At 31.1% G+C, this 72,089-nt stretch overlaps 2 protein-coding genes across 3 annotated transcripts; both read left to right on the top strand.

Moving 5' to 3' along the window:
• Nucleotides 1-26,409: 26,409 nt before the first annotated feature.
• Nucleotides 26,410-56,322, top strand: LOC132730945 (CD109 antigen-like). Of its 2 annotated transcripts, XM_060717027.1 has the most exons (40): nucleotides 26,410-26,528; nucleotides 27,005-27,165; nucleotides 27,891-27,916; nucleotides 28,153-28,321; nucleotides 28,876-28,946; nucleotides 29,307-29,444; nucleotides 30,092-30,131; nucleotides 30,675-30,759; nucleotides 31,504-31,618; nucleotides 32,256-32,420; nucleotides 32,870-32,959; nucleotides 33,337-33,540; nucleotides 34,220-34,321; nucleotides 35,696-35,764; nucleotides 35,986-36,183; nucleotides 36,724-36,873; nucleotides 37,548-37,625; nucleotides 39,598-39,688; nucleotides 40,819-40,842; nucleotides 41,359-41,394; nucleotides 41,837-41,872; nucleotides 43,079-43,114; nucleotides 44,040-44,112; nucleotides 44,771-44,888; nucleotides 45,627-45,740; nucleotides 46,086-46,187; nucleotides 46,662-46,917; nucleotides 47,947-48,123; nucleotides 48,728-48,809; nucleotides 49,358-49,514; nucleotides 49,751-49,828; nucleotides 50,312-50,498; nucleotides 50,891-51,105; nucleotides 51,565-51,711; nucleotides 52,205-52,300; nucleotides 52,767-52,876; nucleotides 53,287-53,446; nucleotides 54,590-54,701; nucleotides 55,018-55,120; nucleotides 56,230-56,322. In XM_060717027.1, the coding sequence occupies exons 1-39, from the start codon at nucleotides 26,452-26,454 to the stop codon at nucleotides 55,101-55,103; spliced, it is 4,431 nt and encodes a 1,476-aa protein (XP_060573010.1). In that variant the 5' UTR covers nucleotides 26,410-26,451; the 3' UTR covers nucleotides 55,104-55,120; nucleotides 56,230-56,322. The 2 variants fall into 2 exon arrangements, with proteins under 2 accessions (XP_060573010.1, XP_060573011.1); XM_060717028.1 differs by lacking the exon at nucleotides 40,819-40,842.
• Nucleotides 56,323-70,023: 13,701 nt separating this feature from the next.
• Nucleotides 70,024-71,977, top strand: LOC132730946 (uncharacterized; the record flags this gene model as incomplete). Its single annotated transcript, XM_060717029.1, has 4 exons — nucleotides 70,024-70,171; nucleotides 70,649-70,809; nucleotides 71,547-71,572; nucleotides 71,809-71,977. Coding segments are annotated over exons 1-4 (433 nt in total), but the record flags the coding sequence as incomplete, so codon positions are not given.
• Nucleotides 71,978-72,089: the final 112 nt, after the last annotated feature.

Below are 72,089 nucleotides of genomic sequence, written 5' to 3'. Positions count from 1 at the left end.
TGCCAAATTTAAGAGAAAATAAATTCTGACACCAATAAAAGTATTTCAGAGTAACTAAAGAGGGATTTTTAAAAATACGTAAAAATAAAATTTAATAAAAATTTTTTTAGATTTTTCCCAAATTTTACATTTTTTAAGCCCTTTTTTTTTAAATTTTTTTGTAAAGGTTTTTTTTCAAAATTTTTTTTTAAGTTTGGAAAAGTAAGTATTCATTTAAAATTTTTTATATGGGAAAACAATTTTAAAAACATTATTGTTTTTGGGTTAAAAAGGTTTATAAAAAATTGAGCTGGGGGTTTTCTGAGGGCCACCAAAAATCCTGCCCCAAAAAGCACCATTTTTTACGGGGTTTCCTTGTTTTAATTTCTCTTTTTGGGACACCCGGGGAAATAGGTTTAAATCCGGGCCATTGGCACTAAAAATGTTAAAAAAACCCAAAATTTTTTTTCAAATTTAATATTTTTAAAATTTTTAAAAAAAAAATTTTTAAAAAATTTCTTTTAAATGTTTTTTAATTTTGGTTTGAAATTTTGACATTGTGCTCTTTTTTTTCCCGCTATCAAGTTAATTTTTAAAATTTGGGTAAAAAAATTTTTTTTTTCAAAAGATTGATTTTTTATAAGGGTAATTTCCCCAAAATTTTGGTTTTAAAAAAAATTTTTGGGGTTTTTTAAATTTTTTTAAAAACGAAAGTTCCCCAAAATTGAACCTAACGACTTTTTTTAAACATTAAAGGCCCTTTTAGGGCAAAATTTTTTTTTAAAGAAAATTTTTTTTATTTTCCCTGTGACACACCATAAAAATTTTTTTAGGGGCCCCAAATTTTAAATTTTTTTAAAGGGAAATTTTAGGGCCCAAATTTTTTTATTTGGGGGAGGGGGGGGGGGGACACAACTTTTTAAAAAGGGCCCATTTTTTTTCCCTCAACGGGAGCCAAATATATGGTTGCAACTCCCTTTACTATTTTATTTTTTTCCAAATTTTCGACACAATTTTTTTTTTTTTAGTTGGGATGACAATTTAAAAAAAAAATTTTTGCCTTTTTGCTATGAAATTTTTTTTTAATTTTTTTTTATTTTGGGGACATATTTTTCCCTTCTTTTGGGAAAACCCCTTTTTTTTTTTTTTAAATTTTGGAAAAAAAAACTTGACGCGATTATTTTTAATAACTTTTAATTTTAGAAATTTTAATACACAACCCCCCTTTTTTAAACCCCCATTTCAAAAAAAATTTTTACCCCGTTTTTTAATTTTTTTCAAATTAAAGTTTTTAAAGGGGGAATTTGTTGAAAAACCAAGAAAATTTTAAATCTTTTTTTCAAAAATTTTTTTTTATAAATGCTGTGGGAAATTTAACGAAAATAAAAATTCAATTGCCCTTAAGTCCCAGTGAATATTTTTTAAGTTTATTTTTTTTAAAATTTTACAACATCAATCGGGTTGATAAAAAATTTGATGTTTAATACATTAATTTTTTTCCAAAAAAGGTTAAAAAAATTTTTCCTAAGTTTTATATTTACTTTTTTTTTAAAAAAAAACCGGGTTTTTTTTATATTAATTTAATATAAATATAGCCTGCATTTTTTTTTCTATCTTTTCGGGAACAAGTTTTAAATTTTTGGTTTTAAAAGTTCCAGTGGGGGGTTTAAATTGCAAATTTTTATTGTGTGGGAAGGCCCCCCTTTTAAGTGGAAATTTCCATTTATTCTTTTTAAAATTTCCCTAAGCAAGGGAAGGGTTGCTTTAAAGGAGGGTTAAAGGGGGGGGGCCCAGTTGGGGGTTTATTTAAAAATTTAAAAAAATGTTTTTTTCAGAAAAAAGGCCCGGTTTTTGCCCCGAGGGCCTTTCCCTTTCAAATTTTAACCCAAACCTTTTTTAAAAATTAAAGGGTTGATTTTTTTCCCAAATGGGAGCTTTTAAACTATGAAAAGGGGCTTTTAAAAAAACTTTTAATAAATATTTCAAAATAATAAAAAAAAAAAAAAAAAAAAAAAAAAAAAAGGTTATGCTTTTTTTTTTGAAACTTTTTTTTTTACCCCTTAAACCCCCACAGCAAAAAAAAAGCAATTTTAAAATTTTTAAAACCCCAAATTTAATGCCCAAAATTTTTAAATTTTTAATTTAACTAATTTTTTATTTTATCAGGGAAAACTTAAAAATTTCCCAAGGGTAGTTTTTCAAAATTTTTTTAAAGGGGAAGGAAAAAAAGGGGTTCTGGGAGCATTTTTTTTTTTTTTTTTATTAAATTTGCAGGGGGAAAAACAAAAATTTTAATTTTTTTTTCCATTTAAAAAAAAAAAAATTTTTGGTTTGTAGAAACCCTTTTTTCTGCTTTTTGCTTTTTCTTTTTGTCCCGTATAAAAAAAAGCAAACACAAAAATTTTTATCATTTCTTTTCAATTATAAAAGATTTTTTTTGTTTACTTTTAAAAAAGGGATTTTTGTAAAATTTTAAAAAAGGAATAAAAAAAATTGTTTCCCTTTTCCGGTTCCCCCAAAATTTTTTCAAAAAAAATTTAAAATTTTAGGGGAAAAAAAAAAAAAATAAGTTTTAAAAAAAAAGGGAAAAAAAATGTTCACGTTTCACGAAAAAATTTTTTCATTTTTATGTGAAATTTAAAAAAAAGGGCCCTGATCTTGCAGTGTTTTATAAACCATTTTTTTCTACTTTTGGGGACCCCCAATTTTGAGGGCCCAAATTTGTTACAATTTTCTGACTTTTTCTTTTGGCATTTTTATATTTTTTAGCTGCCTTTTAAAATTTTTTAAAATATACATTTTTTTTTTTTCACTTGGCGATTTTTTTTATTTTTTTAATACTTTTTTTTAAAATGTTTTTTTAAAAATTTAGCTTTAAAATTTGGGGGGCTTTGCTTTTTTTTGGGTTTTTCCTTTTAAAGCCCAATTGTACTTTTTTTATTTTTAGTTTTTTGCATTTTTTTCTAAAAATTGTCGAAATGAATAACTTTTTCAAAGAGGGATTTTAATTTTTTAAGCAAAAAACCCCGTTTTTCCCAAAATTTTTGTAAAATCAATTTACTTTTGTTTATAACCCAAATTGTACGTAGGTTTTTTAAAATTCTTTTTTTAAAAAAACTCTTTTCCCCCTTTTTAGGGTAAAAAGCCTTTTTTGTTTTCCCTTGTTAAGCCACGAATCCCCCCCCACCCCCAAACTCTCCCCCCGTCATGGGAAAACTTTCCCTAGCGGGTTTTAATTCCTTACTTTTTGGGTTGCGTTTTATGTCCGAAAACATAAAACACAGTACATTATAACAATCCAGGGTTTTTTAACCCGAAAAAAAAAAACAAATTTTTGGGTTAATACCATTTTGAAATTTCCTTTTTTTTTTTCCCTTTTGAATTGAAAAAAAAATTTAAATAAAAATTTTAGAAAAATTTTTTCCCAAAACAAATGCTTTTAACTTTTTTTAATTTTTTTTTTTTTTAAATTTTTAAAAATACGGGGGCTAAAAAAAAATTCCCCGTTTTTTGTTTTTTTTAACCCCTTTGGGTTTTCGTGGATGTCTTTTTTGAATGAATGGTTTGGCTTTTTTCTTTTTTCAGTTCGATTTTACGCTAGATCAAATTTCCTTTTTGAAAGGGTTTTTGGCATTTTTTCCCCTAATGGGAAACTTGGGGCCCAATTTTTGTTCTTATAGGCACATTAACAGGGAAAAAAAAAAAAAAAAAAACGAAACCAAAATTTGACCTTATTTTTTTCTAAACATCATTTCCTTTTTCGTGGAAATTTTAAAGGGATTTTAGGTTTGTTTTTGTATATTATTAAGGGGAAAGAAAAAAAAAAAAGAAATTTTCACATTTTCTTTTTTAGCTAAATTTTTTGTTTTTTTTAAAAAATCCAGTTCAAAAAAGGGACTAATGAATCGAAATTTATTTTTACTGTTAAAAAAGGGAAAGGGGGGGAAAAAAATTTTTTAGAAAAAAAAAATGCCCTTTAAAAGTTTAAAAGGGTTTTTTTTTCAAAAAATTACAGAAGTAAATTAAAATTTTTCTTTTTGATGAAACACTGTTTTTTTTTCAAAAGGTCTTGGAGTTTTTTTAAAACTCGAAAGAAGAAAAAATTTTAAATTTTTTCAAAAATTTAAATGTTCTTTTACTTCTTTAATTTTTTATGCTGTTTTTTTAGGGAAATTAAAAATTTTAACACAAAAAAAAATTTTTTTTGGGTTTAATTCTTTTTTTATTTTTACTTTGGGGGGGGGAAAAGGGGGAAAAATTTCTTTAAAAACGAAAAATTTTAAAAAATTCACAGCCCAATTCTTTAAATTTAAAGGTAGTTTTTCTTTCTTTTTTTTAACTCCCAATTTCCAAATTTTGTTTTTTTTTAAAGCATCATGCTCCGATTTCCAAAAACCTTTTTTTTTTATGAAAAAAAAATGTTTTTTAAAAGGGGAAAAAAAAAATTTTAAAAACAAAAAAAGTAATTTTTCAAACTTTTCAAAGGAAAAATTTAAAAAAATTTTTACGGGTTTTTTGCAAAAATATTAGAGTTTTTGGCAAATAGACTTACTGCTTATACCAGTAGAAATATGGCAAAATAAACACTGTAAAATAAATCTTTTTTATTTTAAATAAATGAAAATTTTTTTTCTTAATTCATGAAAATTTTTAAATTTTTTTTTTAAAAATCTTGGGGAATTATTATCCCAAGGTTGAATTTAAAAAAGCTTGGTCATCTGGAGTCTTTGCAGCTTTAAGTCCCACACGCCACTAGTCACGAAATTTTTTTTTTATTTTTTTTGGGTTTTAAATTTTCAAATTTCAACAATCATTGGGACGTGTTGTGATTTTTAAAGTTATTTGTAAGTAAAAATACTAAGAGTCATTTTTAAGATTAAGTGTTTTTTTTTGACAAAATGGACCAAATCATCATAATTGTCCCTTTCACTTAAAATTTTTTTGTTTAAACTGATTAAAGAGGTGCAAAATGACCTCGGTATTTGTCTTATTATTTTCCGTCCATCTGTCGAACTCATTTGGCAAAAGGGAGATCCCAAAACTCCCGGACTATTTTTATCTTCACCACGCAAACAAATTAAAACCTTACTTGATTAAATGTACAAATTAGCTTTGGTTTTTTTGGAAAGGAAAAGGGGTTATTGTTGGCGGCAAAAATGAAAAAATTTATTACTTTTTTAAATTTTACTAAATGTAATAAATTGAATTAGCAGTTGTAAGTTTACAGGTACACTACTGAAAACGGTTTTCCAAATTTTTTGTTGTTTGCAATAAAAATTCATGTTCTGTTGGTTCTAAATTTTAATTTAATTTGAAATTGTTGTAATCTTTTTTGTATTCATTGCGGTAGTGATAAATGCAATTTTAAAATTCGCCTTTGCACTGGCTAAAACAAAAAACCAAAATTTAAAAAAGTTGGTCTTTAAATATTTGATAAAAAAAATATATTTCCCCCAGATGTGTCATAAGCATGATCATGGATATCATTGAATGTGTTCTTTCCATCATTCCAATCAGCAAGGAAAAAAAAATCAAATGTACACGTATACTGGACAATTTTATCTAGTACTTTTATCTTTGAAATTTCCAAACAATTCTTTTCAAAACCAGCATTGTTCTAGTCTCTAAATAGTAATAGTTTTAGATGGTTACCGACATCTAAGAACGTCAATGACCGAAAATTATTTCTGACCTATCTATTGATTTGTTGTTAATAGCTATATTGTATTAATTTCAGTATTTTGCCGCAAGTGCATCACGCTATATTAGGAAAAGCAATAATGTCTTTTATGTGAATATTTACCTTTCATACAAAAACAAAAATGTTTACTAGGCTTCTTGTTTGTTTTCCATGAAGTTTAATGCATGCATAAAATCAGTGAAAGTCAAAAATGAAAAGATACACGTTGACAATCATGTATAACCCTATGATTTATTTGTTCATGTCTTTTCCACATAAATACTTTAATGAAATCACAATTTTAGTCTTTGTCCTACTTGTTTGGTCCGATGAAAATGCTTAAATTTGAAAAAAGTTTCTGGCATAAACTCTGTCGTAAATAGCTTTTATATATTAACCAATCCTTCGCGTCTACCGGTATCTTGATAAACATGACCTGCGCCTTCGAAAACTTGGTTAACGACGACAATTAAATATAAAAGTAAGAAGAAGAAAACAACAACTCAACATTATAAACAGCAACAGTCGCTTCCACGCCACCCCTTTTTTGCTGTTTAATTTTCGCTTATTTTTTTTTAAAATTTTTCTTGTCCTTTGGTGACACTTTTATTCATTTTTTTTCAAGAACATTTTTTTTTTTTTTTTTTAAGAAGGGGAACGCAAAAAGGGCAGGGGGGCTAGGGTTTAAAAATATCTTAACAAAAATTCAATTCAAATTGAAATTTGCAAATTTTTTTATGGGATTATTGCTTAAAAAATTGGGGTCCCTTTCCCAAAATTTTTGGGGAGTGAGATTTTTTTACTGTTATGTTTCAAAAGCTTTGGTAAAATTTTTTGTAAAAAAAAAGAAAATTTTTTTTTAAAAAAAAAAAATGTTTTTTTTCATAAATCAAATTGAAATCAATCGTGGGTGTAAAAAATAATAAAAACTAAAATAATAAGTTAATTTTTCCTTTAAATTTTGGGCAATTCGAAATTTTTGATATGATGCGTTTTTGCCCTTCTTCAACCGCTCGGGGAAAACCCTTTTTTTTGAACTTTTTTTGCACGTAAGAGGGTTTCCTTTTTTTCCCTTTTGGGGACATAAACTTTTTGATAAAAATACCAATATGGCGGTTTTGTCTACAGGTTAAATCAAGGTTCTGTATATTCGGGGGCCTTATATAAGAAAATAGGCTTTTTTCCCAGAGTGCGTAACCCATTTTGAGAAAATCCCAACATGGCAGCTGTCTGCAGGTTCTTTAAAGTTTCTGTATTTTCCCGGGGTCCGCATATAGAGATAATAGGCGAAAAAAGCAACATGGCGGCTGTCATACAGATTCATTAAATTTTTGTATAGTCCAGGTTCGTATATAGAGATAACAGGTCAAATTTGCCACGACATATGGTCTGTTCACTGCCATCAATACATCCTGATCTATTTTATAATGAACTGTTGGTAACTCTCCCATGGGTGTGCCAAAGCAAAGGTCGGCTTCTAGACAATGGTAATGAAATAAGATACTATGTCATGTTACAACAATACTTCGTTATCAGTCTCCTATTCTGATTTATAGAATTTCTTGTATAATCAATAGATAAAGACGCCTGTCGCAATTCTTTCCATTTTAAATTGTTATCGTTTAGTTTAATATTTATAAAGAATATATAGACTTTTCTTCAAACATTTAAAAATCTTGAAACAAAGTGATCCCTCCGAAGCATTAATCACAACAAAATAACATGAACATTGCAGAGTCGGTTAGATTGAGTCTGTACATGAGAGAAAATGAATAAGTGCAACATTCCTCACGCCCCCTAGCACCGGCTTGAGAGGTACTCCATTGTCAACACTTAATAGTGCTGGCATCAACGATCCCGAAGGACCAGAAAAATATAGCAACACAACTGAAGTGAAGTACGGTCTAGCAAATATGACACGTAAGCCATCGTGGTTTTAACCATACGCAATTACTTGATTAATATTAAATAACACAATTGCATGTTCGTTTAGTTCAAACAATATTTTATTTAAAAACATTTACATTATAATTGACAAAAAATGCACGGATTGAGAAGCATTTTAAGACACTCTCTTAGTAAGCACTATCTCAAAGAGTATGTACAATATGGTAACATTAATATATGCATTTTAAATTTGCATAGATTACGTGGATTATTGATCATTTGTTTGCATAGTGAAATAAAAAAATGAGCATCGTAACTATTGCAAAATCTAACGTCATTTTGATTTTTACCTGTTTGTACACCATGTACACTTGCATGGACATATTGTCACTTTAATGATATTACGATACAAAGAAAATGCGATTAAACAGAATAAAGATATAAATCATAAACATTAAATAAAATATTCCATTACTGAATATTTCTGTATTGTAATAGTACATAATTGAATTCTTACTCATGTTCGATTATGTTCAATTTGTAATTATCTTTACATTTTCAAAGGAAGGTTTTGGTATTGCATTTGCAATATACATTTTAATATGAAATTTGTTGCTGTCATAAGATTGTATTTTATTCGACTTTGGTAAGATATATTAAATTGATTGTAAATTAGTTCTTCTTATAAATGTAAAGGCAATTAAACTAAAACTTTTAATGTCTTTTAACATCAACCACAGCGTGATGTACACAAAGAACACGCGAACCTTATTGTAGAAAATGTGAAATATAAAAAGGATCTGAAAATACTATGTTAACAACATTTTCGAGAATCGACTATTATTTTACGTAAAAACGTAATCTTACTGTTTAAAAATTCATATAAACAAACATTAGATATAGCTTGATACCATTTAACTAGTTCTTCCTATCATTGTAAGTTCTCAAATCATATCACGAGTCAAATGCAGCATTATCTACAACTGTTTGAATTTGTATGGATTTTTGTTGCTAATTTAATACAATATGATATAAATAAAAGAACCTTAAATAATAATAATAATAATAATAATAATAATAATAATAATAATAATAATAATAATAATAATAATAATGATAATAATAATTATAATAACAATCATCAAACAACATGCTTACCCATTTGCATAAGTTGCGGAAAAGGTCAAATTCATCTGAAAGCACATAATTACCTGGCAATTTAACAAACAATTGCAATAATCACCGCCAATATGCGCACCAGAATATCAGCATGGTTTGGTCGCATATTGAGAGTATTAGAGCACGAGACATCTAATATAACGTGATTTAGACGAATTTTTTGGGCATAAATATAGAATAAATATAGAATTACATTTTTTGTTGTTTTTATTTAGGAGATGTATCTCAACAGATGAATTGACATCTAGCTAAAATTACCATATAAAAGTAAATAAAATCGCATTGGACATGCCAAGTTCATTGTCGATTTCTTTCTCATTTTAATCGCATTGTTACATAAAAAAACATAACATTGTGAACATATTTATTTTTATTTGTGAAAATGGTCACTCAAACCGAGTCTGCAATAGCTTCAATTTTTGACGCTTTGGGCGTTCTTTAAGGTTTTCATTTATTTCAATTTAATGATTTGTACACGTGTATATAGAATGCAGTATATGTCTTTAAATATGTTATCAAGGTTTCAGTCTTATAAATTTCTTTTTTAGATTTGCGTTTTCCCTTTTCTAAACTTGACGTATATCAGTATTCAAGTAGCACGAAGTCTATACAAATACAAATTTAGCAGAAATTGTAGCAAAATAATAAAAGCGTTGATAGATAAATCATGATTTTCATTAAAATCGTTCATTCCATTATTCCAATGACCAAAGAATCACTAAATGCACATATATACTGGACAGTACTTATCTAATAATTATTAACTTGTTCCTCCCCTTCCCCGACCCTCATGCCCCCCATTACTATTGTAGACATTTTAATAAATCGTATTCCTTATTTTTTGTCGGTTTATTTGCTATTATGTTTTAATAAATGAACCTTCCCGTCTGTGCTTTGCATTGTGCCCTTGTCCTGTTCTTGTTTAGGTGTCCTTCTTGCCGGTGGTCCTGTGTTGCTGGGTTGTGTTGGGATTGCGTTTATTAGATATTTTAGGTCTCTTTAATTTTCAAACGTCACGTCTTAAGAAGTAGAGAAGAAACTAGATTCATTTATATTTTTTCAACCAGCTGTCTTCCATCAATGCAATTATCACCATTTTAATCATTAAATGGTAATACATGTATAATAGTTAGAGAATGTCAATGACCTTCTAATAAGAGGTCGATGACATCCTCAAAACATTACGTCCTAATTTTAGATTATTTGTTAAAGGACCTCCATTTATGTCAAAAGGCCTAAAACATAAAGCTTGAAATTCTTACAAAGATCAGCCGGTGTGCTTAAATCAGAGAGATATGCAAAGCTATTCAAGAAATATACTCAAAATAAATTCAAAATCGTATTTGTTCGCTTTGAGTGTAAATCATTGCACTTTCTTTTAATTTTGGATCATTTTTATTACAATTAGAATAATCATTCTGGAACAAAGTAGAGAACAAATGATCTAAAATTGTGCACGCAAGTTATTGGTCAAGACCTAAATCAAATGGAACATTAATCTTAAAAAGTCCCTTTAAAAGTTATTTTATTAATTGAAGAATTTTGACGCAAGTGCATCACGGTATGTAAGAGAAAAAGTAATTGTGTCATTAACCTTTAACAAAAACCTGACATGGACTTGTTGCTGTTTATTTATGCATTAAATTCTGTGATATTCTCAAATGATAAGATACACGTTGTGAGAACATGTAAATCCCAATGTTGGACGCTTTCTATGATAAAATCACTACATTGATTTTCGTACTCTATTCCAAAATAGTCAAAGGCTGTTTTTAAACAAACTATACTGTCAATTATCAAGGGTAAAACAGCTGATGCTATTAACGAAAGTAATCCCAAATGTATTCAACGACAAATAAATAAACGATGACATTAAATTAACCTTTCCCATTGTGTTATAATGGTATCGTCAGAGTATCAAAGGAACTTCTCTAATTTTTCATCCGTTGTGGTTTAAGCAAATTCAACATCACCCATTAATCTTCTAATAAGTTTGTTTCTAGTGAAAAGGCCTACATTTGAAAATTTTCTGACGCTCTATTTTGCATAAATTGTCCTCAATAGAGTTTATTCAACCATTCATTTAAACGCCACGTCTATCTGGACAAGCATTACCCGTGCTTTCTTACAAAAAGTAGGTCAATGACGCCGACAATTAGACACAATAATTTGGAAAAATTAACATCTTAAACAGTCACAGTCGCTCCTACGTCCTCCTTTTGAGTTGTTAAAATTATTTTTTCATCCTTTCTCTAACTATTACATACTGTTTACTTTTTTCGTATTTTTATGACGCATTTATTTAAGTAAGTGTTTGTTAAAAACCTGTAACTACCCAAGCCGGTGTTTGGAAGGATGATGTGCTTTTCATTAACTGTCGTTATGAACATACCAAATCAAACTGAAATTACATCATGTGTTTACCCGCTTCATTGCCTTTTCCCGCTTTATGTTTATGCGTAAGGTAATTACTAAAAGACATGTAAGAGTTAGCATAAACTTATTTTTAATGACAGTTTTTATTTCCATGTAATATGTATCTAATGATTTCAAAATTTCAGTAAAATAATTAGTACACTTCTAACGAGTGCACTTCTTAAAATTTAAAACTCTGAATTGTTGATAAGTTTGGTTTCGTTTTCTTTAAATCCACTATAAAGGTTATTTAGCGATTTTCAAAAAATTCTGTTGAAGGAATACATCAGGTGCCTCTACGGTAATTATTTGAGCCGTGTCACGACAAAACCAACATGATGGGTTTGCGACCAGCATGGATCCAGACCAGCCTGTGCGTCCGCGCAGTCTGATCAGGATCCATGCTGTTCGCTATCAGTTTCTCTACTTGTTAAAGAGTTGGTAAGCGAACAGCATGGATCCTGATCAGACTGCGCGGATGCGCAGGCTGGTCCGGCATTCATGCTGGTCGCAAACGCATTACTGTTTAGAATGATACATTTGCATATTAAGTTTTTAGTTGTTTCAAGATATTATACTTTTTACTTTAAAGGGGCCCCCTATAGTTTTCCCAAAAGGGTAAAATATTTTTTGGTTTTAAAGAAAAATTTTCGTTTTTTATTTTAATTATAAAAATTCAAGAAGAAAAAAATGGAAAAAAAATTTCCCCCGTAAACAAAAAATTTTTCCCTTCCCCCAATTTCCCCTCAAAAACCCGCCCCGTCCCTATTTTTTATGGAAAAGTTTTTTTTGAAAAACCCCGACAAAACCACAAATAAAATCTTTTTTTTTTTTTTTTGAAAAATTTTTGTGTAATGCAAAAAACAAAAAACCCTTTAAATAAATAGAAAAATTTAATAAATCAACCCAGTTTTTACATTTTTTTCCAAAAAATTTTGTTAAAAGGCCCCCAAAAATCATCGGGAAAGAAATATTAATAAACCTACTAAAATTTTTAACCAAACATTTTTTTTAAAAATTTTTTTAAACAGTCGATGGGGTTCCCCCTTGCAATAAAATCAGCAGGGTTTTTTTGGGGTCGCCCCGAAATATTGAAAAAGTATTAAAAATAAAAATGAGGGGGGTTTTAACGGGGCCTTTTTCACAACCCCTGCTAAAAATTAAATTTTGTTTTTTTTTTTTTTTTCCCGTTTTCAGTATTTTTTTCGAGTAAAAATCATGATCATTTGAAATAGTTTTTTTTGGGGGGTTTTTTTTCCCAAAAAACCTTTTTTTCCCTCACTAAAATAAATTTCGACCCATCCCCCCTTGGGTTAAAACACCCCCCTTTTTATAGTGGGTTTAAAATTTTTAATTAAAATAGAAAAAATACCAAGGGGAATTTGGGGAAATAAAATTTTTTCCAAATAAAAAATTGGGAATACAAAAAAAAAGAAAGGGAACTTTTTGGGGGGAAAAAAAAAATCTTTTTTCCCTTTTTTTTGGGTTAATTAAAAATTTTTTTTAAAGAAAACTTTTCAAAATCAAAAAATAATTTAAATGAATTGATAAGAAAATATTATCACCTTTTCCTTTTTTTTAATACTTGTGTTTCGTTTGATACAACTGTAATTCAGAATTACGTCAAATGAGTTAACAGGTTATTTTTCAAGTTTCCAGTAAAGTCATATGGCGACTCTCTAAATTAACTGTTTGGGAAGAAACATAAGTATCCCATCGTGCATTATTTCGGACCACACTTGAATAGAACCATCGACATTACGTAAGCTACTGGTTGGATATTTTCCTTACATTCAAGAATCACTGGCGAGAATCCGCAATAGATGGGGTTCCGCAAAACTGACTACATGGCGGCGACACCGTTGTGTACCATTTTACGAAAAGGAGCGGAAGAAAACAGTTGCAATTTTTATATTTTGGGTGTTCTTAAAAGTTTTCGTTTACCTTTTCCAGATGACTACGTGTTTAATCACGCCAGGGAATAGCTGCATGCTTTTAAAAAGTACTTTTTGACAGAAGACTTCTGACCCCTTTTAAAAATGAATTTATTAAATAGAGAAAAACAGAACCCCTATAGAACGCCCAAAACGACAAACTTGTAAATGTTGCAGGCTCGGTTTGATTGAGCATGTAAGCACAAAAAGACCCACCCATCGTTTTCTCTTTTATGCAACATGCATTCTTTAACTTAGGGTTCATACGGCGCTTATACATGTACTGGTACAAATGTGTCACATTGAAGGTTCCATTATCATCGCCATATGAACACATTTGCGGTTGTTTCTTGATTTAAAAGTTTTCAAATTATTTTCCCGTTAAAAAGCTTTAATGCCGATAAATCCGGTGCTAGTGGGCGTGAACGGTAACTGTCACTTATCATTATCGTTCATGAAAACGGTCACCCAAATAAAGTTTGCAATAGATACAACTTGTCGCCTTGGGCGTTCTGTAAGTTGTTTTTTTAAAATAATTTGTTAATTTATATGTCAAACCATTGGTCATTTAGTTCCGAATACTGTAATAATTTTTTTTATGAAGCAGAAAGTGATTTTACTAGATTTTACGATACAATTTTAATTCAAGTATTCGATCCATGTTATTCATAGAATTGACACAAAACGTTCTAAGTAAAACACATTATTAATTTAGAAAATGCATTGTAAGCTCTTTCTACTCACAATACATGTAATCATTATAACGTCATTAAAATGGCATCGTCTCTTATTGAAATATAACAATGTGCAAATAAAATACAGGGAAATAAAGAATCACTAAAGAACGCACAAAACGACAAAATTTAAAGTGTTGCAGACTCGGTTTTATTGCCCCTGTTCCTGGACAGTAATGGAAAACGCAAGTTACCTTACATGCCCACTAGCACTGGCTTAAGCAGTGATGGAATGGTTAAATTTGGAATTTTGAAAATGTGTTCATACGGCGGTAATCAAGTAACCTTCTATGTGGCACTTTAGTGTCATTCCATTAAAAGCGGCATATGGTACCCAAGTAAAAGAATGCGTGTGCCCTAAACGGGAAAACAATAATCGGAACTAAATAAAACGAAATTTTGAATAAGGATCAGAGGTTATGAAGCCTGCATATCACAGATACCACAAAATGATGTTCCATGCAAAATATCTAAGCTGTCAGTATTGAAGTTTACGAAAAAAGTTTAAAAGGTATCTTATTTAAGTGTAATTTAAGCACCGGTGACCTATTAATAAATTAGACCGGAGCGATTTCATTTTTAGATGTTGATCTTTGTAGGAAGTGGGTCACCTTACACGTATCAATACCATCCATGAACAGGCTCAGTCAAATCAAATTGATATAAACAAAATCCCTAAAGAACACTCAAAACGACAAAATTGAATATGTTGCAGGCTCGGTTTGATTGAGCTTGTTCATGGACGGTACTGGAAAGTGCAAGTTACGACACATGGCACGGGCAAGCCTGCAATATTATTAATTTTGCCGTTTCGAGCGTTCTATAAGGATTCAGTTTTTATAAAATGAGATGACAGAATAATCTAGCAATTTGCATGACACCATTTACGACGCCAAACAACCCATTCAATTAAATAAAACTATTGTTATGAGGACTTATATAGTAATTTTCAAATATAAGGTAATATTGTCTGGAATAACTTAAATTGCTGTATTGGATGATCAAACAATCGTAAAATTCACTGATGTCAAGTTAATTAAGTAGTCATGCCTCTCTCAGAGACAAAAAGAGAAATACACTAGTAGTCCCATCGCCGGTTGCCCATGGTATATATTCCGTAGTTATTACATTATGTAGATAATGTACGGAATATATACCGTGGGTAACCGACGATGTATTAGTTCATGTTAATCATCACCAGTTCAGGCTTGATGTCGGTTTCAATAACTTTTTATCTTTCAATTCATGTTCATTTATTCAAAAGAAGTGTCTCAGGTGCTGATTTAACACCAATCTCAATACCATATAAAAACGTTTAAATTAGAAAAAAAGAATATTTACGAGTAAAATAATACTGCGCCAATTTAACATTTTTAATCATTTTGTCCATAAAAAGGAAATACGAAAATAACAATTTTAATAAAACGTCGGGGAACTTTTTTCTGTGAACAAGTTACTTTAACCTATTTCACTATATTGAGTTACTGTGAATTCACATTTTGTTTTAATTCAGTGATCGAATCTTTTTGCAAAAATAAATAAATAAATAAAAATACAATAAAATAATAATGAAAAATTAATAAAATAATAAAATGAATTATAATAATAAAATGCAAATGATATTCAAAATACATTTACTGCAGACGAAATAAAAAATATAGATACTGGTGCTTTAGATCTAAAATTCATGGATCCATGTATTCTTTTACCGGTAAATATGGACCATACGCCATTTTTCGAGGAATTCCACTAACGTGTCTCATTGAAGCCTCCATGATAAACGCCGTATTGACACATATCTAAATATCATGTTGCCGTTTTGGTCAAATTTTAGAGATAAATACTTTTCTTTCTATTTTGACCAAATATTTTTCATTCTATTTTGACGAATCCATAATTATATGAAAGGAAAAGTCAACAAGATTTAACAACGTACATGTAAATAAAAAAATCATAGGAAATAAAATGAGACCATCAACAAAATGATTTGATGAAATTAAATAAGATTTCTTTGTTTCATAAGATTTAGCATGACCTACATTTTTCAATAAGAGGAAATAAAATGAGACCATTAACGAAGTAATTTTACGAAATAATAAAATTAATTTTCTCTATTTTCAATTTAGAAATGTTACAAGTAACCCCGTTACATGTAGTACGGGGTTATTTTTTATTTCTACATAAGCCGATGATGGGGGACATGAATGGTCGCCTTCAATTTTCTGTACTGGCCAACATTTCAATTTTACCGTTTTGAGTGAATCCTTTTGTTTCTCTCTTTTACCATGTTCTCTTCTGAAGCTAAAGTTTTAGATAAATCTTTTGAGATATTTTAAGTCCATTTTGCAAAATGTAAACGTTATAGATATTTCAAATAATTATCTGAAATATCTATTCGTTAACATTTTGCGAAAGGGACTTAAAATATCTCAAACTTTTTATGTAAAACTTTATATATTATATTAAGAGAACGAATAGAAACTAAAAAAAGTCGTGATAACAGTGCATGTCTACTAGAATATGTCAGTGCATGATTAAAGTCAGTAAGAGAAAAATAGAGTTGACAATTTTCTTAATAAATTTACACATGACTTAGTAACTAATCTTGTCAATGGAACGAAAAATGTCATTTACTGTATAGTATTCAGCTATTCATAGTCACATCGTGAAAACTGCTAAATGATTATAATGATCATGTTCATATATTAATTTAATGTAGTAAAATTGATCCCTAAAGAATAAAGATAAATTAGGATTAATCCGCTTGAAATTGAATATAAGTTCAGTGACATGAAGAAATCTGTGTACGTGACACTATATGAATCACCAATGACAAATTCTATAAAAATGGATATTAATTATAGCTGTGGCTATTAAACTGTAGTTTATAATTAGATAAAAACTAAGAACTAAATTGGTAACTTGAGATTATTTTGAACTTAATGAAATTACTACTCGCATGAAGGTTAACGATACAGAATATTAATCTGAAAACACTGTCTTAATATAAGGATTCGGCATTAGTTATATAATGTAATTCAAATTGAAAATTGTACGCAAAATGAAGAATAACCGTGTGGATGAACTACGATTGCTGAATGAGTTAACTGCTAAACAATTTGCCGGTGTATGGAAGTTGCATTTATATATACATGACACGTCTTGTAAACGACATAGGGGATATATGGTCGGGGCCCGGTGAATTTTCGTACTATTTGTTCTATAGTAAATCAGTCGCATTTGAGGCTTAATTCTGGATTCAACCCTTCTTGATGAATTAAATAAGTCTTCAACTTTAAACATCAATACTATCTAAGTCAAATGATGCCCGAAATATAATGTGGTAGCCATCTACTTTTTTTCAGAAATCTTCATTCTGTTGTAACACTGTTTAAATTCACCACTTAGAAAACCCCTGACTAGTGGTGGGTAGTACATCTTTAATCCTTAAGCCAACAAATAAGGTCCTAGAGAATACAAAAAAAAAAGCAACTTTAAAAGTTATCATATAACACAAAAAACTACACAGATGCAATAAATACACTTTAGTTATGACCAATCAAGCTAGAGATTGCTTAAATTGGACGACTTCAAAATTTAAAAGAACTACTTTCTAGACTACAAAGGGTTCGGTTAAACTCAGTACCGGGGTAAGACCATATATGGTGCTTTTGTGCGTCTAGTTGGCGCTAGCGACAACACGACCAAGCGCCAAACGGCGCGTTGTCGGAATTTCGTCTTGTCGTCCTGTCGATAGCAACAATACGACAAAGCGCCAACCGCCGCATTGTCGCGCTGTCGTCCTGTATCTAGCGCGGCACGCCAAACGGCGCGATGTCGCCCTTTCGTTTGGCTAATAAACCAGTCCTTCTATTTGAACCGAGCGACAATGTGACATCACGACAACACACCGCACGACAACGCGCTGTTTGCCGCGCTAGAGACAGGACGACAAGACGACAGCGCGACAACGCGTTGTTTGGCGCTTTGTCATGTTGTCGCCAGCGCCAACGCGACGCACAAAGCGTACCATTTCATCCACCATAGATATACGGTAAATTGCTCTGTCCTTACTTCCAAGCTAGTGCATGTCGACAAAAGTATTTACTTATTACATATTTTAGGTTAGATACATGTAATTGGTATATTGAGGAACCTGATCAAGCTTAATATTTTTATCAAAGTACTCTGTTTAACGTATTCAATTGCAACTTTGCAAGGCGACGTTGATCACAAAACCTGACAAAAAGTTTATCTAATAGTGCTGTACAAACTTCGTCTCGGGTCTACATAGTATACCATTGTACACTACACATTTCTGTTTATAAAAGAAGCCTTTTGAGCATTACATGAAATTACAAGCAATGAAACTTATTCCCGTGAATTTTCTTTTATTTTTTTAAAAAAGAGAGAAATTACTTCATGATATTTAGTTTAAGCTTGATAGGTCTTGATTTTAAATTTATCAAAACATTCACTAGAATTTTTAATCGACCAAATGAGATGTTTGTCTGTATTTTTGTAGACTTTATTACAATGTCTAATAACATGTCTCTTGATGAACGTCAGTAAAAAGGAAAGTTTACTTGTAGTGTCCTTTTCAGAAGCACTAATTTAAGAAAACGTATTTCTACTCCATTAAACGTTGACGTAACCTATACTTTACACAATAATAAAATTATTACCCGCCTTGTTACTCGGATGTTTCAATATCGCTCACATTGTATTCACCTAGCTGTAAAAGTACTTCTTATATGCTCCTCATAGCATAGGTAAGATATTGTGACAATAAAATAGAAATAAAGTGTGATGGATTGAAAAGGTTACAAGAATGATACAGTTTTTCTCACTAATATGAAATCACATATGCTGTTGGTTTCATTTAATTCTAAACTAGATAATTCCTTACGTTACTCAGCTGGTCATTTGATCTAGAATCCAATACCATATATAATCTTGATTATAAAGCATATGTTGATTTCATGAACATTTAATTTAACGCTTTATGTAATATTGTAAAAAAAAGAAAAATAAGAAGAAAAAAAGGACCATAATGGCCCTGGGTCGCTCACCTGATAAACATTGCTACAAAAGGTAACAATTCTAATTTTTCAATATATTGTGGTCCAATTGGGTTTACTAATTTTTACACTTGCTGCATAATTCTTTTGCAATATTTGCCTGCTAAGAAATACTTCATGACAAATATCTAAGCTCTTCGGCAATTTGATTTCACACAAGAAGATCTTAAAATTGTTTTTAGTGTGTTCTATATGAATCTATATAACAAGTGACGTCTGGGGCAAGAGCCCACTTTGATCCCAAGGGTCCGGCTTATAAAGCTTATGTAGAGGACTGCAATGTGATGTTACATGCAAATATCTATACTTTGAAATGTTGTACTTTCAGGGAAGAAAATTTTAAGACAATTTTACTAGACACGTCTATGTAAATCAAGTGACCCCAAGAGCGTTGCCCTTTTTAATCTCAGAGGCATATCTAAGCTGTTGGCATTGTAATGTTACAAAAGAAGACTTAAATGTATGTTCAAATTACAAAAAGACTAAGTGAATCCCAGGGCTAAGCTTATTTGACCCTAGTGACATGTTTAAATAAATATTTTGTAATGGGTCACATGGTGATTCTATATGCTTAAGCTCTGGATATTTTACTGTACAAAAGTCAATGTAAATAAACCGACACCCAATGTGGAGTTTTTTTTACTTAATGGGAATGACATAAGATCCACTTGGCAATGTTACAAAACAATAATCTAAGCCAATGGCATTGTAGTTTCCAAAAATAAGACTTAAATTTATTTTCCTATATAAGTCAACACAAGATTTGTGAGCCTCAGCGTCTGGAACCTCAGAGTCATGATTTATGTTACGTTAGTGAACACAAGATGATGATGCAAAACGAATGTCCAAGCTCTATTTTATTTTAAAGTCTATTTTAGCTCCTGTGATCTACTTTTGCAGCAGACTATAACAATTCTGTAATGTTTTTTTTGTAAAGTGAAGAGTATCAGGCTTAATTGTATACAGTTAAGGAAGGAAAATGACGCTTTTATTATGTTTCTGCTATAACGACGTAACCCATTAACTAAACAATTATTTCTGCTTTCTCTGTATTAAGTGTCAGATTGTTATGATAAAACAAAAAAGTTGAAAAATTATAAGCAATATGTTTGGCTGTTTTTGATGTTTTCGTTGTTTTTTTTATTTCGTATTTAATTAGGGTCCCTATATTCCTGTATTTCATAAAAAAGCGAAAGTATAACACACCTGCTTCATTTGTCAAGGAAGTAAAAAAGATTGCCGATATCATTTTGTGATCAGCGGTAATCTAGCACTTGAAGGATAAATGAATCTATGTAAATTTGACTTGTTGACATGTCAAGGATTCTGTAGTATTTGATATGTGACCGCATTACGTCCGACCATTAGTTTGATAAACTGTTTTTACATTTTGACATTTTGTTTTCCGTTAGGGTCGTACCATACTCGATCAGATCGGAAAAAATAGTATTACATTGTTGAACAAACAATTGTCATATCTTACTATAAAAAACTAATGTAATATTCAGAATAAATTTAAAACGTTTTCGCCTCTTGGTCAAATATCAACCTCGGATACTGGTTATTGAATTTTCTAACAGTTTGTTTTTGTTTTTGCTAAAACAGATCGCACCCATTTAAACGGAAAAACGTGACATCCCTTATATTGATCATGTTATGATTGTGTATCAAGTCAGTCTATAATATTAAGATATTAAAAGATTTGTTTAGCGTGTTTTATATAGCACTTTTATTAACACTAACATATTATAGACCTTTATACAACGTATGCCGTTGTTTATAAGAAATGGACGGAATGAAGTAATTTCTTCAATAACATTTCCCAACACAGACAGATTATATAGATAAACATATATAGCAAAGCATCAGAGGCGACGCCAAAATATATTTCTAGATGGAGTATTAACTATTGTACACTAATGAGTGTCAGTGTTCACTTTACCTTTAACTGAATGAACAATAATATCAAATTTAACCTGGAACTGTTGTCTGTTACTGACTTGGTCTTTGAACTTCCGTTTTGAAAAGTACTATTGAGCATCAACAATAAATGGATAGACAAATATATTATTGCTGACGAATGAACAGTGCATTTGCAGTGTATTGGTTAACTTGATTTTTAGGAATCAAAATAAAACTAATCAAACACAACATGATATAAACTGTTAATAATAACAGTTCCTACCATGTGCCACAAAAAGACATTCCATAACACAAGACGCCGTCCACTATCATCGCCAACAAAACAGAATGCGTTTTCTTCTCGGAGCGCTGCACAGTTGCTACGTGTAAGGCGACATATAGCCCGGACAATGAGTGAAATGGTCATTTGTCTCTCACAACTAAATCAGAAATCATGTGGGATTATATTAAGTCAATTTCATTTTTATATTCTAAATATTTAGCACTCCTTCATAAACACTGTATGATAGCTCCTAAGATTAGTTGATTGTTTTTTATACTTGTTTTCAAGTCTTTTTCGTTCTTTTTCATTTAATTCAACTTTTTATTTACACTTATTTTTTTACGCCGCTTTCGCTGTTTGTTAGTCTGTTTCGGTTATATATGGGCACAGTATTAGTCATATCAAGCAGAGCTCTATGATTATCAAACAATAGTTTGTCAAGTACAAGTTTATTTTTTTTACAATTATTGGTTAGCTTACTCTACGCAATTGACTTAATAAAGCGTATGAAGCGAGCACTGGTTCTTTTGTGTCGTAATGCTCCCTTTATTTTTTAATTTTATTTGCGCAGATCTAAATAGACATTCGTAAAAGTAACATTTTATTCGGGGCATTACAAGGTATCCAGTGCAAAGCTGACCATTCCTTCGCAGCCATTTACGCGTGCGCAAAATCTCGATCGCTTGATTCTTCAAATGAACTTGGCAACATGAATAAACAGCGATTTGCTTTTGAAGTTAAATAACGGAAATGTATAACTAATGAAAGGATTAATACTGACTAATACTCCAAACGTCGAAATTAAAATTATGAGCATGATCAAAGCAATAGAAAATATAATACCATAAAGCAAAACTGATAGACTTATTTATGAAATTATGTACATGGAATGATGAAATTTGACGTGTTTCCTATACTAATGCGTAGATTTAATGACTGCCATTTAATTTTATCACCTCATTTATTATTACCTAGTCATGGATTATTATGATTGCTTACAAATGATCCGAGTATTACAGCGCCTGAAGATTCAATGATTTAAGATAATGATGCATAAAATAGCATTTTACATGTAGAAATTCCTAGCGGACCTCTTGAACATGCAGCTAATGTCAGAACAGGTACACCCAATGTGATCTAACTACAAATGTACTTAGTTCTATTACATTATCAACACCTGTTGCTTGTATAAATCTTATTCAAATCAAATACCTTTACTTTCCGCACAATACATACACTACAATGGTGATGAAAAAAGTCATGTTTAAACAACTGAGCTGCGAATTATAAAAAAATATATATCCTTATCAAAATCAGTTTCAGATATTGTTTGACGTTTAGTCCGACAGTTTTGTCCAAATAAAACCCCGTTTCCTATGTTTGAATTTGTGGCTAGGTTACTTCGAGCTGAAATTAAAAAAAACTGCTTAAAGCAAGAAAATATACGTCCGCAGGCAAATTTTTATAAAGAATTGAGAAGCATCCATTTTACAAAACAAACCTTTAATTGTATCAAAAATCAATAAATAATGTGGGAAAAAAATACAACTACAACTTTATTGTTCAATATATCTCAATGATTTATTTTTGCTTTTTGTCAGTCGAGAGAAAAGGTATCTCGTTGTGTAATGTATTTGTTAGTTAAGATAATACTATCCCGCGAATTTACCAATCAGCCCTCGTATTAAATCACTGAAGTCAGTTATCGCTAATAATAAGTTGCATACTATAAAATTAAAATATTACATTATTTTAATTTAATCAGACGAAGAATTGTGTGTCGGAAATTCGAATTTGCTACAACGCGATTACTTATTTGCTGCTGCCCATTATGAATAATGGCCCTAAGATGTACATTGTGGCCTAAGGGCCGAATTCCAGGGCCATTATTGCAATGGCAAGCAGTAACCAATAATTAATGTTTCTAATACATATAGCGGATATACCGCGTTAAGACATCGTCGCTCATCTTGATTGTCGCCCTTTCTAGTTGTCAATATAGTTGTCATATTGTTTTGAAATTTTCTGCTTTCATGTATATACAGTAGATCTACCATCAATCTGAAGTCATTTTCTAAATTTCCGAGGGTCTTGTATTGGTTTGGAAACAGTTATTGGATTTTTTCTCTTAAGTTTAAAGATAGTTCATGTTAAGCTTTGTTGATCACGATTGACTATATCCATCTAAACATTAATTTACCCGCCCATTATGGAAAAAATAATGCCGAGTAGCAGGGCGATAAAATTTCAATAATACCTAAATATTGCCATAATGACCATGAAATACACTAGATTTTGTTACTTTATATAGTAACATAGGTATTAAAATCAGGTGGTAAATGATAAATTAAGTATCGAATCTTATTAAATTTCTCCATAAATCATGGATCAATTTTGCCAAAACATATATGTACTTTTATAATAATGTTTTAATGAAATAACAACATCAAAGCATGTGCGGCTATTACTTGTGGCATTGAATGCAATATATTAAGGATATTGAATGAGTGTAGGTTTAATTCTAAATTTATTAAACTGGTTGAATGAAATCATATTATGTGAGCTTCTGGTGAGTATAATATTGTTTTAATCAACGAATTTAATAAATTTAGTATTCAATCTACACGAATATAATATTCTATTTATCATATATTCAAAAAGAGAAAGGTTTACAGTTAAAATGAGTCACATCAAACTGTTAAACACTATGTAATATCGTTTTTATGAAATGGCTTTATTACACTTTCTGTGATAAAACGTCGCTTTCGTGATATTTTGCAGCTTCATACTCTTATTTTGCACTTATTCAACCCTGCGCTCTTTTGTCTCCAAAACGTCATATTGTGTATGTGAATCTTCATCGTACTTGACCTATAGCTGTTCTCGGTGACTTGTAGTGTACGCGAACTGAAATTCACAACAAGTCAAACAAATCGATTTTATCAAAACCATGTCCTTAATTTGATAGGGATTCCTTGAATAACCTAGTCTGCACCAGGACTTTAAGAAAGGTCATGGGAGTATTTTGATAAGATATGAGCCGATTTCTAAACTGACGTATCTTGTTTCAGATAACAGTAGAGATAGGACAGTTTTGTTATATACCTCTAGTTTTTGCTGGATTGTGAAATATATAAAAACCCGTGAAGAAATAAGATTATTACTTAAAACATACTCGTACAAGGAAAGGTGAGTGGATTTTTCTCCAAAAAATAATAATTTTATATTCTATACATACGAATTGTTTTTAAATGAAAAGAAATGTTATCATATAATAATACTTTATCATCTAAGCATACGAAAATTGATATTACGCTGGCCAATGGCTTAATTCTTCCCTCCTTGAAATTGATTTTAAATTATGAATCCATAGATCTATATAAATTAAACATATATTATGCCTCCGAAATCCGTTAAAATAAATCTATTATATTCTTTCTTAATGTCAAACATTTGTTTAATAATGTTTTAATAATGTAGTAAGAGCATGACACATTAATTAAAACTGAAGAAAGTAGCGTTGATAGTACAGATAAGTTTCAACATACATGTAATTTATTGTATTAAATACATGTTTACAAAATTATCATACAAATGATAAGTATATATCAATATGCAAATGATGGGTGCCCAATGGGCAACAAGTTCTTACAACATTAGATTAAGCCCTTCCAAAGAAAAATATTACAGAACAAATAATAATAAGGCAACAATGATTACTTTTAACATGGTTATAAACTTTTAAATATGTATTCGATTTTTAACAATTTTCATTTTGATGTGCAATTCATCCACAGGTTGCAATCATTAGCAGTGATTTAAAATAGCTGAATTGTAGTATGGTTTTTGAAGAATGAGGGTTTGTGAATGTTTGTCATTTAAGTAGGTTAGATTAGAGCAATTAAGCAAAGACAAATGACAAATATTAGAATAAAAACAAGAACAAGATGAAAAGTCAAATACTATCAAAATAATGGGTCGTCTTTCTTCATAATTGTTTAAACCGATTCGAAAATGACAACGTTATCTTCATATTCTAAATTTTCAAGACCAAACAATAATGTATCAATGTTAATGGATGATAAGATCGAGTTTCTCGAAATAGTATTATTTGTTGTTCGAAGTAACGATTACATTTAAAAAGGAAATGCTCCGCATTTTTAATCACAGTATCAAAGTCTTCGCGCAGATGGTTATCATATATTTCATTATTTAAATTACTGCAATTATTGCTTAAACGTGAATGAAATATTGATAAGAAAAATAATACTTCGGAACCGTTGGTACTTTAAACAGGTTTTTAAGTCTATATTTAAATATGTTGATTGTGTCTTGTATTGGGGTCGAGGTCATTCCATAATTCTCAGGAGGATGGTAAAACGATGCATTATATAACTGAGTGCGCCTAGCTTTAATTATATAATTGTTATTATTTCGCAAAGGATAATATAAGTAGTTTCTGATACAGTTGGCGGAAACAAAGAATATAAATAATCCGGTAGTAAACCGTAAGTTTTTGAATTTTTCGCCTATCAGAGAGTGACACCCAACCTACTTCTTTGACCAAGCAATCTTTTGTTACTGATCGAGTTGCACCCGTAATAATTCTAGCGGATTTGTATTGTAATTTCTCAAGTGATTGTTTTTTCATATTCAGCACACCCATCCCAAACAATTGATGCATACTCCAGTAAAGGACGCATATGAGATATATAAATTTGGTTTAAAGTAGATCTTTTAAGGCACGCATAGAACCTAATACTTTTGATGCCGAAGCTGAAATATTATATACAATAACTTAAGAAACCTTGCACCGAGACCATCTGACCCACATGACTTTGTAATATCTATCGATTTTAATTGGTTCAACACATAGGTGAGCTGTATTTTAGGTATTTTGAAAGGGGGTATATGCTGAAGTTAAGATATATTTAGTTCAAAAAGCTCAGGATTTTCATAACCAGTCTGATGAATGGCATGATGGGATTGGCGAAGATTCGCAAATTGTCTGTTGAACAAATTTGCAGTGATAAAAGGGTCAGTAACAAGGTTGCCATGATCATCATTGCTCCAATACTTATCACTATATCCAATAATAGCATTCTAAACAATACATTTCCTAAATCGTTCAAAAATGCCAAAGTTATTCCTATACATAAAAAGGGTTCTAAAGGTGATAAAAGAAATATAATGATTCTAAGCGACAGTATTATAATGATACCATTTTAAGTTTCAAGACCTTCCATTTTAGGACTTATGACTTAAGTTTTCATTCTAATACATTACCTTTGAAAATAGTATGTACTATTAATGAAATGTGTTCTTTATATTACAGACAGTGAATTTTAAACTTCTTAACAAATACTGAAGATAATAAATGCTGTTTATTTGCACGTTGTTGTGTGTGTTTTTGGCGAGTGATGTCACTAACGCAAAAGATACGAGTATCACCGGGTAATTGTTATACTTTTAACTTCTGGCTTTCTTAAATAAAATTCTCTAGCTTCTGTTCATTTGTTGTTGATATCAAGATCATCTAACATTATAGAGTCTGGTCTGACGGCCAGACTTTTCGGACGTGCAGGCTGGCCTGGCTCTATATTGGTGGAAAAGGCTAGTCAATTTATGTTCTCGCTAGGTGTAAGTTAAACACAATGTGTTTATATATTTACCTTTTGATTAAAATTATTTTAGTTTTGTTTCTCTCAAAAATAAGAAAACATTTCTCTACATGTAACAAAAGGCCAAGGAGTGTTCTAAACGCGTTTTCTATTTAATTACTTGTATTCAATAAATTCATTGTTATCTTTGAAAAGATTTAATACTGCAAAACATAATATAAACAAAATCTACATCAGGTTTGGTGCTATATATCCTTGTATATGTGTGGAAAGTCGATTTCTGCTTATTTTTTATATATTATTTTTTAGATCGCACTGGATAGTTGTTCCGGACAGATACACCCCTGGGGTGCCGATTCCGTTGACGTTTAATTTCTACAACATTTCCGGGGTTGATGTCGATGTACAAGTTGACTTGATACGTGATGATCATCATAGTGTGTCAACGCTTACTCATACCTTCAAGGGAGGTAATGACCTGTTAATAAATTTGCGGGAGATAACTGTTTGTTGTGTTTTTTTTTAATATTCAAGAGGTTTAGACATAGTTCAAAGAGTCGGGTATATATATAAATAGATTTACAGTATAAGATAAAGTAATATAAGGCGTAATTGAAATGAAGAATAATCACAAACAAACGTGCAATAGAAGCTTTTCAGTAAGATTTGATGACTGTATTTTTTGTTGTTGTTGTTTTTTGTTTTTTGTTTTTTTTGCCATGATGTAGTTTCGCTCCTTGGGGCGCCAAAGAAAGGCGTGAAAATCTTTCCCTTTCTTTCGTGCACTCAGGCGCAAAACAAAACGTGAAAATACGCAAAATGATCAGTTTGTCGTAATTTTCTGCTTTTAACATTCGTTCTGCGTGGTGGTAAACGAAATCACGAAGACATGAAAATATGAAAAATTGACGTTAAACGCCTGACGTCATCTTGTAAGAAATATGCGCGTCACAGACAAAAGTTGTATAAGGCTGTACATATGCGATCTTATTTTAAATCTTAGACTATACATATGATAAAACAATAATTAACTACTGAGCCATCGAATATGATCTGGCTATCGCCTCGTTCAATATGACCTCTTCCGGTGAAAATCACATCATATTCAATGTCTCACTAGTCAATAATTGTACGATTTTTCATGGAGCTATTATAACATTATATATTTATTAATGTAATTATTTATGTTTTTCAGCCAAATCAGAACTAGTGCAATTAAAGGTAAATGTATTTTTTATTGTACACAAATCTTATCATATTTTACACGTTCCTGTATTACTCATTTTAATTAGACCTGCCTGGGCATTGAGGCTTTTTATTACTATTAAATTACGCTTTACACATAATTATTTATTCAAGAAATAAGTGAATGGGCCCAATAAACCTGCTCATGAAAATACAGATTTTTTACGTTCTCATACTAACATAGATTTTAAGTTATATTTTAAAATTTGCAGGTACCAGATACTGGAGATGATCCGTATAGGTACACCTTACTGATAAACGGTCTAAGTGGGTTATTCTTCCAACAACATGCTATTCTTTATTACGACTCAGGTGCAATACCAGAAATGTTCGCAATTCACATACAGACGGACAAAGGAATATACAAACCAGGACAGACAGGTACGTTGTAAACAATATTCTAAATATTTTGCATAAAACGCCATTTTACGAGTATTTCGTCAAAGATGGCCTTGATAGCTGTTTAAAAAAACTATGTGCCTAATCCATAAAAACCAGGGGTGTATTGGCCATTTCTTTCTCTTTTTTGTACGAGTATTTATATTTATTTTGAAAGCGTTGGTTGGTTTAATTGAAAAAAAGAGTAGTTCATGTACATAGAAACTCGTAAAATGACAACGTGTGCCGGCATTTTCAATAGGATAATAAAATATGTAATAAAACTTTTATTCGTGTAGATATTCTTTTGATAAAACTGAACACGTTAAGAGTTGTGGTAGATATGAAAATCATTTTACTAAATGTTTTTTTTTTATTTTAATTTGTAAATATCAATTTCTTAGACTCATAAAGTTGTCATAATTTGTGTAAGCGATTGCAGGTAAAGACAGAGCATTGACTTATGAAAAAAGTATTGGTGTGAAAATAATTCAAAAAAGAAATCCAAAATTATAGTGATTTCAACATATGCTTAAATCTTTTTGTTTGTTTTTTAGTTCGTTTCCGAACATTCGGGATATCTTCTGATATGATGGTTTACAGTGGTCAATTTAATATCTCAATTTACGTAAGTGTTTTAATTTATATCAAACAGACTGAACAGACAGATCGTGGGTTTCAAAGACATAATTATTATTTTCTTGTTGTTGATTTTACTTGTCCCGTCCTTCATCCCAGATTTGTAACATTTTATTTTTTGTCCTTAACCTGTGGTTGATATTGAATTTGTTTAAGCCAGTGATAGGTGGTCTAGGCAATGTCGCTTCCTCATATTTGTCACGAACACTGGCTGAAAGCAAGTCAGAAATTCTCAACATTGTTTCTGAAAATATTTACATTGTATACGTTTAGGTAAGGTTATTACCCGACAATTCATTTCAATAATTTAGAAATTTAAAAGTACAACATGTATTGTACTACATTCTAGGATCCAAAGGGCAATCAGATGAAGAAGCTCGTAAATGTATCAGAACCTATCTACGGTGTTGTTGAAGATTTTTTCGTCATGGACACTGAACCCGTGCTTGGAGAGTGGAGAATTAAAGTCAGCGTGGACAGACAAGTGGTAAGTCACAGCATTTGATTGTTATTGATATTTTATGTAAAATAGAATTAACAACAAAACTGTTGAAATTAATTTTGGTGCAGACAATCTCAGAAAGATTCGAAGAATTATTTGTGTAAGGTCAACAAGGTAACGTTCACGAAACCAGCCTCTACAAAAACCCAAAGCCAGCGACATCTAAAGGGGGAATAAAAATGTGCCAAGTCCATAAAAATTTGGAGGCGAATACCCTTTAAACAGATTTATTAAAATTTTTTTTTATAATTCTAAAATTTTAAAATTTATCAAAAATTATTTGGTCTGTAAACATTAAAAAGCAGTTTTGAAATTTATTATCTTATTTTCCAAAATTGGATGAGAAATTTAATTGTCCACATTTTTTCAAAATTCAAACAAAAAAATAAATCTTGGTTTTTTTTATAAAATTTGTTAAACAATTGCCTCATTTTGAAGGGAACATTTTATGGGAAAAAAAGAAATTTTTTACCAGTTTTTAATTCCAAATAAAATAGGGTTGTCGGTTATATTTTTCCTTCTATCTCTTTAAAAGTTAATTACAAAGGACCTTCCAATTATAGACCAATTTACTTTAAAAAATAGAAATTAAAACATCAAATCGAGATATTAATTGTTTTTTTCTCCTTCAGACAGCAACTGAAGAGAAATATTTCAAAGTGGATAAATACGGTAAGGTGACATCATGTGTTTGTTTGTTTATTTTTCATTATTATAAAGCAACAAACAAATGTATGTGAATATTTTAATGTCTTTTCATATATGAAAAGTTAGATTTCAATATAAAAGTATCAAATTTTATTTTTTGTGTTTTATTTCTAATCATATAGTACTGTTGCAAGAAATGTCATTTCCATAGAAATAATTTCTTTTTGTTAAAATAAGTTATAAACTATAATTATTCAAACTCAAACTCAAATGATTTTTTTGTTATAATAGCACATACAACATATCTATAGGTTGAAGACATGGATTTTTTCACGGAGCACAAAAATACAATGTATAACATATGAATTTATACATATGAAGTGTATGAAGTTCTGTAAAACTATTTTCTAATTAAATTTGCATAATATAAATATTTAGAAAGATCTCTTACAATAATTTTAGATTCAGACAATAATAAATTATTAAATTTCTGAAATATTCAGCATGAAAGCATGATTATATGAAATTTATAAGATGCTTATACTTATCTCTGATTGTTAATTACAGTATTACCAAAGTTCCAGGTGAGCGTCGAATTACCTCCCTATGTGGTCACAACGGACAAAGAAATGCATGGCACCGTCAGAGCAAAGTAAATTAATCATTATTTATATTTTTCTTTCAATTTTTACTTTATTTATATCTTTTAATTTAAAGGAGTCAACGGCGATTTTTATACATTTTCCTACGTCTGTTTAGAAAGTAACAGTGCAGAATACAATTTTTTTAAAGTTAATAGATCTTTAGATGGGTAATGCAATGAATTATAACGTTGATCGTAATTAATATTTAACATAACAACAAACCACGAAAGAATTATACATGGAAGTTGTTACCAAGTACATGTGAGATACATGATCCGATATAACATACATCTATATAGGACATAGTTAATGTTTTAGAACAAAATATTATAATTCATCATATTAATGTTTATTCTCAATCACATTGATCTTAATTGTATTTTTTTCAAGCAGCAATAATCTATCTTTTAAAGTAATGATATCAGTTATATTATATCTTTAAAAGTAATGATGTCAGTTATATTCTATCTTTTAAAGTAATGATATCAATTATATTCTATTTTTAAAGAAATGATATCAGTTATGTTCTATCTTTTAAAGTAATGATATCAGTTATATTCTATATTTTAAAGTAATGATATCAATAATATTCCTTCTTTTAAAGTAATGACATCAGTTATATAATATCTTTTAAAGTAATGATATAACTTATATTCTATATTTTAAAGTAATGATAACAGTTATTTTCTATATTTTAAATAATGATAGCAGTTATTTTCCTTTTTTAATGTATACTGTTACATATTTTACAGATACACATATGGTAAGCCTGTAATAGGCACAGTAAAGCTGTATGCAGACATTGACTACAGCAATACGCCATGGAAATACCATGGAGATGAAGTCATGGTTGAGGCTGCTTTTGATGTATGTTTTTATTTATTTATTTATCTATTTATATAATTTTCTAATCCACGTTTTAGTCATATGATAAATATCTTATGCCTTTTCTAAAGAAGGTAAAAATATTCTCTACTATGGCAGAAATAAGTTTTTTTTCAACTGGCGTTAACGATAGTATTTTGCTTTGTTGTGATACTTCTCTCAGGATTCTAAGCGCACTCGATCATGCAATGAATGATATAGGTCGAAAGAACGTATTATTACTCATTTATTTATAAGTACATGCACTTCTTAATTTAACTTAACGCAGCAATAGATTCTTCTGCTGTGCTTTTAAGTTTTTATTTTGAAAATTTCTCTAAAAAAGATAGATTTGACGAAAAAACATTTAAGAAACTTGTAGGGAAAATTGTTAAATAATAAACATGTATCAAAATTTTAATGAATGAAAATCAGGGAGATATCATGTAGTATTTATATGTAAAGTTGTGAGGGCAGATTTAGACGTTAAATTCTTGTTAAAGGAAAATGCTCGTAATTTTACTCACACTGATTTAAAGCAAATATATTCTCGTATAATTAAATTCAGTTTTAGTTAGTCAAGATGTTACAACTTACGTTTTTGATACATTGTTAACATAGTTGTCTTTGTATTTTAAAGATAAATGGAGAAGCCAAATTTACCGTTCCATTCAGTAGAATTACGAATGAGGTCGATCCCTACACGTTTCAACCATTTGTGGAAAAACTTGCAGGGTATCACCTGCTGATAAAAGCGTCCGTTACAGAGAGTATTAATAACATTACAAAGAACGCTACATCTCAGGTTTGTACTGTTTTAAAGATATACATATACTATGCTCATCCTTTAGTCAAATATTCTAATCATAGAAATTTATTGAAATCTCTTAAATTCTTACTGTAATAGTCTAATTTGAATAAAAGAATGAACAAACTAATGAATAAATAAATGTGTGGGAGGCTGCGTTCCCTATGGCAGGTCAGTTTAAGTTGGTCTTTTCTTAAATTTCTTTATTGACACTATATATTCATATTGTGACCACGTGTAGTGTGTAGAATTTTGTATGCTCAGACTGACTGAGCATGTTCATGTATGATATGTATGCTCCCTAAAACGCCCACTATCACCGTCTTCTGCAAAATTTAATATTTGAGTATGAGAACAAGTTTAATTTGCCGTTTGTATAAACAAAACAACGAATATACTCATGGATGAATATGAAATGATAACGTTATTTTGAATATCCATGTCAGGTTGTATTCTACCAAGAACCATACAAGATGAACTTTGACCATTCCTCCAGTATGTCGTTTTTCAAGCCAGGACTTCCATACATCGGACATGTAAGATTATACCGTGAATTATAATTTATAATGCCCCTTATATCTCTTCTTTTATCCAATATGTGTCTTTAATTTGCATTGATTTTAATCTAGCTTGTTATAAGAAATATTTTATATTGTTTGTTTATATCAATGATGAAAAGCAGAAATTGAAATATTTCAAAAAAATACAAAACTATAAAAAAATATGATGATATACCGAATATTTTTAATTGCGATTGTTTATTGAAATACAGTTTGCTCGTTTTCAAAAGGTAAAGCAAGTTTAGGAAACTAAGTATAGTTTTGCTATTCCATTTTGTTGACTTGACACTTTAAGAAAAGATAATAGGCAAAACACAGAAATACAAAACATCTTCCTCATTCTTTCTTTGCAGGTCATACTGACTCAAGCTAATGGAAATCCAATTATTTCGAGCACAGAAAACGTTCGCCTTGTCAGTTATGTGAAGTTCTATGACCATGAATCACACAGATACAGGGCCAAATATCTTGCTGAACAAACTTACGCGCCATCGGTCACTGGTAGCATCGAGATTTCAGTCATCCCCCCGGTTAACGCATCTTCTTTACATCTAGAGGTATGTACGAACTATTAACGCGAATTATTATTGCATCCTCTTTAAATCTAGAGGTATGCACGAATTATTAACGCATCTTCTTTACATCTAGAGGTATGTACGAATTATTAACGCATCTTCTGGTATGAACGAATTATTTTTGCATCCTCTTTACATCTAGAGGTATGCACGAATTATAAATGCACACTCTTTAAATCTAGGGGTATTTACTAATTATTAACGCATCCGCTTTACATCTAAATGTATGTACGAATTAAATACACAAATCATATCATATACAAATATTTGGGTGTTTAACTTGTGTCTTCTTATGATCACTAAAATGATAAATGTTATGATTGTCCTTGTATATTAGCTGTGTGTTCAAATTAGTTTTTACGTCTTCTGTAAAAACGGACTTTTATCATGCATGCATTTGTTTTTTGGAACAAAATTATTTAAGTTTCAAGATGTTTGAATGTATGCTTTCAAGTTTCATAACTTTTCCGCCTGTTGTTCAAAATGTTTTAGGTAACAGTTTTATAATGGCAGTTTTTGTAAAGTCTGCACCATTCATCACAACCTTATAAATATTCAACTTTTGATAATTTCACAAATGACAGTGTTTTGAATTTCATCTTTACCTGTGTTTTGCATTGTTAAATGATCACAGTGCATACGTTATCTATTTCATTTTCAGGTATTTTATGAGGGACTCACTGATACATTGAACGTTCAAAAACCTTACTGGCTAATGGACGATGGAAACATTCAAATTTCACAAAACTCATCATCAATCGTGGTGAGTACACACTATTTACAGTGATATGTTATTTGTGGTATGTTTTCTGTAAATATGTACGTTGAATACCGCGCAACCCGGGGCGTAAAAGATGTAGTGCTACAATATCTCATGATGCGCTACATTGTTTTTCATGAACAGATCCAATCAAACCGAGCTGATAATTTTCATATAATATTGTTGTTTTTATTGCTATCTAGAGATAACCCATATTGTAGACTATTTTATTATTTAGATTATATGATATTATTTTAGTTACTTTGGACAACACACGTATTGTAGTTATTTTAAATGAAGATTCCTGTACATACTAGCTATCTTGCATTGAGGTATCTTTATCCGAAGGGAGAGCATAAAGTCGCCGCTTTGTTTGTTCGCTTTTCTTGTCTGGGACATAGCTCTAAAACTATAAGAGATTTCAACTAGAAACTCTATGCGTAGATAGATCTCATTGAGTGGGTGTGCAGTGCAAAATAACCCTAACTCAGCCTTGCCTTATTTTTGAGAAGTTGCCCTTTGTTCGTTTTATAATTTGTCCGGGACATATTTCTGAAACTACAAGAGGTATCAACAAAAACTTTGTAGAAAGATAGATGTGAGTCCAAAAGAACCGTAACTGTACCTGGTCTAATATCGGAGTTGTTGCCTTTTGTTAATTTTCACATTTTGAACTATGTCCGAGACATAACTCTAAAACTACAAGAGGTATCAACAAGAAATTGTGTACGTAGATTTTTTTGAGTAGAAGTGGCAGTGCAAAAGAATCGTACCTTTGCCCAGCCTATTTTTTGAGTTATTGACCTTTTTTATTTTTACACTTTGTACATTGTCCGAGACATAACTCTGAAACAACAAATGGTATCAACAAGAAACTTTGTAGGTGAAAAGATCTCTTTAAAAAGAAATGCATTACATAGCAACCTTTTCTCTACCTTACCTAATTTTGGAGCTTTTGCCTTTTTATTTTACACTATGAATTTGTCCGGGACATAACTCTGAAACTACCAAACGTATCACAGAAAACTGTGCAGATAGATGTCATTACGTGAAAGTGCAATTCATACGAAACGTAACCTGCCTTGCTTAATTTTCGAGTTTCAATGTATTGCCCTTTTGAATTTTACACTTTTAACTTTGTCCGGGACATTCCGCTGAATTTACAGGAGCTATCGACAAGACACTACTTCTCTGTGTCCAAAACCTATATGGGAAGCATCTTGTTAATGTATGTGTCTATTTTGATACTAATCATAGTGTGATTCATGTGAATACGGAAAAGTTTTGAACTACTTTTAAACGAAAAAAAGAGCTAAATTTCAAAAGCGACAGAGGTCTGCCTGCCGTAAAATTAGTTTTTTTTCTATTTTCATTCAGGTTGGAAAAGATGCTGTGTTTAATGTAATGAGATCAGACGGTCTGCACCATATTCCATTCTTCTACGCTGTGAGTAACTTCTACCTTTTATATAGCATATCAATTATCTGAACAAAAACAAACAATGGCGATATCTAATGTAATTATTTTTATTAATTTTATAGATTATTACATTCAACGTGTATATTATAAATCCTGATACTGAATATGGAATATAGCTGTATCATCATTAACTGAAACATTTATGGTTTTAAGGATACAAAAAAAATAACAATCACTTATAAAAACAGATATTTGCAAACTCTCGTATGCTACAAACGGGCTACCTGCACGACAATGTATCCAACACAATGCAGTTGTCTTTCCACGTGACCGACAAGATGAAGCCATACGGAAAACTCGTTGTTTACTATTTCGACACCGACTTGTGGAACGCTGACGCACTTTATTTCGACGTTAAAGAAGATGCTAACAAATTCAAAAACAAGGTAATGCAACTACAACCTGTATGATCTAGATTTGATCCTATCCTTGATTTGACGCCATTTTATAACATAACGTAACATAACATGGCATAAAATAGCAGGAGCATACATATAGGCAATATACATTCATTTATATATGAAAAGGGATAAACGTATGGTGAGACTTATTATCGCCGAAAAGATAATTCACGTTACTTTAACCCTTTTCTGCTCGTAATATTTTTGTAAAAACCTATTCTGATATTTTAACTTATCTATGTTTAACAATGAAGTTCAAAACATATATATTGCTTTCAATAGGAAATGTCAAACTGCATTCTCTAAAATATAAAGGTGCTTTGATTATAGCGCAAGTCTATAAAAAGTTAATGCTAACTGCAGTTTATCAATTTTCGATTTTTTGATCTGTTATTTATCTTGAAAGCGATAAGATTCTTGTATGTCACTGTCTAAATCATTATAATTTAATTTATATAATAATACTTGGAAGACAAATGACTTTATCGAGCCTCATGCACATGATTTAACGATTGTTTATTTTAGGTCGCTTTGTCATTCGACAAAAGTCAAGCAGAACCTGGGGAGAACGTAAGCTTGTCCATCACCAGTGATCCCCAATCATTGGTTAACCTTCTTGCTGTTGACCAGAGTGTGCTGTTACTAGCTTCCGGAAATGACATCACACAGTCTGACGTAAGAATTCTTTTTTTGCAATTTCAAAATGACAAAGGTTATTACAATAGTTATAAATCAATTTCTATTCTGTGAATACATGAACATCGGATATTGTTTTATCATAGCCTCAAGTCTTTTCCCAACTTGTTTGAAACTTTAACAACAAAATGATAAACAGACGCGTGTTATTATTTGTAAGTGAATATTTCTCTCTCTCGACAAGTTTCATATATCTTTATCCTGGCATCTAATGCTTTCTATGTATCAAATGAAAGTAACACGTTCTGTGCAGCACTCTTTGTATTAGAATTATAAACTATTCTGAATACACTGAACAGTTATTTTAAACAGGCGCTCTTTTAAAAACATACGTTAAGCGTTTGCGTAAATGTGTTAATATAGGCGTAGCCTGTCTGAATGCAAGTTTAAGAATAAGAATCAAACTAACAAGATATAACATCGCTGTATTGGAGTCGAAATGATAAATAAACTTTTTAAACTAAGACCGTGTTTGCTTTGAGTTGGAATAGGATTATATACCTGTAGTAGTAATCCTGAATGGGGTCCTTGTGTTGTCAAGAAAACCTATTTAAATGTACTTAAATTTTACTGGGAGGGGAACACATTCTAAAGGCCAGTCTTTCATGTTATTTTATGTTGTGCTAGTATCTTATTTCACACATTCGTTACAGGTAATAAGATCGCTACAACCTTCCTCGCACTCCTCTGCAGATTCTAGTGAATTGCATGATCCTAAAAGGGTCATGGAGGTAAGTCTCGGCAAAAACATATTAACTTGTAATTCAGGGGTCTCTGATTTGGTAAATACTTACAAGATATCTAGGAAAATCCTGTTAGGTGGACCGAATGTGGGATAATGACAAAGTGATAAGACAAAGTGACAGGGTGAGCTTTTGTGATCGCTTTTCGTCCGGCGTCCGTCCGTCCGTCCGTTTACTTTTACTTTAAATGGCATCTCCTCATCAACCACTAAGCCAATTTCATCCGAACTTCATAGGAATGTTTCTTTGGTGTTCACCTTTAAAAAATGTTCAAAGAATTTAATTCCATACAAAACTCTGGTTGCCATGGCAACCGATAGAAAAAAGTTTAATTATCTTCTTTTAAAAAACCCAAAGAGCTAGAGCTTAGATATTTGGCATGAAACATCTTCTAATAAGTGTCTACCAAGTTTGCTCAAATAAAAGCCCTAGGGTCAAAATTGGCCCCACCCCAGGGGGTCATTGATTTTCCCTATATGCATAAAGCAAAAACTTAAAATATCTTCTTTTTAAGAACCAAGAGAACTAGAGCTCAGATATTTAGCATGAAACATCTTCTAATGAGTGTCTACCAACTTTGTTCAAATAAAAGCCCTGGGGTCAAATTTGGCCCTGCCCCAGGGGGTCATTGATTTTCCCTATATGTATATAGTAAAAAGTTTAAAAAATCTTCTTTTAAAGAACTTAAAGAGCTAGAGCTTAGAAATTTAGCATGAAACATGTTCTAATGAGTGTCTACCAAGTTTGTTCAAATAAAAGCCCTGGGGTCAAATTTGGACCCGCCCCAGGCGGTCATTGATTTTCCCTATATGTATATAGTAAAAACTTAAAAAATCTTCTGTTAAAGAACTCAAAGAGCTAGAGCTAAGATATTTAGCATGAAACATGTTCTCATTGGTGTCTACCAAGTTTGTTTAAATAAAAGCCCTGGGGTCAAAATTGGCCCCGCCCCGGGGGTCATTGATTTTCCTTATATATGTGTATAGCAAAAACTTAAAAATCTTCTTTGAATAAACCCAAATAGCTAGAGTTTAGATATTAAGCATGAAACATGTTCTAGTAAGTGTCTACAAAGTTTGTTCAAATAAAAGCCCTGGGGTCAAAACTGGCCCCGCCCCGGGGGTGTCATTGTTTTTTACTATATGTGTATAGTAAAAACTTAAAAAAATCTTCTTTTAAAAAACCCAATGAGCTAGAGCTTAGATGTTTAGCATGAAAATCTTCTTATGGGTGTCTACCAAGTTTGTTCAAATAAAAGCTCTTGGGTAAAATTGACCCTGCCGGGGATGGGGGAGGGCAGATCATTTTTTTACATTATAAGTGTGTACATCATGAAAGATCTTCTTATGGGTGTTTTCCAAGTTTGTTCAAATAAAAGCCCTGGGGTTTAAACTGGTCCCGCTGCGGGGGCCTACATACAGGTGAGCGACCTCAGGGCCATCATGGCCCTCTTGTATTTATTCTCAACATTTTCAAATATCAACTGTTGGTCAATCACCAATAAAACAGTCAATCTTTTTAAATATAGAATCAAGTCAGCTCATTTTGAAATGGAAATAAACATAATGTACAAAATTTAACGGTCAAAGCCCTAAAATTGAAAATGTTCCATGCTCGGTTCAGTTCACGGTGTTCATGAACAGTAGGTAATTGCAAGCTACCAACCACTGGCTTAAGCAGATTTTGACATAAAAATAGCGAAACTTTGAATTAAGAACATACACTGAACTAGTTAAAAAAATTCACAGCCTTTTAATGGAAAACTACACACCTGTAAGATAAACCAACTGATGTTTTTTTGAGACGTAGCATAACTTAATAGAAAATAGGTAAAGATATTGATCATTAAAAGTACAGATATTGATTCATTAAGTACTCAATACCTCTTACTATCTTAATTACTTTATATGTGAATAAACTTAAGGTAGTTCTAGGAGTTGGTTTCTTTTTATTACCACAGGGACAAGGTTTTCAATTACTGACTGATGTTCATGGATTCCAGTGGGCAAGTGGGTTTCATAAACGTCAAATAGATTGTGGACCGTATCCAGGTAACTTAATTTATTATTAAAAGTACTTTGATAAAGATATTGCCAAAATGACAAGATTATGATTTATATTGGTTTTAATACTTCATAGATTCCCTGTAAAAAATAATGCTTTACGACTGTACATATTATGCTTAAATTGTTCTAAGGCCATCTTGAAAAATGAGAAAATATGCTGTGCATTTGCGAAATGGCAGAGAATGTACGAAATAGACGGAACTTTAACGAAATATGATGAATGTACTTCAGGAAATGTGCAACGTTTGAATGGAACAGTAAAAGTTAATAGAAATTATTCCTTAAGTATTTCCTTTTAATATCATATCAGACTCACACATTTTTGAAACTGTTGGCAATTTATTATATTATAATAAAAAGAATAAATACTTGTTTATGAAAATTTAGTGACTGAAAATACCAAAGCTGTTATTATACTAACAATATTTAGTTTAACTTTAAATGAGATTCAAACCCCATTTAAATATACATGTTTAAAGTACAAGTGAATGTCAAAACAAAATTACATTCTGCCATCTTTATTTCCAATTTCATATCCTTTTTAATGAATATTCAATGACCCACATGATACAGGAAGATTTATATTAATATACTTCAGAGTATATCAGTAACACTCGTTTTATAGGAAGAGTTGGGCTGTTTTTTTTTAAATAATTTTGGCAGTATTAATAGTTTCTCCCAAACATGTGTGAGTATCAGTTATTGGTCAATTAATAAATTGGTCAATCTTTTGAAATATGTATCTTATTCACCTCAACTAGACAACGAAAATAAATGAGCTTATTGTTAGTTTAACCTCATTACTAGGCTATGTAACATTACGTGATAACTAGAATTTTACATTTTGAGATCATTTTGAATAAGCGTCTATTATAAATTGGTCCTAAAATTTTCAACATTGTTATGAAATTTGCTCAATTTAGAAATAGTTTTTACATCATGTGTTTGTTGATTTAGCTAAATGAGCTTCCCGGTAACGGAACGATATGATTAAATTGCATACATCTTCTGAATAAGTTGTAGCAATATGAGATGGTATATTAAAAATTAACAAAATTTGTATCAGAACTGATGAAACATTTTAATAATAAATGAACGATATTTATGTATTTCAGGTGTAATGCCAACAGCTAAGCCAGGTAAAAATATTCTAGAACAGAAAGCAAACAATAGAAAAGAAAAAAGAACTGCTAGATAAAGACACGATGTGATTAAAAATGATGTCCTAATTACATTAGCTAGATAACGAAACAATTTGTATTAGATATTGTTGTCCTAATTTAGCTGTCACAATGAACTGCTAATGAAACGATGTAATTAAAATGATGTCCTAATCTGGCTAAAAAGGAATTGCTAGACAAGCAAACGATATGAATTAATTAAATGCTGTTATCTTAATTTAGCTAAAAAATATCTGTTTTTGTAGATAAAGAAACATTGTTAATAAAAGTACCATCATGAACATTATTAAAATATGACATCGTCCCTTTTAACAATCCCCAGACAAATAGCAGCTTATTACATTTGACATAACTAAACTGTTAAAACACCTATTTGAGCCTTGCTGAAACTACTTCGACAACAGCATATTAATCACATTGTAAGTATCAGATGATACATATAAAAAATTAATGCACGGTATTTATGTACTTCAGGTCTGATCTCCGGACAAACACCTACAGCTCAACCAGGTAAGCATTTTCTAGAATATAAAACTTGATACATTTGAAAATCGTTTTGTCTTTGCTCTTTGCCTTGTTACTGAAGGGTAAAGAAAAACTGCTTGATATAAAAACGATGTGATTTAAATGCTGTGTCTAAACTATCTGCTAGATAAAGAAACGATGTGATAAAATGATATCTTGTAATGTAGCTTAAAAAGAACTTCTAGATATACAAACTATGTTAACGATGTTATTAAATGATATTGTCTTTATCTATCTAAACAAAGGAACTGTTAGATTAAGAAGCAATGTGATTAAATGATATTATTTGTTGGTTTTACTTTGGAGATTATTAAAATGAGCGTTGTATCCAAATGATATCACATTTTGATAATTTTTATGTTGGTACATATATTAACAACGTATACATAAAATATACATTTTAATTACAAATTGTTCATTTATTTAGGTTTAGTGGCCGGACAAACACCAACAGCTAAACCAGGTAGGCATATTCTAGAACATGAAACTTTCTAAAGATTAGAAATTTTGTTAACATTTAAAAGTGTTTGTCAATTTTCCTTAAAAACTGCTGGATACAGTAACGATGTAAATGAATAATTTGAGTGTGTTGCTAAGGTAACTACAATTATGAGAATAATGACAGCTACATTATAAGACAAGCTGTTAATTATCTTTGATACATTTAAATGTTTGTTTATTTATAAACAAGACATCAGCTTCTTATACGCTATATGCAAAGTAAAACATGTTTTATCAACTTTCTTTCTTAAATTAAGAGGACAGTTATTATTAACTTTCTCGTATAACATGAAAAAGCAAGTGTTTATCCCTTATTAATTAATTTATTTGATCACTAAAACATGCTACCTCAGCACAACATCCTTTAGGTGAGCTATTGCGATACCCCTGTGTCCGCCGATAACATTTTTCACTTGAAAAATGTATTCTCCTAAATCCCTCAGCCAAAAGTGCTGAAAATATACAGGAATGATTTTACAACAAATGCTCAAATGGTTCAGGTCTAATGAGCCTGATGACAACAATAATAATAGAAAAAGGCGTTAAAAGATATCGTTCCGATCACACAAAAGATTTTGATAAAACGTTACAGAAACAATCGTTTGGCAGCTCTTTACTAAAATACTCAAGTTATTTTATTCCGGTCTGTAAAACAAGATGGCTACCTAACGATTTTGCTCAAATGGTTATGGTCTGCTAGACAATAAGCAACCTGTTTTGAATAGAACTGTTAGCCTATTAAAGTCATGTTTTGATTATGATTTCTTGTTCATGTGTACCATATACTCATACTCAGGTGAGCGATTCAGGGACATGATGACATTTCATGACAATTTAGTCAGTTTCAAGAAATGTTAGTGACAATAAGACAGGAAATAATTTTATAATTGAAATAAATTTCAAAGTTTATTCCATTTTTTTCAGAGGTGTTTTTCTGTGTAGAATACCTTTACAATATTTTTGTTAGAGGCTGAATTAATAACATTTTATGAACACGTTTTATGTAATACGGCAAGTCGTATGAGAACATAGATATGGGTTTAGTATTTACAAACAGAATAAGCTAAATATTGTGACAGTCTCCACGTCAGAGGTTGAGTAAAGGTTCCGGTGTATACAAGTGATGATGCATTTTAAGTACATTTTTAAGTAAATGTATGTATTTCAGGTTTAATATTCGGATCAACACCAGCACCTAAACCAGGTATTCATATTTTAAAACAGAAATATTTTATTGTGCTAAACCTAAAACTGTTAATTATTACTATACCAATTTTGCCCAGTGGTTTAGGCCGATGATTTCAAACCACTTACCCCTCACAGCTTTTGGTTTGAATGTTGTCAATGATTTTGGATACTTTCATGTGCTAGCGTATGAAACGTCGATGGTTCTAATATGTGATCCCGTGTCTGAAATAATACCCAGAGGGGAACCTGATGTTTTCTTTCACTAGTAAAGCTGAAATATTGCAATATGAGCTTTCCTTTATTGGTCCGACTTAAAACACTGAACACATGGATAACATATAATTGGCTGCATTGAAAGTTATGGCTGTGAAAACGTTACAGACCCCATTATAAAATAATTAAATAAGTAAGTAAACTTACTTATACAGTAGAGAACAACAAAATCCCTAAAGAAGACCCAAAAACGGCAAATTAAAAATGTTGGGAGCTCATTGGCTCTTGTTTCATAGTGAGTCAACAATATTGTTAACATACGAGTACATGGTATCATACTAGGTGACTAACGGTACTATTAAATCTGGAAATTAAGCTTATAATTATTCGAACAAAGAGGTAAAATGGGTATTATCTAGTTTGGGAAATAAGCCTATGTCATATCCTTTTAGTATTTTTGCCCATATGTCTTATTAATATTTTGAATAGTATTTGAATTCATTGTTTTCTAGATACAAGTAGTTGGTTGCGGTATATGCTATCAATGTCTTAAGACATTTGTTTATGTGTGTTAAGTGCACGTAATATAAATTCATGATATTCATTCTTCGCTTGGAACAATAGATCCTCGTACACTTAAAATGAAATAACGATAATTTCGTATACTATGAAATTGTTAAGCTATGAAAAACTACGTAAAGCAATACAATCTTACTATTTCTGCTTAGGTCTACTGCAACAGGTTCAACATACAAGAGATTTTTTCCCAGAAACATGGCTATGGACTAACCTAACTATAGGGTATGTACTTTTAATATAATAATAGTTTAGTAAGTGTTATTATAAAATATGGTGTAATGTTGATTGACTGATATATTGTTTGTTAAGTATTCAAATGCATTCATCTCTTTCAGAAAATCATGTTGTTGCGTACCAGTATTGTTATTGTTGTAATGTGATATCAGATGATTCGTTTATTAATGATATTTAAGCACGCTTCGGTGGCTTTACAGTTTCTTCTTATTAAACAGGCCCCGAGGTTTTAAACATTTGAGATTGGTATCAAACGTTTTTATACTCTCACTTTGAGCTAAAATCTCCACTTACTTGTGACTTGGAGCACGGACCTAAGCTTTGAATTGAGACTTTTTAAAAAGTTTATGGCCTCGGGGCCAGAAGTAGGATGTTTAGTAACTGCAAGATAATTATATAATTTTGACAAACAATTTGATGTTAACACATCACATTACGTCACATACGACGTCAATAAGTCAAATGACTTCATGCAATTTTCTTCTTCGCTTGGAAGGGTTCAATATACGGCCCTTATGATCATATTATTGCACATGTAAACTTAAACCGGTCATCTTTCTACCAAACCGTGTATTATTATACAACAAGGCATTTCAATTTTTTAATTCATATCTCTTAAGAATTATTCACACTTTTACATTCTCAGCTCTAGTGGCAATGCCATCTTGACAACATCTGTACCTGACACGATAACCTCCTGGTATTCAACAGCCTTCTCTGTCAACAAACATTCCGGATTGGGCGTCACTGATGGTGCAACAAAGGTATGACGGTGTATATGTTGGCTTAAATCTAATAGACATTCCTACCCCGCTCAAATATCGATAGACATGAAAAGTCCAAAGAAGAAAGGAAGGTATCTAGACAATAATTATTTCAAATCAGAGAGCATCAGAAGAAAGATGTGTCTTTACTTACTTTCTAACCTGTCTTATTTTGCTTGGAACCGTCGTGGTTATCCTGTAAGCTAGCTTATAAGATATATTGCAAACGAGCTATCTTTCAGATACAAATGTATTGAGTTAACCTTCTTTCTGAAAGACGATCGTGTTGGATATTAAGTAAATGTTTAGCAAGTTCTTGTATTAGCCTTCATACGAACTGACTTAAAGCTATATAATAAGCTACATGTATTACAAGCTATCGATATAAAATTGGTATCTTGTAAGAAGTCTTTCAGGCTACTGTGTTAGCTTTCTAAAAGACTATCTCATGGGCTCTCTTTCAAGCTATCCCAGAGGCTTTTATAATCTACCAGTATTGTATAGACCTTCTTCTTAGCTTTTCTTCAAGCCTTTGTGTTAGTTTTAATGGCGCTCTTTTAATCTATCCTTTAAGCTTTTGTGTTACCATCTTATTGGCTCGTATGTATGCTATCTCATAACCTGTTTTATTTGCCTTCTTGTGGGCTATCATATTTTGCTATTGTATCGGGTAATCATTTTTGAATATCTAGTAACATATGAATAACATATACATGTCGTTCCATTTTCATCTTTTAGTTCACCACTTTCCGGCCATTTTTTATCAGCCTTAATCTTCCTTATTCCGTCATCAGAGGTGAACAAGTTGTGCTACAAGCCAACGTCTTCAACTACATGGGACAAGATCTTGACGTAAGTTGTCAGAAAAAAAAACAAGATTTATTTTTCATTTGATAATATTTTGATATAGGTCCTATGAACTGATTTAAGGCATAAACATATACAATGCATATAGTCCGCGTTGAAGTGGCTATGTTTTTTTTCATGATATTAAATTTTTTTAAGTGTACTCTAAGCTGATTTCATCAATCTCAGTATAAACGCACCGATATCAGCGCGTTATGTTTTTTTGTAAGGTTGAATATACATATTAAGTGTTTTCTTTCACAAACAGGTGCTTTGATTTTATTCTTTTAAGGATAATACTATATAGCTTTTATTTTGTGCATACGTTAACATCCATATGCTATGATTTAGGTTGTGGTGACGTTGGAGAAATCGGCAGACTTCAAGGTGATTTTTAATGATTCAAACGCACACGTTACCCTCAATTCGACCGAGGTTGTGAAACAAATACATGTAAGTATCCTTTAAAAACTTATATAGTCTAAATTGTACAGGTAATAATATACAAGCTCTGTCTTGACAGGTTGGTATGTATTTGTATAAACTAATTCACTAAAGATGTACTTTACATGTAATTAATTGATTATTGAAACTGTCTTTAACTTTGCCTATACCATATGAACTAAAATAATGCTACTTTTAAAAGTTTAGGGTCTATGTCTCTGTATTAGAAATATTACTCATTTTAAGAAATAAACTCAGTAAAATAATTTTCTGTTACAATGTATGACATTCTTCGATTTTATGTTGCTGTTATATAATTTAAAAAAAATCACACTCACAAACTTAATGGATTTTCTTGTTTTTTGTTTTTTTTTGCATACGTTCTTATTTGCAATCTTAAACTTTCATAAACTTAAGGTATATTTTCTTCAAAAAATATTTAATAACATGATAATTATTATACACGTGTCTCCATGGAAACAGATTGAAGCCGGTCAGGCGGGATCAGTGTTTATTCCCGTTGTCGCAGACATCATTGGCATTGCTACCATCACAGTAAAGGCACAGACACCATTCTCCGCTGATAGAGTGAAGCGAGAACTGATTGTGGAAGCTGAAGGAAAAACGATGCATTTTAACGTGCCAATGATAATAAATGAGCACACATCAGTTGATGTACCACTTAGTTTCCCGCCAACTTTTGTTGCTGATTCACAGAAAGTCCAAATATCGGCAATAGGTACGATTATAAAAGGATATTTTAACTTATTTACACACAATTGCAATTATTCAGTTTGAATGTAGTTTAATTATTATTTGTAGTTTTAGTTATTAGAGTACTTGTAAAATAAACTTGCTGGAGGTGATATTATACTCTGCTATTAGTTAAGAACAAGGTCAGTCAGCACATGTGTGCAGTCTGACCAGGTTCTTTACTGTTGGTGAGCTGGCTCAATCTTTGTTTTTAACTTTTGAACCGAGATTAGACTGTTGAAATTGAAATAATGTGAAACAGTTTACAATTCAGCAGAGTAAAAGATAAGGCCAGCCATAGAGTGATATTTTGGTTGGTCGGATTGTATGATTTTAAATGAGGTCAGACACTTACATTGATATTTCCATAGACTAGCAGAAAGAAATGCCTGACTCATAAAAATGTTTCTGTTATATAGGGGTAGCCAACCAATTTTTTTTGCCAATTGACTTCAAAGAGGATTACCCCCCATTTCATTGAAATTTTTTGCTGATCACAGGACTGAAATACACAGAGACTCCTGAAATATTTCATTTTCTTAAGAAAACATTGAAGTGTTACTTTTTAAATTAGTTTTTATACTTAAAAATGCCCAACTTTCATCCAATCACCTCATGTATCAGTTGAATCATACGGTTTCCCCTGCATTATTTTCAGTCAATCGCTGGCCGTGTTACAATGCGTTACCCTGACCATGACGTGCGAACTACAGAATGAGTTATCTCCCTTTTTTGACAGATGATTTTACAGAATACCAACATTTGATATGAATAATTGCGTGTAAAAAGATGCAATGCATTTTGTATTTCTTGAAAATCTTTGCCATTATTCATTTATTTATTTATTTATTTATTTTTGCATGACGTTGTCCATGGTAAACAATAATGAGACATGCATATTTGAAATATCAACTTTGAAAAATAATGGCTACTAATAATAACTTATAAAATAATAACTTTTTATCTTAATATAGCGTGAATATATAAATTGTGTTTATTTTACAATATTCAACAGGTGATACAATGGGCCCCACCATAAAGAACCTTAAAAGTTTACTAAGAATGCCAACCGGATGTGGGGAGCAGACGATGACCAGTCTTGCACCGGATGTTTTTGTTTACAATTACTTAAAGAAGACAAACAAGTTGACACAAGATGTTGCAGAAATGACCTTAGATTACATGTATAAAGGTATTGAATAAAATGCGAAAATTGTACTGTTCCACTGACCAATTTCTTTCAAAATGATTGAACAAAATATCTTTATGAAGATCATACACGTTTTAGTTTATTTAATTATTTAAATAGTATCACGTAAATTGAAGCAACAAAGAAAACGTCTTTCTAAATTGTGTACTACGCTGTGCACTAACATATATCTTATATGTATATCATATAATGTGAAGTGATATTTTATTTGTACATATATATCATATAATGCAATGTGATATTTTATTTGTATATCATATAATGTCAAGTGATATTTTATTTGTATATCATATAATGTGAAGTGAACCTATTATGTAAATCTTTTTTATGAATAATTTAAGTTATGATTAAATTTTATTTTAAATTAGATAATATAAAGTGATGTGACAAGCTCACTTTTCTTCTTTACAGGCATAACGGTACAACATGAACAAAGTATATTGTTCATGTTAACGATATTTTTTGAATACATTTGATATACTTTGCAAAATATTAAAATATAACTACTGATATTTTAATGTGATAAGGTGTTAATTTACAATTAAAGTCAATTTTAGAATAGTAATGATGATAATTATTATTATAGGGTACCAACGTGAGCTGACGTTTCAGCGTAATGATGGCTCGTTTAGCATATGGGGACAAAGGGACCGCATGGGGAGCATGTGGTATGTTACTATATATTAAAATGTACCAAATTTAGTATGAAAAGAAACAAATTTAGTACACTGTGCACTGGATCAGTGAGATAAAAGAATGTAACATTATGAGCTTAGTATACATTGTCGAGTACAATATGCAGTCAAACTTGCATTGGACGAGGCCAGACTAACCGAGACTGATATAGATTTTGCAGGTGTGTATGAGTCCAATAGAATCAGTAACATTCTCAACAAATTTACTTTAACCTTTTTTTCACACTTTACACTTTTGACATGTTTTACATTGAAAAAGAAAAAAAAAGCAAGACTGCATGGGAACGATGTGCATTTGATATGGATTTGGGAAATGAGGCTTAATTGAAAAGATTGTATCTTACAATGTTTTTCTATTAGAATAAAACTTGGCACAATTGCTGAAATTTCTTTGGTTATATTTGGATAAGATGTAAAATAAAATATATTTATTTTTAAGATATCATTTTTCGAAGTTCAGATGATGAAATTCTGTAAACGTATATCAACTTCAATTAAAGCGCTTTACCTTTTTTATTCAGGCTGACAGCATTTGTGTTGAAATCATTTTATCAAGCCAGCGATTACATATACGTGTCGGATTCTGTACTTATCCGAGCCGCTTCGTGGATACACCGTTACCAAAATTACGACGGCTCCTTCCAATCAAAGGGAAGTGTGCACGCGACTAATCTCAAGGTTTGAGTTTGTTTATTCTCAATAAAATGTGTATGATAAATGAATTAAAACGAAACAAATTTCTATTTGATTTCTTCGTTAACATATGATTTTAATTGAATTAAACATTCTATTTAATTAATTCATTTCCGTATGATTTTAATTCAATTTTACATTATATTTGAATATTTCATTACCGTATTAATTTAACTGAATTTTACATTATATTTGATTGGTTCATTACCGTATGATTTTAGGGAGGATCGAGCAATGGATATAGCCTTTCGGCATTTGTGTTGATAGCTCTTGCTGACGCAGAATTTGTTCTTCAGGACGTAATTACACTTGTTCTTTCTTTTCACTATGTTATATTTTCAAATTACTACAATGATATGATTATAAATATTTTTTGGTCCCCAGAGAACATTGTCGTTTGATTTCAACCACTTTTGTGTATTTTGATGAACATCTGAGTTTTTCTTCTTTTTGTCTCTTTTTTCTTCATAAAAAGGTTGAAATCCTAGTTTTTGTGCGTTTGCCTTTTTAAGAAAATGATTCGGTTGTCAAGTACAAAAACTTATTATGTGTGAAAAAAGTCCAATTTTGACATAAAATAAGATAAATATGAAATTGAACAAAGAAAAATATGAAACAAATGAGCATGCCTTTCATGGCCTATTTTCTTATAGCATTACAACGCTGTCAAATATTTCACTTGCAATAACAGTCATAACAGTGTACACAATCATATTTTGTATAATTATATTTAATGAAACATATCTCGTCTCTGTTTGTAAGAAATTTAGTCTCTATTGTAGAAAACCTATTTCAACTACGCAAATATGGTATCGAAGGCGCGTAGATATCTGGAGAATTTAATACTGACGGACAAAGTCACCGATGATTACGACCTAGCTATAATTAGCTATGCCCTGAGTAAAACCGGAAGTATTCACGCTTACAAAGCGTACACCAAACTCGAGAAACTCGCTGTAAAAACTCAAGGTAAATAAAATGACATTGCAATTTCGTGAAAAAAGTCGGCATAAGTTTTAATTAATATTTAAAAAGCGGAACAACAAAAAATGTGCAATTCTAATACTCTGTAAGAAATTTGGAAGCACACGGAAATATTGACGTACTTTTCCGGAATTTAACAAGCTTAAACGGTGATCTATATCAATCAAATTTCAGGGGAAAAAAATTAAGATTTCTTTTTTTTTGCTGTTAGCAAATCAAAACTTTATCTACAAAGACATTTTTTTAAGAGTTGTGTATTCGAGCAACAGCTAGTAAAGGAAATTCACAAATTAGAGAACAGTTGTTGTACGGAGCAATATTCTAAACACATATTATTGAATAATTAAATTAGCAGACACATCTGACTTTTCTTACAGATGGGAAAATGCATTGGACCGTGGCGCGTAGTCAACCACATTCATATCTATCGGGTTGGGAGATGAATTATTACCAGAGTCCACCATTAGAGATTGAGGTTGCCTCATATGCTTTATTATACCTTATTGACAGCAGGCAGCTTCAAACAGGCTTCCCTATTCTACAATGGCTTATCTCTCAAAGGAACTCTAGGGGTGGATTTAGATCCACTCAGGTAACAGATGAAGCGTATTCTTTCTTTACTGTTATAAAAAACAATGATAAGCGAGTTCATTTTATTCTTTGTTATGTTCGTAGCTAGGTTCATAAACACAATTTAACTGGAACCTGGTTTATTGGTACATAAATCAAAGCACAAAAATAAGGAAAACGAAGAAGACATAAAAGGAGAATGATTACATTTCAGCGACATTATGTTGGTTATGGATTTCGTACATTAATAAGGTAACTGTGGAAATATATTAAACTTTGTGGAGGGTTTCCTTAATGTTTACAAAATGTTAGCAATATTCAACTCTCGAGACGAAATAGAAATAAAAAATTAAAGCATTATGTTTGCACGACAGTGTTTATTGAAGTTGTCATCATGCAGTAATTTATCTGAGGTTATAAAAATTTGTCGATATTTCTAATTAGAACTTAAGATAAACAAATGTTTGACACATTTTTTTAGGACACGGTCCTTGGACTTCAGGCCATGTCGGAATATGGATCTGTTTTCAAGGATATACTTGATCTCACAATTGATGTCGAGTCAGGCAGCTTTCATAAGAACATACATATAGGCAAAAACGATGCAATGGTCCTAAAGTTACTCGATGTAAGTATTTGATTGAGTTAATTACGTATTGAAAGAACTCTGAATTTATTCCCAGATGAAAACGTACTGCAGAAAACTCCGCTTATAGCGATATTCAGGGAACCGGCGAATTTATATCCGAGAGGCAATCAATTTTAAAACAGGAGTCGGAATCGCGGCAACAGCATCGTTATAAGCGGTATATCATTATAAGCGGTATATCGTTATAAGCGGAGTTTACTATTTACTGAAAATATGCCAAAAGTGGAAGCATACTATGTGTAGTATATTATGACTTGTGCTAGTTGTGTACAAATAGTGTATCATAATGATAAAATATATGAAAATTCAAACGACTAACCAGTAGATATGTAAACAGTTATTAACGCGAGAGTTGTGATGGTACTATAATAGTAGAAAATACAAGTTGCCATATCACCACAATAATGTTGGCGTGATTTAAGGGAAAATTTTTGAAACACACGAAATGACCAACAATTTGTTTTAAAAACAGATACCAAACACTGCAATTGCCCATTCTAACAACAGCTTCAACCACCCACCCGCTGTTTCTCTCCAGGGTCATGGAACAGGCTCGGCCCTGGTACAGGTAAGTTTATCTAAAACAAGTGAAAAGTAATTTTATCATAGAAATCAACCACTTAACCGAATGTTTTAGATTCTGAAAAAAAATCAACATTTTTGTTGTTGTTTTAAGGGGTTTCTTTGTGCTCCACCAATATAATTATTTGAAATCTTTATATAAGAAAACGAACAAAGATAATATTTTTATTGATAATTGACCACTGGTTACGTAGTAATTCCAGGGTGAGGGTTTCTGTGCATGCTCTGTCACGCCAACCACTGAAAATGTTCATGTATGATCATTGGTCATCATAGGTCAATTTTTTAAAGTCATACTATTCCAGTAAATGAAATTTTACTAAATCATTCAAAAACATATAATTGTATTTATTGATATTATGTAATGATCAAGCGCTGTTAAGAAGAATCTCGCGCGGTGTCTGTTTCACTGTCTAACATTGTGTAAGAATTATTTCTGTTTTCAACTTTAGGTGTCTGTATCATTCAATGTAGAAACTGAAGTTTCTCTTCCCGCTTTCAACATTACGACAACAATTTTGAGAGAAACAATCCGTTCAATTGTTGTGAGAACATGTGCAAGGTAACTTAACTCCTCTCATTTCTAACAATTATACATTAATGTCTTATTTGAGATAAAGGAATTATTAATTCATGTGATAATAACTATAATAGTATAGTTAGTATATTTAGTATATAGATACTAGCTCTTTATTAATATTTTGCTCAAATACGAAAAAGTAGAAATATACTGTAAATATGAAACATTACAGCATACACTTTCAATAAACAACGCTGATCCAATTACCCGGGCTCGTTAACATAAACAGAAGAGCACAACATCAATTAAATTCTGTACAAAACAATGCAATAACTGAGTAGCAATGGTTTCATTGACTCTTTTTCTGCAATATTTTGCGTTCTTTTAGATTTTCATTTTACCTGTTACACAATTTATTATCATTACTAAGGATGTTTTACAAATTGTTCTAGATACTTGCCACAGCGTTTCGTCAACCCTGGCATGGCCGTTATAGAGATAGACCTTCCTTCCGGTTTCTCGGCTGATTTGGAGAGTCCAGATACCCACCTTGACGAAGTTAAAAAATCTGAAATCAGAGACGAGAAAACTGTTGTCCTTTACTATGATCAGGTGAGACTTTATATATTTCTATTCACAAACATGAATTTATTTTGATGTTAAAGGGAGATACAGACAAAATTTACTTTTCTTCGTTCTGCAAATGTCATGAAAATAAATACACTAGGCAGGCACAGGAATACAACTTTTCTCCTTATATAGGTTTCCTTACTTGACCCACGTAGGTGGATCGTGAAGCTCGAAGGTTTTACAAAAATTGTCACAGTGAACTCTGGAAACATTAACAAACATGTTTAATGAATGACTTAGACTTGTTCAAATCATAAAATATCCAAAATATCTATTTTGAAACTCAAGGCTTTGTTCAAGTCACATTACTTGTTTTAAAATTTCTTGGTGACCCTGTGGCGTCTAAATTTCGTTGCAAATATATAGATATGTTTACGCTTCAAACACAACATATATAGAATTTATAAAAAATTTCATGCTGGGACTTTAAAAATTGTCATTTTAGCATGATTTGAGTACATAAGATCATTTTTATATTTTGTCATTTATTTGCTTGAGTATCCCTTTAATCATGATTTGATTTGATATCAAATTTATCCATTTACATAACTGAGGCTGATAAACAAGTTATTTTGAGTTTAACAAAGGCTGCATAAGTGGCTGTTTGTGAAACTCTTCAGTGTAGTTTATTTTTTCTGGTCCTTCGTAGTGTTGATGATTAAATACCGCTTAAGCCGGTGCTAGGAAGCGTGAGAGATGTTGCACTTTTGCATCGAGTGTGCATTTTTCATATAATATTGTTGTTTCACTGCTTCCGAGGCATTACCCCTTTTCCAATTTTTTCCTGTACCATATACACGGATTTTATATACGAAAACAAAACAATGATATATTTTTAGAAAACTCATATAGCTCTCAGCTTATTGCATTTGTCAATAAATATAGGTCTTTCAATAAAAATGCTCCAAACATAGTTGTTTTAACTGTTTAAGGGTAGAAGTAATCTCAGATTTGTTGATAAGTTGATGGAATTTTTGACTAATGACGAATTGGTTTTTGCTGCCTTCCAATAAACGTTGAACTTGTTTTTTTTTTCATTGTTTCCAGGCAGAAATCATTATTAATATGCAATGAAGTTGATATCCCATACATGTATATCATTTATAATTGTAACATCATTTCCAGATTTTGCCAAACGTCTATCCACAAACATGTGCCACTGTAGAACTGATCAGAACAGATCTTGTTGCCAAAACCAAACCTGCTGCAATCCGGGTGTTTGACTACTACGAACCAGGTATAATTTCTTAGTCTCTTTTCATGTTCTATTTAGTCCACTCACTCACTCACAAACGCATTGACTCACTCACTCATTCACTCACTCACTCTCTCTTATTCACTCATTCGATCGTTCATTCATTCATTCATGCATTCATTCATTCATTCATTCTTTTATCCGTTCCCATTATTCTTAATTTAGTGTATTCATTATTTCTACATGCTTTACGGTCCGTGCCATTCTTGTGTTCTTATTTTGTTTTCCTAAATATCACCTAGATATATTTCCCTCCTAAAATTACTTTCATTTACAATTTTCTATTTTATTTCCTTAGATAATCGTGCTCTTGTCTTCTTCGAGTCGCAACTGCTGAGGGACTCCTCTTACTGTGACATTTGTAGTTCTTGTGGTTGTCCATAAATATATCAGAACTGATGGTAAGTTATCTGTGATAAATTTAATTTAAAATCTTTCATGTAAACAATGTTTTGTAAGTAAAAAAATTGAACTGGTTTGCTTATGTTAGATATATTATGCAATCGTTGGCAATAATATGTTTTGGGTTCATTGAAGATCGTTGACGTCAGCTTACTTGCTCCTTTCAATTGCATTTACGGATTTAAATCCCAGTAGAAATGTCAACTGTGTTCATACAAGGAAAAGGAAACTATAAAAGTTACAGAAAGTAAGATGTTTTGCTAGAAGTATAGCCTTGGAACCATTACTAAAGTTACGAAAAAGCAAGTGGTAACTTCCCCATCGGTTTCTAAAAAACCCAATGCTATTGATAGCTCTTTCTATATATAATAAGGTGAACATAAAAATGTTTCTTTACATTTGCACTGTCGATAGCATTCAACCCGATCGGTTCCCCTGTTACGATTAACTATTAGAAAAACAACATAATTATCTTTACAATAGTAACGAGAACTATGAACACGAATCACATTTTCCATGCATTTTTGCTTAGTCTCAAATAGATAAATTCATAACGCTATGTGCACGGTATATTTTTAGACAGACGATATTTTGAGCTTTTACTAAAAACCATGTTCTTCTATTCATAAACTGATTGTCATCCTTTCATTTGTAGTCGTCAGTGTTATGATGCAAATATTTTAGATTTTAAATAATAATTTGAGAAACAAACCTTTAATGAAACAAATCAATGGAATAATGATAAATGTATCAAATTATTTCTTTAGAACATGGGGCTTGAATGCTACTGAACTTTTATATCACAGCTTAATACTGTCCGAATCTAGTCTGAAGAGAGGATTTGTTTTTGTCAGAAAGCAATAGGGCCGGAGCCTGTTTGTCCTTTTTCAATAATTTCGGAATGCAGACATAAAATTAGGTGAAAATCTGATAACTTCTGAAAAAAAAGGATTCTGAATAGGTTCAGCAATTGTCACGTGACTTCTGTTACATTGTAGTTGTGACGTATTCCAAAATGAGAATTTATCTCCGCATGAGCTTTGTTTTTATTATTTAACAATTAACGTAATTACAGATATAATACTATGGTGTTGTTTTCTACTTTCAGGATGCATTCCAGAAAACATTTATTAGAAACATTTCGAACTTCCGCTTTATAATTAAATCTGTAATAAATGAAATAAAAGGAAAATGCAAAGTATAGATGATTTTATTGTATTTATTTCTATAAGTGTTTGGTTTAAAGAAATTGAAGTTAAAACAAGGTCATATCACTTCCAGGTTTTAATATAAGAATCTTACACTGGCTACCGGTACAGACCGGAATATCTAGCTCGAGGGTAACTGTTTACGGGGGTAACGATGCTCGGCCGAGTTCTCTCTAAACAGTTACCCGAGAACAAGAATTTGCGGACAGTACTGACAACCGGTGTTTGATTCTTTTTCTTGCATATTACAATAGATTATTTTCAGAACAGAAATTACGAAAACTGATATCCTTATTATGCACGTCTTATAAACTTACAACTACATTCATAGAAGAAAATGACGGAAGGCTTAGAACGCAATTCCTCATTTAAGGCACGCGACTTGTCTTAAATGGGGGTGTAAGACAGGTTTCTGTTCTAAGCAACTGTGTAGACGGTAGATAACCCTGTCTGATATGCAAGAATGGGTTTTCCCGCTCCAGCCAAGATACAGAACTAGCTATCTAGTTTAAGATAGTTTTCCAAGGAATCTGTTCTTGATTGCAATAATTCATAGGGGTCGCCTCCTCCAACTTTTGGCCAATGTGGGAACTTAACATAACACCAACTGTTAAGATGATTATCATAAGCATTGTTAAAATGCAGAAAAAAAAACAAATGTGTTTGTGGCACACAAAAATATCTTTAACTTGTCAACAGTGTCCCAAAAGAAACTGGACAAGCAGAATCCTTAAATATATGTGAGGTGACTCTTTTGCGGCCGCCACAGGGCATCATTTTTTCTGCGATAAAATAAAAGAATAAAAAGCCTAATGCCAGCTGCACAGTAGTTCAGTATATATGTAAATTACTGTAACTTTAATGTTAACATACTGCAAGAAACACTACTAGTAGAGATTAGTTCGGTATTCCGAGGGTCCCAGGTTTGAGTATCGGTCAAAATGTACATTAAAAAAAATTAAAAAAGAAAATAAAGAAAACTGGAGGTGTTTCAATCATTACTCAGAAAAAAAGTAATTTAGTGAGAAAAGTATGTAAGGGATAAAGTGGGAGGGAACTTTTAAGGGAAACCTCAGATGATTCCTACAATGCAGACTAACGGTCTGAATGCAAGTGTTGTATTGCTTTGAAAATCTTATCTCTAATTAGTGCTGTACAACTAAATCCTACCGTCTGTTGAGGCCTTAAGATGCGCTGTTACATACATTCGTATTCGTAGCATTCGTATTCATGACATAAAGTTTCAAAATAAATCCTAAAATATCATACGTGTATTTCAGTGAACGTTTAAGTAGTATAAGCAATGTGTAGTTGTTTTATTTCGATGATTATCAATTACATGGGAAATACAATTCAACAATATAAGTTGAATCTATATAAAATATATGTAAATACTACTTCATATATTTTAATAACAAAAAGTGCAAAACAAAAAATAGACAAGTTCATAATAATAATTAATCATGTTGGGTTTTTTCTCAAGAGGTGAGTTTTTATCATTGCAGTTTGTCCGTCGTTATCAACAATTTACTCCTTATCAATCTTTCGGTAGATTTTGACCAAATAAAACAGGAATGACCCTAAGGTGGCCCTTTTGCAACAGTTATATATAAATTTCTATCAGTAGAATCTTTAAAATTAAAATCTTTAAAAATGTTCTACACTTCAATGCTCAGAGCTCCGACATATCGCACGTAGCATTAACTTTTTGTGTTCTACAAAAGTTAGATAATAACACCATTTGGCTTCCTGTCCCAGGTGTCACTTATTCTATATAGGCATATATTGAAAGTTTTTCTTCTCCGAAATTTCATTGCCCAAAGCTTTGATATTTGGAATGTAGCATTGCCTAGTAGACCTCCTTAACGTAAAAATTGGCCCACAGCCGTGGGTCACTAGTCACTATGTTTAGATTTTGATTATGCCACCGCTAGGATGTGTGAACGGCATCTTGCACTCACTTATACAATCCATGAACAGGCTCAGTCAAATCAAGTAGAGAAAAATGCCTAAAGAACACCCAAAAAGACAAAATTGAAAATGTTACAGGCTCGGTTTGATTGAGTTTGTTCATAGACGGTACTGGAAAGTGAAAGTTACCGTCTACGCACCCTTGCACTGGCAAGCCTGCAACATTATACATTTTGCCGTTTCGAGAGTGATATAAGGATTCAGATTTTATTTATTTTCATTTGAAAAATAAGCTGACATAATAACCTAACAATTGGTATGACACCGTTTACGATGCCAAACAACACATTCAATTAAATAAAACTGTTGTTATGAGGACTAATATAGTAATTTTCAAATATAAGGTAACATTGTCTAGAATAACTTAAATTGCTGTATTGGATGATCAAACAATCGTAAAGTTCACTGATGTCAAGTTAATTAAGTAGGCATTTAATTAAGTAGGCATGCCTTGGAGACAAAAAAGAGAAATACATTATTAGTTCGCGGTATAGATATCGTACATAGAAACCGTGGCAAACCGACGTATAAGGTCATGTTAATATCACTAGTTTAGGTTCGATGTCGGTTTCATTTTTTTATCTTTCAATTCATGTTGATTTATTCAAACGAAGAGTCTCAGGTGCTGATTTTACACCAATCTCAATACCATATAAAAATGAAAAAAGAATATTTACGAGTAAAATGATATTACGCTAATTTAACATTTTTAATCATTTTGTCCATAAAAAGGAAAGACCAAAAAACAATTTAACCCTTTCCCTCATGAGCATATTGTGAAAATTGGCCGTTTTCATTGAAAAGCCTCCTGTTACACGTTCAAACTGCTATGAAACTATGAAAAATGCTTCAATACTAATCAAACCTGGCACAAATGTTGACTGGACCATTGTCTTTGTAACGACATGCTCAATCTTAAATTTCCTGTTTCCATGGCAACGAGGAGACGTCTCAAAATTGCCAAAAATCACTATTTTGCCTTGATTTATTCCATCAAAATTTATTTAAAAGTGCTGCAACTTCTCAAGGGATTGAGATAGAGTCAAAGGCTTTTCAGCGTTGGTTACACGTTACATTATGATCGACCTGGGGTCATTTTTAGCCTCTCACAAGTCCAAAACTTTCTTGGCGATGAGGGGGACTACCGCCCCCTTCAAACCCCCCAAACAGAAGCGGGCAAAACCCCCTTCTGGCAACCCCCTGATGTATCGTTTGGTTGGAGGGCGGCGCCGAAAAAGTGCACACTTTTTTTAGCAACATTTCTCAAACGAAAACATGTGTGTAGGGCCCAAATAGGACATTTTTTCACTATTTGAGGCCTTAAAGAGTGGGGGGTGTCGAAAGTGCGTTGTTTCGCGTATATATGAGGTAAAGGGTTAAAGGAACTTTATTGAGATAAAAAAAATCATATATCCGATACTCAGTATAAATTGGAAGTTGGAACTCGTATTTTTGTGTCTACTGGTATAGACTTTTATCAAATGGAACATAAATCTAAATAAATATTTGCAGTCCCGGCAGGTAAAAAGAATCACGATGGAGTCCCTTTTACGAAAAAGCAAAGAAATCAACAACAATAAAAATAATGGGCTGAAATTAATAAAATGTATTTTGGAAAAAGATTGTGAAAAGTGCATTTCAAAGTCAGACGTACCACATTTACTTCGAAAAGCAGGTAACATATTCAATGCAGAATAGAGGTCCCACAAACTAAGAAAAGGGTGTATTAGAAGAAATTAATATAAGGCAACTACTACAAATGTGTCGTGCTGAACAATCTTTATGGATCGGAATTATAACAGATGTGACTCAATCTATGGGGCGGCTTTTTCCGGCATCAACATGGCCTAGGTAAGATATTGTGACAATAAAATAGAAATAAAGTGTGATGGATTGAAAAGGTTACAAGAAAGATACATTCTTTCACTAATATGAAATCACATGTGCTGTTGGTTTCATTTAATTCTCAACTAGATAATTCCTTACGTCACTCAGCTGGTCATTTGATCTAAAATCCAATACCATTTAAAAACTTGATTGTAAAGCATATGTTGATTTTAACATTTATTGTCCCACTTTATGCAATTTTGTAAAACGAAAAAAGAAAAAAAAAGGACCATGGTAGCCCTGGTGGATCGCTCACCTGATATATATTGCTATAAAAGTTAACAATTCTAATTTTTCAATGTATTATGGTCAATTGGGCTAACTGTTTTTTTTACACATGCTGCATTATTCTTTTAAAATATTTGCCTGCTGAGAAATGCTTCATGACAAATATCAAAGCTCTTGGCATTTTGCTTTCACATAGGAATGTTTTTTAAAAAATGTTGTTTTTTTGTGTTATATGTATATCTATATAAACTAAGTGGCGCCTTGGACAGGAGCCAATTTCGACCCCAGAACTCCGACTTATAAAGCTTATTTAGAGGACTGCGAGGTAATGTTACATGCAAAATATCTTAACATTGAGCGTTGTACTTTCAGAAAAGAAGATTTTTAGACATTTTTACTAGACACGTCTATGTAAATTAAGTGACCCCAATAGCGTTGCCATTTTTTAATATCGGAGGCATATATAAGCTGTTGGCATTGTAATGTTGCAAAAAGTCTTAAATGTATGTTCAAGTTTATCAGAAGACTAAGTTAATCTCAGGGCTAATCTAATTTTGACCCCAGTAGCATGTTTAAATAAATACTTTGTAATGGGTCACATAGTGATTCTACCATATTTTACTATACAAGTCTATGTAAACAAACTGAAACACAAGGCGGAGGTAATTTTTACCTAATGGGAATGACATATTATTTTTGTAGGGATCCACTTGGCAATGCTACAAAACAAAAAAATCTAAGCTCATGGCATTTTAGTTTCCCGTAATATGACTTAAATCTATTTTCCTATATAAGTCTACATAAGATTTGTGAGCCTCAGCGTCTTGAAAGTTTTGACTCCACCTCAGAGGCATGCTTTATGTTACGTTAGTGAACAACAAGGTGATGTTGCATAAGAAATATCTAAGCACTACTGGGCATTGCAGTTTCTGTATTTTCTTTATATATTTCATTTTAATGTCTTTTTCAGCTCCTGTTACGTACTTTTGCAGCAGACTATAACAATTCGGTAACTTTTGAAGAGTGTAGAGTATCGGCTAAGGATAATTCCTGTCAAGTTTGTCCAAATTTATTAAATGATTTTATCAGATTTTTTTGAAGATATTGCGAACAACTACTAACTACGAACACACTACTAAATACAAAGGCTCATCTGTGAGAAATTGTAAGGAAAAATAAGGAAAAATATCAAGAAGGAAAAGACACATATAAAAAGAAATTGGCCAAAGCATGAGGGGAAATTGTTGTTAAAAACACATTGGAAGAATTATAAATATTATTAAAAACCCAAGCGAGAGTATTATATCTCTGAACGATGATTTTGTTGCTAATATACTAAATGCAAAATAAACTATGCCTTAAGTGTTAAAGATAGAATTTCTTGATTGAACAGGGAGGCGACTGCAAATGCAGAAAGTGATCATTTTGTTCGCAAACAGTTACCTTTCATATATATATATATTCACTTTGACCATAAATTAAAAGTCCTAATTGTATATAGTTTCGGAATGGAATGAAAATGACTCTTTTATTGTAAGATGTATCTTAATATTTGTTAAAAAAGCCTGTAGTTTTTTCTGCTTTCTCTGTATTAGGTGTCAGATTGTAATGATTGTGTGAAAGACAAAATACATTTGAGGATTGGTTAGATTTGTTTTATGGTATCCATTCCATATTGGTATAATATCATGCTTTGTTTTATATATTTGGTTAACCATTATAGCTTTTTTAATGTTTGGAGTGGCAAACATCATACTTTACTTATATTATTTATGAAACTAGCTAATATTATGATAACACATAAAACAAAACGTTGAAAAATTATAAGCAACATGTTTGTTTGTCTTTGATGTTTTTTTTTCATTTCGTATTTAATTAGGGTGCATTAATTCCTGTAATTTACAAAAAAGCGAAAGTATAACACACCTTCTTCTTTTGTCAAGGAAGTAAAAAAGATTTCCGATATCATCTCGTGATAATCGGTAATCTAGCACTTGATGGATAAATGAATTTATGTAAATTTGACTTGTTGACATGTCAAAGATCCTGTAGTATTTGATATGTGTCCGCATTACGTTCGACCATTTGTTTGATAAACTGTTTTTTTTTATATTTTGATATATTGTTTTCCGTTAGGGTCGTACCGCATTCGGATCAGATCGGAAAAAAATAAAAATAGTATTACATTGTTGAAAAAACAATTGTCATATCTTACTAAAAAACAAATGTAATATTCAGAATCACTTTAAAACTTTTCGCCTCTTGGTCAAATATTAATCTTGGATACTGGTAATTGAATTTTTTGTTTTTGCTAAAACCGATCGCACCCGTTTAAACGGATAAACGTGACACCCCTAATATTGATCATGTTATGATTGTGTTTCAAGTCATTCTATAATATAAAGATATAATAAGATTTGTTAAGCGTGTTTCATATAGCACTTTTATTAACAGTATAAATATTATAGACCTTTATACAACGCATGCCGTTGTTATAAAAATGGACGGAAAGAAGTATTTTTTCTACAACATTTCCCAACACAGACATATTATACAGATAAACATAGATAGCCCTCTTCTTTACTGCAAATAATACAAGAGAAGCCTTGATGCAAAGCTTCAAAGGCGGCGCCAAAATATATTTCTAGATCAAGTACTAGTATTAACTATTGTTCACTAATGAGTGTCAGTGTTCACTTTACCTTTAACTGAATGAACAATAATATCAAATTTAACCTGAAACTGTTGTCTGTTACTGACTCGGTCTTTGAACTTCCATTTTGAATATAGTACCATTAATCATCAACAATAAATGGATAGACAAATATATTATTGCTGACGAATGAACAGTGCATTTGCAGTGTATTTGTTAACTTGATTTTTAGGAATAAAAATAAAACTAATCAACACAACATGATATAAACTGTTAATAATAACAGTTCCTACCATGTGCCACAAAAAGACATTCCATAACAGAAGACGCCGTCCACTATCGTCGCCAACAAAACAGAATGCGTTTCCTTCTCGGAGCGCTGCACAGTTGCTACGTGTAAGGCGACATATAGCCCGGACAATGAGTGAAATGGTCATTTGTCTCTCACAACTAAATCAGAAATCATGTGGGATTATAAGTCAATTTCATTTTTATATTCTAAATATTTAGCAGTCTTTCAAAAACACTGTATGATAGCTCCTAAGATTAGTTGATTGTTTTTATACTTGTTTTCAAGTCCACTTGAACGTTCTTTTTCATTTAATTCAACTTTTTATTTACACTTATTTTTTACGCCACATTCGCTGTTTGTTAGTCTGTTTCGGTTATATACGGGCACAGTATTAGTCATATCAAGCAGAGCTCTATGATTATCAAACAATAGTTTGTCAAGTACAAGTTTATTTTTTTTTACAATTATTGGTTAGCTTACTCTACGCAATTGACTTAATAAAGCGTATGAAGGGAGCACTGGTACGGACGAAATGGATTTTCTTTTGTGTCGTAATGCTCCCTTTATTTTTTAATTTTATTTGTGCAGATCTAAATAGACATTCGTAAAAGTAACATTTTATTCGGCGCTTTTCAAGGTATCCAGTGCAAAGCTGACCATTCCTTCGCAGCCATTTACGCGTGCGCAAAATCTCGATCGCTTGATTCTTCAAATGAACTTGGCAACATGGTTTAACAGCGATTTGCTTTTGAAGTTAAATAACGGAAATGTATAACTAATGAAAGGATTAATACTGACTAATACTCCAAACGTCGAAATTAAAATTATGAGCATGATCAAAGCAATAGAAAATATAATACCATAAAGCAAAACTGATAGATTAATAGACTTATTTATGAAATTATGTACATGGAATGATGAAATTTGACGTGTTTCCTATACTAATTTTATTTTATCACCTCATTTATTACTACTTAGTCATGGATTATTATGATTGCTTACAAATGATCCGAGTATTACAGCGCCTGAAGATTCAATGATTTAGGATAATGATGCATAAAATAGCATTTTACATGTAGAAATTCCTAGCGGACCTCTTGAACATGCAGCTTAGGTCAAAACAGGTACACCCAATTTTATCTAACTACTTAGTTCTATTACGTTATCAACACCTAATGCTTGTATAAATCTTATTTAAAAACAAATACATTTACTTTCCGTACGATAATTCACTATAAAGGTGATGGAGAAAGTTATGTTTAAACAACTGTGCTGCTAATATTTAGTATCCTTATCAAAATTAGGCTCATATATTGTTTGACCTTTAGTCCGACAGCTTTGTCCAAATAACACCTCGTTTTCTATGTTTTCTATGAATAAGTGGCTAGGTTTCTTCGAGCTGAATTAAAAAAAAGAAACACTGCTAAAGCGAGGAAATATAAAAAATATATGTCCGCAGGCAATTTTTTGTAAAGAATTGAATAGCATCAATTTCACCAAAACAAATCCTTAGCGGTATCATAAAGTCATTAATTAATATAGGAAAAAGATACAACTATTAAATCACTAAAGTCATTTATCGTATATATTAAGTTGCACACTATAAAATGAAAATGTTACATTAATTTTACTTAATCTAATGAAGAATTGTGTGTCGGAAATTCTAATTTGCAACAACGCGATTACTTAAAGGCAATAATGGCCTTAAGATGTACATGATGGCCGCATGCCCATAGGACATTATGAATTCGAGGGCCATTTTCGCAATGGCGAGCAGTAACTAATAATACATATACATATACGGCGCTAATCTTAGTTGTCGCCCTTTCTAAGACAGTTGTCAATGTTAACAAAAATCTGTCATTCGGTTTAACCTTACGATTAACTTAGAAAACATGATAAAAATGATAACAAAAAAGATGAGAACAATTGGTTTTGTTGTTGTTTATATTAATGGATGCTCTTCTGTGTGATAATAACGTTAAGAGCTAGTTTTTATTAGAACTTGTGTGATTTTAAGAACGGTACTGATATGTTGTCAAGTCACAAATCTAGCTCTTAATTCCCCCGGACTTTTTCCTCTCTTGTTAATGTTTCTAGTGGTTGCTTTGTTAAAAATTTTCTAATAGTTTCATAAGATCTATCTGGAGATGTGCCCCTAGAAATATATTATATTCACAACAAAATATAACTTTTTAACTTTAATTTTGTTTTTAAATGTTCGGCTTTCATGTATTTACAGTAAATCTACGGTCAATCTGAATTCATTTTCGAAATTTCTGAAGGTCATGTTTTGTCTTGGACACAGTTACTTGATTTTTTTCTTGATTTTACAAATCTTTAATGCTAAGGTTTGTTAATCACGATTGACTATGTCCATCTTAACTGAAATTTACTCGCCCATTATGGACAAAATAATGCCGAGTACAGGGCAGAAAAAATTCAATATGACCTCAATATTGCCATAATGACCATGAAATACACTAGCTTTTGTTACTTTATATAGTTACGTAGGTATTAAAATTTCGTATTTATAACCACCAGGCCATCAGGTGGTAAATAACAAATTAAGAATCTAATCAAATTCCTCCATGAATCATGGATCAATTTTGTCAAAACATATATGTAGTTTTGTAAAAATGTATTATTGAAATAACAACATCAAAGCATGTTCAGCTATTACTGGCGGTATTGTATACAATATAACGTTTAACATTTCGGAACATGCACTTGTTCAACTTTGCGCTCTATTGTCTCCAAAACGTCACTTGGGTCTGTGAATCTTCATCGTACATGACCTATAGCTGTTCTTGGTGACTTGTAGTGTACGTGAACTGAAATTCACAACATGTCAAACAAATTGATTTTATCAAAATAATGTCCTTAATTAGATAGGGATTCCTTGAATAACCTAGTCTGCACCAGGACTTTAAGAAAGGCCATGGGAGTATTGTGATAAGATATAAGTCGATTTCTAAACTGACGTATCTTGTTTCAGATAAAAGTAGAGATAGGACAGTTTTGTTATAGACCTCTAGTTTTTGCTGGATTGTGAAATATATAAAAACCCGTGAAGAAATAAGCTTATTACTTAAAAACATACTGATAAAAGGAAAGGTGAGTGGATTTTTCTCCAAACATTTAACAATTTTATTCCAAACATAGTTACGTATAGTTTTTAAATTGTATGTAGAAGCATATTGAAAAGTACTGCATTTTTTATTATGATATAATACTACTTCATCATCTTAGCATACGATATTGATAATACGCTGACCAGTGGCTGAATCCTTTTCTCCTTGACATTGATTTTAAATTATGAATTCATACATAAATTTAACATATATTATGCATTAGAAATCCGTTAAAATCTATCACATTCTTCCGCAATATCAAACATTTGTTTGATAATGTATTATGAGCATGTCACAATAATTAAAACTGAAGAAAGTAGCGTTGATTGTACAGTTTAGTTTTAACATATTTTATTGCATTAAATACATGTTTACAAACATATTATGCAAATGATGATTTTACATCAAAATGCAAATGCGTTTGGCAACAAATTCTTACAAGATAAGATTAAGCCCTCCCGATATTACAGATAAAAATACTATTAAGGCAACAATGGTTACTTTTAACATGTATATTAACTTTAAAATATGTATTTGATTTTTAACAATTTTGATTTTGGTGTGCGATTCATCCACAGGTTGCAATCATTAGCAGTGATTTTAAATTTGAATTAGCTGAATTGTAGTATGGTTTTTGAAAAATGAGGGTTTGTGAATGTTTGTCATTTAAGTAGGTTAGATAAGAGCAATTAAGCCAAGATAAATGACAAATATTAGAATGAAAACAAGTACAGGATGAAAAGTCAAATATTATCAAAACGATGGGTCATCTTAATAAATTTTGGAAGTGGTTCGAAAATAACAACGTCATCTTCATATTCTAAATTTTCAAGACCAAACAATAATGTATCAATATTAATAATAGGATCGAGTTTCTCGAAATAGTATTATTTGTTGTTCGACGTAACGATTACATTTGAAAAAGAAATGCTCAGCATTTTCAATCACAATATCACATTGGCAAAAAGCGTCTTCGCGATTTGGTTATCGTATAAATCATTATTTAAATTTTTGCAATTATTTCGTTAACGTGTATGCAATATATATAACTATCTCTGGCCATTAAAAGTAATACTTCGGAACCGTTAACGTTGGTGCTTTAAACAAGTTTTTAAATATGTTGAGTGTCTGAGAGTTTCGTATATCGGCAGTCGAGGTCTTTCCATAATTCTAAGGAGGATGGTGAAAACGAAACGATGCATTATATAAATGAGTGCGCCTTGTTATAGTAATATAATTGTTATTATTTCGCAAAGGATAAGAAGTAGTTTCTGATACAGTTGACGGACACAATGAATATAAATATTCCGATATATAACCGTTTCTGCTTTATAAACAATTACAAATTTTTGATTTTTTGCCTATCAGAGATTGAGACCCAACCGACTATTTTGACCAAGAAAACTATTGATAGTGACCGATTTGCACTCGATATAATTCTAGTGGCTTCGTATTTTAATTGCTCAAGTGATTGTTTTTCATATGCAGCACACCCATCCCAAACAATTGATGCATACTCCAGTATAGGACGCATATAAAATATATAAATTTGGTTTCAAGTTGGAATTTTAAAGCACGCATAGAGCCTGATACTTTTGATGCCGAAGCTAAAATGTTATAAATATGTCCGTGCAATTTCAAGTCGCAAGAAAGAATTAATTCTTAGTGTTTGTGATTATCTACGAAGTCTATAGAGTTATTTATAAAACATTATCGAAGGTTTGATTTCATGATTCAAGGTAAAAAAAAACACCATAACTTATGTTCAATTTGGTTTAAAATTAATCAACCGTTGTTTAGACCATTTATTTATTAAGGTCGGAATTACAAGTACTTTCAATGTAACTTAGATCGTTATAGCAAACGGATAAAGAGCTATCGTCAGCGAAAAGTCTTGTTACTACACTTAGAAGCTTTTCAGCAATATCGTTTACATATATAAGAAATAAAAGGGGACCAAGGGCCGAGAAGTACAGTAATGTGTCGTTGCAATAGCAAAAGGTAAACAAAGTAATATTTTCGACTACCATACAAAATATTAAGTCACCTAAATTATTACTAATTGCCAACAAACCAAAGAAAGCAAATAAATTATTTTGGGGGATGGGGTTGTAACTGTAACAAGATTTTATGAGTTAATGACTAATTACTTCATTCTTATGTTTCATGATTCAATGCACACTCTAATGTTTTATGTTTTAATTCTAATAAACGTATTTCATGGTTTAATTCTACATTATAATAAACGTATTTCATGGTTTAATTCTACATTATAATAAACGTATTTCATGGTTTAATTCTACATTATAATAAACGTATTTCATGGTTTAATTCTACATTATAATAAACGTATTTCATGGTTTAATTCTACATTATAATAAACGTATTTCATGGTTTAATTCTACATTATAATAAACGTATTTCATGGTTTAATTCTACATTATAATAAACGTATTTCATGGTTTAATTCTACATTATAATAAACGTATTTCATGGTTTAATTCTACATTATAATAAACGTATTTCATGTTTTAATTCTACATTCTAATAAACGTATTTCATGTTTTAATTCTACATTATAATAAACGTATTTCATGTTTTAATTCTACATTCTAATAAACGTATTTCATGTTTTAATTCTACATTATAATAAACGTATTTCATGGTTTAATTCTACATTCTAATAAACGTATTTCATGGTTTAATTCTACATTCTAATAAACGTATTTCATGGTTTAATTCTACATTCTAATATACGTATTTCATGGTTTAATTCTACATTCTAATATACGTATTTCAAGGTTTAATTCTACATTATAATGTTTTATGTTTTAATTCTACATTCTAATATACGTATTTCATGGTTTAATTCTACATTATAATGTTTTATGTTTTAATTCTACATTCTAATATACGTATTTCATGGTTTAATTCTACATTATAATGTTTTATGTTTTAATTCTACATTCTAATATACGTATTTCATGATTTAATTCTACATTATAATGTTTTATGTTTTAATTCTACATTCTAATATACGTATTTCATGGTTTAATTCTACATTATAATGTTTTATGTTTTAATTCTACATTCTCATATACGTATTTCATGGTTTAATTCTACATTATAATGTTTTATGTTTTAATTCTCCATTCTAATATACGTATTTCATGGTTTAATTCTACATTATAATAAACGTATTTCATGGTTTAATTCTACATTATAATAAACGTATTTCATGGTTTAATTCTACATTATAATAAACGTATTTCATGGTTTAATTCTACATTCTAATAAACGTATTTCATGGTTTAATTCTACATTATAATAAACGTATTTCATGGTTTAATTCTACATTATAATAAACGTATTTCATGGTTTAATTCTACATTATAATGTTTTATGATTCGAAATTACATTCTGATGTTTCGTTATTTAATTATACATTTTAAGTTTCAAGACATTCAATTTTAGGACTTTCACTAAAGTTTTCATTCTAATGCATTACTTTTGAAAATAGTTTATACTATTAATGAAATGTGTTCTTTATATTACAGATAGTGAATTTTAAACTTCTTAACAAATACTGAAGAGAAATAAATGTTGTTTATTTGCACGTTGCTTTGTGTGTTTGTGGCGTGTGATGTCACTTATGCAAAAGATACGAGTATCACCGGGTAATTGTTATACCTTAAACTTCCTGGCTTTCTTAAATAAAATTCTCTAGCTTCTGTTCATTTGTTGTTGATATCAAGATCATCTAACAGTATAGAGCCTGGTCAGACGGTCAGACTGTTCGGACGTGCAGGCTGGCCTGGCTCTATATTGGTGACAAAGGCTAGCCAATTTTAGTTGTCGCTAGATGGGGGTTAAACAGAATGTGTTTATATGGGCATTTTGATTAACATTAGTTTAGTTTTTGTTTCTCTCAAAAATAAGAATACATTTCTCTACATGTAACAAAAGGCCAAAGGAGGGTTCTAAACGCGTTTTCTATTTAATTACTTGTATTCAATAAATTCATTGTTATCATTGAAAAGATTTAAAACTGCAAAACATAATATAAACAAAATCTACATCAAGTTTGGTGCTATATATCCTTGTATACGTGTGGAAAGTCGATTTCTGCTTATTTTTTATATATTATTTTTTAGATCGCACTGGATAGTTGTTCCGGACAGATACACCCCTGGGGTGCCGATTCCGCTGACGTTTAATTTCTACAACATTTCCGGGGTTGATGTCGATGTACAAGTTGATTTGATACGTGATGATCATCATAGTGTGTCGACGCTTACTCATACCTTCAAGGGAGGTAATGACTTGTTAATACATTTGCGGGAGATAACTGTTTGTTTTTTGTTTTTTTAATATTCAAGAGGCTCAGACATAAGTTTACATAGTTCATAGTGTCGGGTATATATATAAATATATTTACAGTATAAGATAAAGTAATATAAGGCGTAATTGAAATGAAGAATAATCACAAACGTGCAATAGAAGCTTTTCAGTAAGATTTGATGGCTGTATTTTTTTTGTTGTTGTTGTTGTGTTTTTTTTGCCATGATGTAGTTTCGCTCCTTGGGGCGCCAAAGAAAGGCGTGAAAATACGACAGTTACCTCTTTCCCTTTCTTTCGTGCACTCAGGCGCAAAACTAAAACGTGAAAATACGCAAAATGATCAGTTTGTCGTAATTTTCTGCTTTTAACATTCGTTCTGCGTGGTGGTAGACGAAATCACTTAAACATGAAAGTACGAAAAAATGACGTTATACGCCTGACGTCATCTCGTAAGGAATATGCGCGTCACAGATAAAAGTTGTATAAGGCTGTACATATGCGATCTTTTTTAAATCTTAGACTATACATATGATAAAACAATTATTAACTACCGAGCCATCGAATATGATCTCGCTATCGCCTCGTTCAATGTACCCTCTTCCGGTGAATATCACATCATATTCAATGTCTTACTAGTAAATAATTGTACGATTTTGCATGGAGATATTATAACATTATATATTTATTAATGTAGTTATTTATGTTTTTCAGCCAAATCAGAACTAGTGCAATTAAAGGTAAATGTATTTTTTATTGTACACAAATCTTATCATATTTTACACGTTCCTTTATTACTCATTTTAATTAGACCTGCCTGGGCATTGAGGCTTTTTATTACTATTAAATTACGTTTTACCCATAATTATTTATTCAAGAAATAAGTGAATGGGCCCAATAAACCTGCTCATGAAAATACAGATTTTTTACGTTCTCATACAAACATAGATTTTAAGTAATATTTTAAAATGTGCAGGTACCAGATACTGGAGATGATCCGTATAGGTACACTTTACTGATAAACGGTCTAAATGGGTTATTCTTCCAACAACATGCCATTCTTTTATACGACTCTGGTGTAATACCAGAAATGTTCGCAATTCACATACAGACGGACAAAGGAATATACAAACCAGGACAGACAGGTACGTTGTAACAATATTCTAAATATTTTGCATTTAACGCAATTTTACGAGTATTTCGTCAAAGATGGCCTTTATAGCTGTTTAAAAAAAGACTTTAACTATGTGCCTAATC

Source organism: Ruditapes philippinarum, unplaced genomic scaffold, assembly GCF_026571515.1.
Source record: "Ruditapes philippinarum isolate M1 unplaced genomic scaffold, ASM2657151v2 ctg6365_1_1_1_1, whole genome shotgun sequence".
NCBI classification, from domain to species: domain Eukaryota; kingdom Metazoa; phylum Mollusca; class Bivalvia; order Venerida; family Veneridae; genus Ruditapes; species Ruditapes philippinarum.
Note: the sequence above shows the minus strand (reverse complement) of the source record. Positions and strands in the feature narration are given on the sequence as shown.

What these genes read in the sequence shown, in the direction of transcription:
- LOC132730945 (XM_060717027.1), top strand. Translation starts at nt 26,452, where the DNA reads ATGCTGTTTATTTGCACGTTGTTGTGTGTGTTTTTGGCGAGTGATGTC. An exon ending in CAAAGAACGCTACATCTCAG is followed by an intron (nt 32,421 to 32,869) that starts GTTTGTACTGTT and finishes TATCCATGTCAG; the next exon opens with GTTGTATTCTACCAAGAACC. An exon ending in CTAACAAATTCAAAAACAAG is followed by an intron (nt 36,184 to 36,723) that starts GTAATGCAACTA and finishes TGTTTATTTTAG; the next exon opens with GTCGCTTTGTCATTCGACAA.